The 72,089-nt window shown below is 41.3% G+C and overlaps 3 protein-coding genes and 1 long non-coding RNA gene across 4 annotated transcripts; 2 read left to right on the top strand and 2 right to left on the bottom strand.

Moving 5' to 3' along the window:
- Positions 1-2,620: 2,620 nt before the first annotated feature.
- On the bottom strand, positions 2,621-3,620 carry LOC139421943 (avidin-related protein 1-like). The gene is made up of 4 exons (XM_071173081.1): positions 3,555-3,620; positions 3,155-3,368; positions 2,857-2,977; positions 2,621-2,654 (listed from the first exon to the last, which is right to left on the bottom strand). Exons 1-4 carry the CDS (start codon positions 3,618-3,620, stop codon positions 2,621-2,623), a joined length of 435 nt encoding a protein of 144 aa, XP_071029182.1.
- Positions 3,621-13,592: 9,972 nt separating this feature from the next.
- On the bottom strand, positions 13,593-14,403 carry LOC139421942 (uncharacterized). The gene is made up of 3 exons (XR_011635688.1): positions 14,311-14,403; positions 13,913-14,126; positions 13,593-13,714 (listed from the first exon to the last, which is right to left on the bottom strand). It is a non-coding gene; the product is annotated as an uncharacterized lncRNA (long non-coding RNA).
- Positions 14,404-23,302: 8,899 nt separating this feature from the next.
- On the top strand, positions 23,303-30,856 carry LOC139422914 (eukaryotic peptide chain release factor subunit 1-like). Its single transcript, XM_071174384.1, has 11 exons — positions 23,303-23,439; positions 23,784-23,892; positions 26,301-26,476; positions 26,688-26,827; positions 27,085-27,223; positions 27,310-27,500; positions 27,629-27,758; positions 27,856-28,038; positions 28,153-28,217; positions 28,450-28,597; positions 29,340-30,856. Exons 2-11 carry the CDS (start codon positions 23,807-23,809, stop codon positions 29,420-29,422), a joined length of 1,341 nt encoding a protein of 446 aa, XP_071030485.1. The 5' UTR covers positions 23,303-23,439; positions 23,784-23,806; the 3' UTR covers positions 29,423-30,856.
- A 2,733-nt stretch (positions 30,857-33,589) lies between these two features.
- LOC139422913 (F-box and WD repeat domain-containing 11-B-like) lies at positions 33,590-69,879 on the top strand. The gene is made up of 13 exons (XM_071174382.1): positions 33,590-33,683; positions 44,437-44,496; positions 45,002-45,224; positions 51,576-51,762; positions 51,983-52,073; positions 52,185-52,322; positions 52,503-52,621; positions 52,752-53,001; positions 61,923-62,041; positions 62,199-62,309; positions 67,796-67,874; positions 67,966-68,130; positions 68,965-69,879. Exons 1-12 carry the CDS (start codon positions 33,645-33,647, stop codon positions 68,125-68,127), a joined length of 1,578 nt encoding a protein of 525 aa, XP_071030483.1. The 5' UTR covers positions 33,590-33,644; the 3' UTR covers positions 68,128-68,130; positions 68,965-69,879.
- Positions 69,880-72,089: the final 2,210 nt, after the last annotated feature.

The following is a 72,089-nucleotide window of genomic DNA, read 5'->3' as shown; positions in this document are numbered from 1 at the left end:
GATTGAAAGCACCGCCAGCATTCAAAAGTGACCAAAACATCAGCCAGGAAGCATAGGAACTGAGAAGTGGTCTGTGGTCCCCACCTGCAGAACCACTCCTTTATTGGGGGTGTCTTGCTAAATGCCTATAATTTCCACCTGTTGCCTATTCCATTTGCACAACAGCATGTGAAATTTATTGTCAATCAGTGTTGCTTTCTAAGTGGACGGTTTGATTTCACAGAAGTGTGATTGACTTGGAGTTACATTGTGTTGTTTAAGTGTTCCCTTTATTTTTTTGAGCAGTGTATATATCATTTATATTTTGTTAGGGTCCCCTGGAGGTCGGGCCCCTCCCCAATATGAACACGTCAAGAACCATTGCAAAATGTTTAGATTTACAGGAAATTAGCTTTAAAACTGCAATATTTTCTCTCAGCCTCATGTCAAAATGAATAGAATAGCAAGAAATTAGCTTTACATCTCAACATTTTCTCTCTGCCCCATAGCAAAATGTGTATAATTGCAAGCACAGGAACTAGTGGTCCTTGATGTCAGGCTGAACAGCACTGTGGCTGAGGTCGGGGAACAGAAGAAGGACCTGACACGTCAGAAAACAGAAGTAGTGCAACTGTGGAGGGAGCATTTTGGTACGTACACACAGTACAGACCCTCTTGTTTACAGGTCAACAATCTCCTCTGGCAGTGACATTACAAAGTATGTTACTGCTGAAGAGAACAAATTAAAGGATATATCTCAAAAACAACACCATGATGTTTGGTAATGTTGTCGTTGGGAGTTTGTGTATTAATTGTGATATATTTCCTTTGGGTCAAGCCCGGGAACTGAAGGCCCTTAATGCCAAGTCAAACAACACTGAGAACCAGCTAGAGGAGCAGGGGACAGAAGTGGGGAAGCTGAGAGCTATGGTGGATAACCTGAAGAAAGTTGAAGTAGTAGCACTGTGGAGGGAGCATTATGGTACGTGCTATTTTACATTTAAGTCAGTGTGATATCTTTCCCTTAGCTCAAGCCCGGGAACTAGAGGTCCTTATTACCAGCTCAAACAACACTGAGATCCAGCTACAAGAGCAGGAGTCAGAGGTGGTGGAGCTTAGAGGAGAGGTTGACGAGCTTAAGCCAGTTCATGTACGGCGAAGTGTACACATTAGACATCATTACATATAGTGCTTTGAGTTGTTGACTTTACAGTAGCGTAACAATCCGTGCTTCGATAATTAGTTGTGCTCACAGACACACCAGAGGTGTCATTCTCTGCATCTTTAGGAATTGGTGGCTACTTTGGACTTCCTAGGAATTGCTGCATTCATATGTATATTCCCATTCCATTGATGCCAGCAGCATAACACCCTGTATACCACTGCTGGCTTGCTTCTGAAGCTAAGCAGGGTTGGTCCTAGTCAGTCCCTGGATGGGAGACCAGATGCTACTGGAAGTGTTGTTGAAGGGCCAGTAGGAGGCACTCTTTCCTCTGGTCTAAAAAAATATCCCAATGACTCAGACCAGTGATTGGGAACATTTCCCTGTGTAGGGTGCCCTCTTTTGGATGAGACGTTAAATGGGTGTCCTGACTCTCTGAGGTCATTAAAGATCCCATGGCACTTATCATAAGAGTAGGGGTGTTAACCCTGGTGTCCTGGCTAAATTCACAATCTGACCTTCAAACCATCAGTCACCTAATAATCCCCAGTTTACAATTTTGAAATTCTTTAAAACCAGTCAGATGAAATGGACATTTTGCTCAAGACCAATCTGTTTCCTCCCCGGTGCCTAAACGAAACAGGCAACTTTACTGGTTATTACTAATGCAATAATTAAATGCAAGATATTCTGGTGAGAGCTTGTTCCATCTTCTGGGGCAACAAGTTGACAGGTGCAACACGTGGGCCTAATAAGTTGACAAATTTCAGAAATATGGCCTACCTGTGATTTCAATAAGTAGAAAGTTCTCTAAATTAAGGGTTAAGGTAGCCACTAAGCTACAGTCCAATACAGAGTATCAACAAAAGTGGATTGACCTGCACAGGGAGCCTACCTTTTGAAGTGATGTTTGACCATCACATGAAATCACACAGCACCCATGATATGCAGTACTGGGCCTGTACACCCTGCAAAAAACAGCAAACTGGATAAGATCTGTACATGCCACAGTAGCCCGTCCAACAAAAACAAACTACACCGGGATACAAGCTTTTTCCAGTCATTGTAAACAGGATGTTTACATGCAACAACTCAAGTAGACTACAACTAACCTGACCAGTACAGGAAGTTGGTGTGCATGTAATAGTGGTCAATAGGTTTATTACCTTGGCATAGAAACCTAAAGCTCTGTAATGTCTAAAACAGTAGTTCATCCCACCCATGTTCATTTGACAGACCATTTGTTGGAGAATAAACCCAAACATATCCCCATCTGAGTTTAAACTTGTATTTATGTCAGGCAAGACAAAGTAAATAACACATTTGTATTCATGAATTGAACAAGTTACATAATTTATTGCACGATGAGAGCAGCCCAGGGAGTATAAAACAAATTATTTCTACAGAGAGAGTTCAAAGGAAATTCAGTAGAGGGCAGCAAACCAAATGCAGCAGTCAGATGATCAGTACATTCTGCTTTCAGGAAATGAAGACGAACGTATCCTCTCCCATCCTAATGATAAAAAGAAAGTCTAAAACACAAGTGGAATACAAATATGCCCAATAGTGCTAAATTATGACTAAAAACATTGAGTATACCTCTGTAGCTCTCATGTCAGTAGGCTTTTAGTGAAGGGCAATTGTATTCTACAGTAACATCTCCCCCCCCCCCCCCCCCCCCCCCACATGCTAAGTAGTGAGGAGCTGTAGGCTACCTGGTACTCTTCCAGTTGTCTGCAGGGCATGAAGCGACAGAGCGCAGCATCCACAGGGTCTTCAGCACTCGCATCCCATCAGGCAGTTGGAAACACTGACCAACCCAAGAGCTACAGGAACCTGGGAGTGCATGGCATTTGACCAGTCACATCTATTGTTACAGTCAAGGTAATTCAGATTGAATCAAAGGCCACATTGTGGAAGGTTGGAGAGAAGTGGTGCAAGAAGTTAAGAAATGTTTTATCTAAATATTGCACAACATTAGACCTTGCTGAACACATCCCAGGGTTTACACACCTGCCTCCCATAACACAGAGAAAGCCACAGAGGTTTGCAGACCCCGATTACTAGTCACACCCAGTAGTTTGGCCTGTTGTTCTGGACTCGTGACTCCTGGAGCAGTCTCCACTGCACTCTGATAACGGCCTCGGAGCTCAGAACCGACCGCCTCAATATCAAGCACAGAGCCCAGCTCATTTCGCCACACTCCCGTCACATTGCATGGGATTGCCTGGGAGAACACATGCAAAATAAGGTCACCACTACTGTGTCAATAACAGCAGATATACTATGTCATGAAATGTATCTAAAACAGGAAGTAAAAGCAAGTCTCTGATTTCTACCTACTACTTGATCTATATTTGTTACACTGCTCAAAATTGTAATAGTGGAGCCCACTGATTAATTATATTTTTACCTGAGGAAGCAGCAGTCCCAAAACCACAGCATGGACACTGATATACTTTGCAACAAAGCTCACCATGTTTGATTATTTCAAGTTGCTTTACTGAATTGCTCATTCCCTTCTTATACTGATTTACCAAGTTACAATACACTCCCCCAAACCAATCAGCACCTGCCCTTTCTAACAAGACTTAATTGATGAACAGGGTGTAGATCTCAATAGTTAAGCTCTCACTTCTTACCAGAAATTACAAGTAAATGCACATTGAGGAAAGGAGAGGAAAAGAGGACTATTGAAATGCACCCCTAATTTGAACATTTGCAGCAGGTGTTTCTTCTTTATCAACACAAGTCCTCTCACAAGAGTTTCTAGTTTATTGGCTGTTGGTTAACCGATTGGCCAATGAAATGTACACCCCTGTCTAGACAATTCTCAAATATGAACCAGGTTGCCATCCAAACTTTTTATGTGAGTTAAGTCAGAAATATCAAAAAGTTATCCAATATCAAAATTATAAACCCCATACCAGACAATCTCCTATGGTTATATTCTACTGAAGGCTTGATGGGTAAATGTGTCAGTCAGAGTAGAGCATTAAGCACATTGTGAAAGCAATACAGTTTTGCCAGTCACCTTATGCAATCAACACCATGAGAGAATCTCAATTGCATTCTCCTACCTTCCTCTCGCCTCGCCTCATTCTCAAAACCCATTGGATGAGAAAGCCAGAGGTCCCGCCCCTCTGACCTTATCCTTCAATAGAGCTTTGAGCAGTAGGAAGGTGGCTTGTCTTTGGCTATGCCGGATTAAATGATATGACATTCTATTCTATAAAATAATTTTCACGCAATTAATATTACCTGATTGAGCTAATCATGTAAATGTAATTAACTAGAGAGTCGGGGCACCACAAAATAATATTCATAGAGCTGCTATCTTCCGAATAAACTCTTAAAGACCTAGTAATATTTTACATCAATAGCAGTCAATATTAATCCTCACCTTAATTCAGTCTCATCTGAAAGTTGTACATTCTTGGTTATCTGCACGAACCCTGGCTAGCAAGTTGAATCAGCAATACAAAATTTGGATTAATTATTTATTTGCTAAATACCTAACTAATCACACAGAATTACACAAACACATAATTAATCATACCTTGATTACAAATTACGTCATAAAGGAAAACATCCCTGGCGGGCGGAACAGATATGACAGCTGGTTACACAAACGAAAAGGGGCTGGGTTTGAGTGAAAGAGCGGGAAGACGGAGGGACACAGGGAGAAGCTGTGCTATCGTAAATACAGTATCTTATGCATTCTAAATTACCGCACATTTGGAAAAGGAAAATGCAATAAATATTTACTCTGAGCTGCGCTTCAGTAGGTTGGTGGAAGATGGAAGGCCGTGTTGCCCAACCGAGTCCTTTGTCCTTTGAAGAATATCTCTGCTGGTAAATTGGATACGTTGTAGTAACGTCGTTGTGTGGTAGACGGAATACTCTGTCAGTTCCTTCCGAACCTGCGTTTGCAGCTGCTGTTGCTAACTCAACGGCTAGGAGGTATCACTTCTGTAGTGAATAAGAGTTCAAAGTTCATACCATTCGCAACCAAAGCTCACGCTGATGTTGGCTTCTTCTGTAGTTATTATCTGAACCATTCTGACATCGGACCGTCGTCCTCATATCCTCGGAACAGGAGGTTATATTGTCGTCAAGGCTTTATATAGGAAGGGAGAAGAGGGAGTGTTTGAAAAGTTTTATAGCCCATGTCCCTTCACAGGGGTGGGCCACTGATTGAGCATAGCCCTAACCTTATGAAAACCCAAATCTCACATTTTAGAAGCTAAAATCACATTTCATCCCATCACAAATAATTTCATATTCAAAGATTTAAATTGAACAACAATTCCATGTGAATCCGATAACTCTGATGTGTAGACTTTCCACCGTAGAGTTTGTCATCTTATCATTGATGAGAATGTCCCAGATGGCACCCGAACTGACATCATATTCAATAAGTACCACCGCATATGTTCAATTGGTCGGATTACCAGAATATAGTTCATTTCCCCCCACCTTCGGATGTTCCCAGAATCTCTATGTTAACCAAAGGGGTTTGCAAATGTAACATCAGTAGGGTAGAGAGAGGAACAAGGGGGGAAAATGTATTTATGACTGTCATAAACTTACCCCCAGGCCAACGTCATGACAAAGGAGTATGCTATTTAGATTTTCCCATGACTTGGTATATTCTACCCCACCTCAAGAACTGTGACTTTTGATTGGATATTTACACTATTTACACTAACATTCAATATCCTGTAATTTAACTGACAGAAATTACACACTATGATTTTATGGTATTGCATAAAAAAAACTATATTTTAATGAGTGAAATACACTAGACTGGCCTCACATGGGGTAAATTATTTAATTAGGATGATCAAACTTTATTGCTTTAGGTGTGTGTGTGTGTGTGTGTGTGTGTGTGTGTGTGTGTGTGTGTGTGTGTGTGTGTGTGTGTGTGTGTGTGTGTGTGTGTGTGTGTGTGTGTGTCCGTCCGCCCGTCCGTCCGTGCGTGTGAGGGCGTGTACCAGACAGGTTCCTCTCAGAAACAACACATTACTATCAGTGATGGAGTTACAGAATCGTGTGAAGATGGAATACTGAGATTTTTGTTTATTTTTATGTGGTAGTTTAGTTACATTGTCTTTCGATACTCAAAGACGATCTTCAACAGATTCATTATGCAGATTCGTTTATTTAAACTATCAGGCATTCTGTGTCTATCCATGTTTACAGCAGGTAGGCCTATACCACCATTACTCATTATACATTTTCGCATACCTCAGTGATATAACATATTTATATTATGATTCTTGTTTCATAAACTTCAAATTTTCACTCTAATTTTGTTGGAAATGTTTTCCTGGAGCTCCACAGTTGTCAGAGCACCTTGGTAACCAGGCACGGAGGGCTCTCCATCAAGCAGCATTGAGCAGTGTGGGCGTTCAACACTCATGACAGAGGTGTTCCTCCAATAATCAAAGCCATTGATCCTGGCATCTAAGGGTCATACAAGGCCATTGATTAGGCTAAACCAGAGGGATCCTATAATAACCTGGACTCTGAACTCTTGTTGTTTTTCAATGATTTTCATGAGAGAGCAAACCACACACAAGTCAAGAGTTATCATAAAGTCCCATCTTTAATTATATGAGCTTCACCATAGCCCTGTGACTCTCAGATCAATTCAGTGTCCATAAATTAATTCTCTGAGAGTGTCAACATAATGGCAACTGAGATCCTTTATAGCAAAGACACACCCATCTAAACTCACATGACAAATAACAGATCTTAGGAACATTACACAAACCTTTTACTTGAAAAAAGGAGAATCCTATAGGCAGACAGCATTAGCTATAACTTATCCTTCATTTTGGTCTCCTAAACTGAAGTTCCTATCTCGTTCTTGGTACCACTTCGAACCAAAACATTACCTCTTCCAATGGCATATATCAATTGTCAATTTCTAGATACTCCCATAACAAATACAACCCCTCTTGGACAAGCTTACAGAGAGAAGAGTGACTGGCACACAGACTTTGTGGAGTTCCCCATTAATCACACCATCCCTTCACATGGTTTAGGAATAGTGACAGACACATTTACAGATAAGACTAACCCGACCTCTCCCCTCTCTGGGCCCAATGAACTTTTGCCACATAAGCATACTTATGAAAAAATAATAAAATATCTTATTTATCAATGTTACCTAAAAGATTCTGCTACTACACCAGGCACATTATTCTGTACTTTTCCTATTTTCTTTGTCAACTTCAATGATTTTTATTTGTTAAAGCTGCATATACAAACCATATAGGCACAGATTTGTTATTGTAATCTAATCCACTGAAAATAATGACATTGAATGGGTGCCACTGACGTATCACTAATACTATAAATATATACACTGCTCAAACACATAAAGGGAACACTATAAAATAACATTTCCTAGATCTGAATGACTGAAATATTCTTATTAAATACTTTTTTCTTTACATAGTTGAATGTGCTGACAACAAAATCACGCAAAAATTATCAATGGAAATCAAATTTATCAACCCATGGAGGTCTAGATTTGGAGTCACACTCAAAATGAAAGTGGAAAACCACACTACAGGCTGATCCAACTTTGATGTAATGTCCTTAAAACAAGTCAAAATGAGGCTCAGTAGTGTGTGTGGCCTCCACGTGCCTGTATGACCTCCCTACAATGCCTGGGCATGCTCCTGATGAGGTGGCGGATAGTCTCCTGAGGGATCTCCTCCCAGACCTGGACTAAAGCATCCGCCAACTCCTGGATAGTCTGTGGTGCAATGTGGCGTTGGTGGATGGAGCAAGACATGATGTCCCAGATGTGCTCAATTGGATTCAGGTCTGGGGAACGGGTGGGACAGTCCATAGCATCAATGCCTTCCTCTTGCAGGAACTGCTGACACACTCCAGCCACATGAGGTCTGCATTAGGAGGAACACAGGGCCAACCGCACCAGCATCTGGTCTCACAAGGGGTCTGAGGATTTCATCTCGGTACCTAATGGCAGTCAGGCTACCTCTGGTGAGCACATGGCCCCCCAAAGAAATGCCACCCCACACCATGACTGACCCACTGCCAAACCGGTCATGCTGAAGGATGTTGCAGGCAGCAGAACGTTCTCCACGGCGTCTCCAGACTGTCACATCTGTCATACGTGCTCAGTGTGAACCTGCTTTCATCTGTGAAGAGTACATGGCGCCAGTGGCGAATTTGCCAATCTTGGTGTTCTCTGGCAAATGCCAAACGTCCTGCACGGTGTTGGGCTGTAAGCACAACCCCCACCTGTGGACGTCGGGCCCTCATACCACCCTCATGGAGTCTGTTTCTGACCATTTGAGCAGACACATGCACATTTGTGGCCTGCTGGAGGTAATTTTGCAGGGCTCTGGCAGTGCTCCTCCTGCTCCTCCTTGCACAAAGGTGGAGGTAGCGGTCCTGCTGCTGGGTTGTTGCCCTCCTACGGCCTCCTCCACGTCTCCTGATGTACTGGCCTGTCTCCTGGTAGCGCCTCCATGATCTGGACACTACGCTGACAGACACAGCAAACCTTCTTGCCACATCTCGCATTGATGTGCCATCCTGGATGAGCTGCACTACCTGAGCCACTTGTGTGGGTTGTAGACTCCGTCTCATTCTACCACTAGATTGAAAGCACCGCCAGCATTCAAAAGTGACCAAAACATCAGCCAGGAAGCATAGGAACTGAGAAGTGGTCTGTGGTCCCCACCTGCAGAACCACTCCTTTATTGGGGGTGTCTAAATGCCTATACATTGTGTTGTTTAATTGTTCCCTTTATTTTTTTGAGCAGTGTATATATGATTTATATTTTGTTAGGGTCCCCTGGAGGTCGGGTCCCTCCCCAATCTGAACACGTCAAGAACCATTGCAAAATGTTTAGATTTACAGGAAATTAGCTTTAAAACTGCAATATTTTCTCTCAGCCTCATGTCAAAATGAATAGAATAGCAAAAAATGATCTTTACATCTCAACATTTTCTCTCTGCCCCATAGCAAAATGTGTATAATTGCAAGCCCAGGAACTAGTGGTCCTTGATGTCAGGCTGAACAGCACTGTGGCTGAGGTCGGGGAACAGAAGAAGGACCTGACACGTCAGAAAACAGAAGTAGTGCAACTGTGGAGGGAGCATTTTGGTACGTACACACAGTACAGACCCTCTTGTTTACAGGTCAACAATCTCCTCTGGCAGTGACATTACAAAGTCTGTTACTGCTGAAGATAACAAATTAAAGGATTAATCTCAAAAACAACACCATGGTGTTTGGTAATGTTGTCGTTGGGAGTTAGTGTATTAATTGTGATATATTTCCTTTGGGTCAAGCCCAGAACCTGAAGGCCCTTAATGCCAAGTCAAACAACACTGAGATCCAGCTAGAGGAGCAGGGGACAGAAGCGGGGAAGCTAAGAGCTATGGTGGATAACCTGAAGAAAGTTGAAGTAGTAGCACTGTGGAGGGAGCATTATGGTACGTGCTATTTTACATATAAGTCAAAAATTACCTCTGTCATACAAAAAAAGGTTTGTGGTACTGCTAAAGAGAACAATACATTATTACACAGATGTTATTTGGTAATGTTGTCATGGGAGGTAGTCTGATATCTTTCCCTTAGCTCAAGCCCGGGAACTAGAGGTCCTTATTACCAGCTCAAACAACACTGAGATCCAGCTACAAGAGCAGGAGTCAGAGGTGCTTAAGAGGAGAGGTTGACGAGCTTAAGAAAGCCAGTTCATGTACGGCGAAGTGTACACATTAGACATCATTACATATAGTGCTTTGAGTTGTTGACTTTACAGTAGCGTGACAATCCGTGCTTCGATAACTAGTTGTGCTCACAGACACACCAGAGGTGTCATTCTCTGCATCTTTAGGAATTGGTGGCTACTTTGGACCCTTCCTCAACGATATTTACTATTATGACCTGATCAACAAGAGAGTAGATGTAAACATTGGAGAAGCTTACAGTACATCCACAGGTACCCTGCTGCATTCATATGTATATTCCCATTCCATTGATGCCAGCAGCATAACACCCTGCATACCACTGCTGGCTTGCTTCTGAAGCTAAGCAGGGTTGGTTCTGGTCAGTCCCCGGAGGGGAGACCAGATGCTGCTGGAAGTGTTGTTGAAGGGCCAGTAGGAGGCACTCTTTCCTCAGGTCTAAAAAAAATATCCCAATGACTCAGGCCAGTGATTGGGGACATTTCCCTGTGTAGGGTGCCCTCTTTTGGATGAGACGTTAAATGGGTGTCCTGACTCTCTGAGGTCATTAAAGATCCCATGGCACTTATCGTAAGAGTAGGGGTGTTAACCCTGGTGTCCTGGCTAAATTCACAATCTGACCTTCAAACCATCACAGTCACCTAATAATCTCCAGTTTACAATTGGCTCATTCATCCCCCTCCTCTCCCCTGTAACTATTCCCCAGGTTGTTGCTGCAAATGAGAATGTGTTCTCAGTCAACTTATCTGGTAAAATAACAAATAAATTAAGTGTTTCTTATACAGCAAATATATTGCATCGTTTTAATTCTTTATAAAATATTTGGCCATATCTTCTTGCTGTGGGATAATCTACACAGCATGTCATATATTCATAAGGACCTATAGATTAGTATTTAGAGCCACCACAATGAGCTTCAGAGGCACTGGACTTTCAATTACAGCACATGAAAGTATAGCACGGTAACCCACATTGTTGTAGAGCATACTACTTCAGATTTACTGTTGCAGGGGCTGACAGTGCATCCAGCAGGGGTGCAGCACTTATTAAGAACACTGCTACGATGATGTATATTTTAGACAATGAGAGAGTCACAGGCCTTGATCATTTCTCCAGTGGGATCACACTACAGCTGGAGAAATGGGACACGGTCAACATGCGCTTGGGTCCTAAGCAAAAGTCTATGATGATACTCAAAACCATAACTCATTCAGTGGCTTCCTGCTCTTTGCGAGGTGAGCACGGAGATGTGAGAACTGAGCGTGTTTGTACATGAGAACCTGATGTTTCTGGAAGGTCAAATGGGTCAATAAATATTTTATCAAAAGTTGCGTGTTTAGTTGTATCACAGTCACTGAGTACATTGAATAAAATTAAATAAAGATTTGCATTGACAGCACCGAGGTTACAGAAGTGCCTGAAATCAGTTGCTTGATTGTACAAAATGCTGACAAATAATCCAGTGGCACATTGGTTTATCTATTGCAAACCTAATAGTATTTAAAAACCTAATTTAGTTCAGTTAAAGTAGTTAAACTACATGATAAAAACAAAGACTGAAGATAACCATCACCATGTAATTAGAGGTTTATAGTCTACCTCCACTATTGTGGATAGAGATATCCTATGCAGTATGTAGGGACCGAAATCATTGACCATGATTACATGCCGACAGTATTCCGGTTAATAGCTCATGTCCCGCTTAAGGTCTTATTCAGGATAAGCTGTTAACACGCACCTTTGATTTCCTGCAATGAGTGACCCTGAATAAACAGAATATTCCTCATAAATTAAATAGGCTAAATAGAATAGTAACTGAAATATGAACACTGACTGTAGGCCTATAACATCTCACATCATTTATTTACTCCTGCAGAAATATGCATTTCCGGCAGTAAAATGTTAATTCATCTTGGGAACTGGAGTGGAGAAATTATTTTTCAGCACCGAGAAAATGCAAATGTGTAATGTGTTGACACTTACGCAGACAGTATCTCAACCACAAAATATGCACCCAAGACAAGTTAATATTAATTTCCTTAAAAACAGTCAAACAGATGACATGGACATTTTGCTCAAGACCAATCTTTTGGTGCTTAAACAAAACAGGCAACTTTACTGGTGATTACTATTGCAATAATTAACAATGCAAGACATTCTGGTGAGCACTCGTTCCGTCTTCTGGGGCAACAAGTTGACAGAAGCAACACGTAGGCCTAATAAGTTGACAAGATCAGAAATATGGCCTACCTGTAATTTCAATAAGTAGAAAGTTCTCTAAATTAGGGGTGAAGGTAGCCACTAAGCTACAGTCCAATACAGAGTATCAACAAATTAATGGATTGAATTGTACAGGGACCCTACTAATTGATGTGATTTGTTTGACCATCTGTTAAAGGAATTTTTAACAATGACTAATTATGTATACATTTCAATCAGGACTGACTAATCAGAATTCTATTATGTTACGTATGTACTAATCAGAAACCCATTATGGTACTGTATATGTATGAATTCTTTTTAATTCTAGTACTGAATATGTGTGTAAATATAATCAAGAATTAGAACAAATGACTGTCTGTACCATGGTAGAAATGAATGAACTTATAGCCAGACTGGCTAGAAGGCTTATCTACACAAGCTGGCCTTGGCTCGGTCATAAAGTATCTTAAGAGGGAGAGACGATGTGAGAACCATACAGCCATTGTACTAGAGCGGAGATGACACGGGCTAGTACTTAAACTAATGACGTCATTTTCAGTTTATAACCTGTGGTAAAATGTATAATGGGCAGTACTCTCTTGAATAAACGCTGCTGGTTGACTTTAAGACTGGGCTCTGTCCATTTTATACAAATGAGTCATACAAATTCTTATGAATTGACAGAGTGTTTAATTGGGTATTAAAACAAAGGAATTTAATTCCTGCAACACCATCACCCATGATATGCAATACTGGTCCTGCACACCCTGCAAAAAACAGCAAACTGGATAAGGTGTACATGCCACAGTAGCCAGTCCCAAAAAAATAATCTAAACCGGGATACAAGCTTTTTCTGGTCATTGTAAACAGAATGTTTACATGCAACAACTCAAGTAGACTACAACTAACCTGACCAGTACAGGAAGTTGGTGTGCATGTAATAGTGGTCAATAGGTTTATTACCTTGGCATAGAAACCTAAAGCTCTGTAATGTCTTAAACAGTAGTTTATCCCACCCATGTTCATTTGACAGACCGTTTGTTGGAGAATAAACCCAAACATATCCCCATCTGAGTTTAAACTTGTATTTATGTCAGGCAAGACAAAGTAAATAACACATTTGTATTCATGAATTGAACAAGTTACATAATTTATTGCATGGATGAGAGAGCAGCATAGGGAGTATAAAACAGATTATTTCTACAGAGAGAGTTCAAAGGAAATTCAGTAGAGGGCAGCAAACCAAATGCAGCAGTCAGATGATCAGTACATTCTGCTTTCAGGAAATGAAGATGAACGTATCCGCTCCCATCCTAATGATAAAAAGAATGTCTAAAACACAAGTGGAATACAAATATGCTCAATATCCATATAGGAATTAGCGCTAAAAACATTGAGTATACCTCTGTAGCTCTCATGTCAGTAGGCTTTTAGTGAAGGGCAATTGTTCTACAGTAACATCCCCCCCCCCCCCCCCGTATGCTAAGTAGTGAGGAGCTGTAGGCTACCTGGTACTCTTCCAGTTGTCTGCAGGGCATGAAGCGACAGAGCGCAGCATCCACAGGGTCTTCAGCACTCGCATCCCATCAGGTAGTTGGAAACACTGACCAACCCAAGAGCTACAGGAACCTGGGGGTGGGGGGGGGGGGGGGGGGGCAGGCAATGTGATGCAGTTGCATAACCTTAGCATTTGACCAGTCACATCCATTGTTACAGTCAAGGTAATTCAGATTTAAACAAGGGACACATTGTGGAAGGTTAAGATGCATTTCTTATCTAAATATTGCACAACATTAGACCTTGCTGAACACTTCAAGGTTTACACACCTGCCTCCCATAACACAGAGAAAGCCACAGACGTTTGCAGACCCCAATTACTAGTCACACCCAGTAGCTTGGCCTGTTGTTCTGGACCCGTGACTCCTGGAGCAGTCTCCACTGCACTCTGATAACGGCCTCGGAGCTCAGAGCCGACCACCTCAATTTCAAGCACAGAGCCCAGCTCATTTCGCCACACTCCCGTCACATTGCATGGGATTGCCTGGAAGAACACATGCAAAATAAGGTCACCACTACTATGTCAATAACAGCAGATATACTATGTCATGAAATGTATCTAAAACAGGAAGTAAAAGCAAGTCTCAGATTTCTATTTACTACGTGATCTGTATTGTTACACTGCTCAAATTGTAATAGTGGAGCCCAATGATTAATTATATTTTTACCTGATGTAGCAGCAGTCCCAAAATCACAGCATAGACACTGCTATACTTTGCAACAAAACTCATCATGTTTGATTATTTCAAATTGCTTTACTGGATAGCTCATTCCCTTCTTATACTGATTTACCAAGTTACTATACACTCCCCCAAACCAATCAGCACCTGCCCTTTCTAACAATACTTAATTGATGAACAGGGTGTAGATCTCAATAGTCTAGCTGTCACTTCTTACCAGCAATTACAAGTCAATGCAGATTGAGGAAAGGAGAGGAAAGGAAAAGAGGACTATTGAAATGCACCCCTAATTTGAACATTTGCAGCAGGTGTTTCTTCTTTATCAATACAAGTCTCGACAATTCTCAAATATGAACCATGTTTCCATCCAAACTTTTAAGTCAAAATATCAAAAAGTTATCCAGTATTAAAATTATGATAAATGGATTTTCACTTTTTCATTAATAAAACCCATACCAGACACTATTCTGTGGTTATATTCTACTGAAGTCTTGATGGGTAAATGTGTCAGTCAGAGTAGAGCATTAAGCACATTGTGAAAGCAATAAAGTTTTGCCAGTCACCTTATGCAATCAACACCATGAGAGAATCTCAATTTCTCCTAGCGTCCTCTCGCCTCGCCTCATTCTCAAAACCCATTGGATGAGAAAGCCAGAGGTCCCGCCCCTCTGACCTTATCCTTCAATTGGTTTTGAGCAGTAGGAAGGTGTCTTGTCTTTGGCTATGCCGGATTAATTCTATTCTATAAAATAATTTTCCCGTAATTAATATTACCTGATTGAGCTAATCATGTAAATGTAATTAACTAGAGAGTCGGGGAACCACAAAATAATATTTATAGAGCTGCTATCTTCCGAATAAACTCTTAAAGACCTAGTAATATTTTACATCAATAGCAGTCAATATTAATCCTCACCTTAATTCAGTCTCATCTGAAAGTTGAAAATTCTTGGTTATCTGCACGAATCCTGGCTAACAAGTTGAATCAGCAATACAAAATTGGGTTTAATTATTTATTTGCTAAATACCTAACTAATCACACAGAATTACACATACACATAATTAATCATACCTTGATTACAAATTACGTCATAAAGGAAAATTTCCCTGGCGGGCGGAACAGATATGACAGCTGGTTACACAAAAGAAAAGGGGCTGGGTTTGAGTGAAAGAGCGGGAAGACAGAGGGACACAGGGAGAAGCTGTGCTATCGTAAATACAGTATCTTGGAAAATGCAATAAATAAATATTTACTCTGAGCTGCGCTTCAGTAGGTTGGTGGAAGATGGAAGGCCGTGTTGCCCAACCGAGTCCTTTGTCCTTTGAAGAATATCTCTGCTGGTAAATTGGATACGTTGTAGTAACGTCGTTGTGTGGTAGACGGAATACTCTGCGTTTGTAGCTGCTGTTGCTAACTCAACGGCTAGGAGGTATCACTTCTGTAGTGAATAAGAGTTCAAAGTTCATACCATTCGCAAACCAAAGCTCACGCTGATGTTGGCTTCGTTCTGTAGTTATTATCTGAACCATTCTGACATCGGACCGTCGTCCTCATATCCTCGGAACAGATGGTTATATTCTCGTCAAGGCTTTATATAGGAAGGGAGAAGAGGGAGTGTTTGAAAAGTGTTATAGCCCATGTCCCTTCACAGGGGCGGGCCACTGATTGAGCATAGCCCTAACATTATGAAAACCCAAATCTCACATTTTAGAAGCTAAAATCACATTTCATCCCATCTCGAATAATTTTATATTCAAACATTTAAATTGAACAATTCCATGTGAATCCGATAACTCTGATGTGTAGACTTTCCCTGTAGAGTTTATATCATCTTATCATTGATGAGAATGTCTCAGATGACAACCGAACTGACATCATATTCATTAAGTACCACCGCATATGTTCAATTGGTCAGATTACCAGAATATAGTTCATTTCCCCCCACCTTCTGATGTTCCCAGAATCTCTATGTTAACCAAAGGGGTTTGCAAATGTAACATCAGTAGGGTAGAGAGAGGAAAAGGGGGGGAAGAGGTATTTAGGACTGTCATAAACCTACCCCCAGGCATACGTCATGACAAAGGAGTATGCTATTTAGATTTCCCCATATTCTACCCCACCTCAAGAACTGTGACTTTTGAAATAGATGGTGGTTCTTTTGGGATTGCTGGGTTGTAATTGGATATTTACACTAACAATCAATATCCAGTAATTTAACTGACAGAAATTACACACTATAGTTATAGACTGGCCTCACATGGGGTAAATTATTTTATTAGGATGATCAAACTGTATTGCTTTAGGGGTGTGTGTGTGTGTGTGTGTGTGTGTGTGTGTGTGTGTGTGTGTGAGTCCGCCCGTCCATCCGTTCCTGCGTGCGAGGGTGTGTACCACAAAGGTTCCTCTCAGAAACAACACATTACTATCAGTGATGGTGTTACAGAAACGTGTGAAGCTGGAATACTGAGCTTTTTGTTTATTTTTTGTGGTAGTTTAGTTACATTGTCTTTTGATACTCAAAGACGATCTTCAACAGATTCATTATGCAGATTAGTTATGAGGCATTATGAGGCATTCAACTTCAAATTTTCACTCTAATTTTGTGGGAAATGTTTTCCTGGAGCTCCACAGTTGTCAGAGCAGCTTGGTAACCAGGCACGGAGGGCTCTCCATCAAGCAGCATTGAGCAGTGTGGGCGTTCAACACTCATGACAGAGGTGTTCCTCCAGTAATCAAAGCCATTGATCCTGGCATCTAAGGGTCATACAAGGCCATTGATTAGGCTAAACCAGAGGGATCCCATAATAAAACTTGTTGTTTTTCACTGATTTGCCAAGCACATTATTCTGTACTTTTCCTATTTTCTTTGTCAACTTCAATGATTTTTATTTGTTAAAGCTGCATGTACGACCCATATAGGCACAGATTTATTATTGTAATCTAATCGACTGAAAATAATGACATGAATGGGTGCCACTGACGTACCACTGATACTATAAATATACAGTGCCTTGCGAAAGTATTCGGCCCCCTTGAACTTTGCGACCTTTTGCCACATTTCAGGCTTCAAACATAAAGATATAAAACTGTATTTTTTTGTGAAGAATCAACAACAAGTGGGACACAATCATGAAGTAGAATGACATTTATTGGATATTTCAAACTTTTTTAACAAATCAAAAACTGAAAAATTGGGCGTGCAAAATTATTCAGCCCCTTTACTTTCAGTGCAGCAAACTCTCTCCAGAAGTTCAGTGAGGATCTCTGAATGATCCAATGTTGACCTAAATGACTAATGATGATAAATACAATCCACCTGTGTGTAATCAAGTCTCCGTATAAATGCACCTGCAATGTGATAGTCTCAGAGGTCCGTTAAAAGCGCAGAGAGCATCATGAAGAACAAGGAACACACCAGGCAGGTCCGAGATACTGTTGTGAAGAAGTTTAAAGCCGGATTTGGATACGAAAAGATTTCCCAAGCTTTAAACATCCCAAGGAGCACTGTGCAAGCGATACTATTGAAATGGAAGGAGTATCAGACCACTGCAAATCTACCAAGACCTGGCCGTCCCTCTAAACTTTCAGCTCATACAAGGAGAAGACTGATCAGAGATGCAGCCAAGAGGCCCATGATCACTCTAGATGAACTGCAGAGATCTACAGCTGAGGTGGGAGACTCTGTCCATAGGACAACAATCAGTCGTATATTGCACAAATCTGGCCTTTATGGAAGAGTGGCAAGAAAGTCATTTCTTAAAGATATCCATAAAAAGTGTTGTTTAAAGTTTGCCACAAGCCACCTGGGAGACACCCTAAACATGTGGAAGAAGGTGCTCTGGTCAGATGAAACCAAAATTGAACTTTTTGGCAACAATGCAAAACGTTATGTTTGGCGTAAAAGCAACACAGCTCATCACCCTGAACACACCATCCCCACTGTCAAACATGGTGGTGGCAGCATCATGGTTTGGGCCTGCTTTTCTTCAGCAGGGACAGGGAAGATGGTTAAAATTGATGGGAAGATGGATGGAGCCAAATACAGGACCATTCTGGAAGAAAACCTGATGGAGTCTGCAAAAGACCTGAGACTGGGACAGAGATTTGTCTTCCAACAAGACAATGATCCAAAACATAAAGCAAAATCTACAATGGAATGGTTCAAAAATAAACATATCCAGGTGTTAGAATGGCCAAGTCAAAGTCCAGACCTGAATCCAATCGAGAATCTGTGGAAAGAACTGAAAACTGCTGTTCACAAATGCTCTCCATCCAACCTCACTGAGCTCGAGCTGTTTTGCAAGGAGGAATGGGAAAAAATTTCAGTCTCACGATGTGCAAAACTGATAGAGACATACCCCAAGCGACTTACAGCTGTAATCGCAGCAAAAGGTGGCGCTACAAAGTATTAACTTAAGGGGGCTGAATAATTTTGCACGCCCAATTTTTCAGTTTTTGATTTGTTAAAAAAGTTTGAAATATCCAATAAATGTCGTTCCACTTCATGATTGTGTCCCACTTGTTGTTGATTCTTCACAAAAAAATACAGTTTTATATATTTATGTTTGAAGCCTGAAATGTGGCAAAAGGTTGCAAAGTTCAAGGGGGCTCGAATACTTTCGCAAGGCACTGTATTTTGGTTTCATCTGACCATATGACATTCTCCCAATCTTCTTCTGGATCATCCAAATGCTCTCTAGCAAACGGGCCTGGACATGTACTGGCTTAAGCAGGGGGACATGTCTGGCACTGAAGGATTTGAGTCCCTGGCGGCGTAGTGTGTTACTGATGGTAGGCTTTGTTACTTTGGACCCAGCTCTCTGCAGGTCGTTTACTAGGTCCCCCCGTGTGGTTCTGAGATTTTTGCTCACTGTTCCTGTGATCATTTTGACCCCACGGGGAGAGATCTTGCGTGGAGCCCCAGATCGAGGGAGATTATCAGTGGTCTTGTATGTCTTCCATTTCCTAATAATTGCTCCCACAGTTGATTTCTTCAAACCAAGCTGCTTACCTATTGCAGATTCAGTCTTCCCAGCCTGGTGCAGGTCTACAATTTTGTTTCTGGTGTCCTTTGACAGCTCTTTGATCTTGGCCATAGTGGAGTTTGGAGTGTGGCTGTTTGAGGTTGTGGACAGGTGTCTTTTATACTGATAACAAGTTCAAACAGGTGCCATTAATACAGGTAACGAGTGGAGGACAGAGGAGCCTCTTGAAGAAGTTACAGGTCTGTGAGAGACAGAAATCTTGCTTGTTTGTAGGTGACCAAATACTTATTTTCCACCATAATTTGCAAATAATTTCATTAAAAATCCTACAATGTGATTTTCTGGATTTTTTTTCTCATTTTGTCTGTCATAGTTGAAGTGTACCTATGATGAAAATTACAGGCCTCTCATATTTTTAAGTGGGAGAACTTGCACAATTGGTGGCTGACTAAATATTTTTTTGCCCCACTGCATGTGACTGTATTAGTGCAAAAATAACACGCAAAACAGGCAACAACAAAAAAATATAATAACATATAGTATGAGTCAAAAGTTTGGACACACCTACCCATTCCAGGGTTTTTCTTAATTTGTACTATTTTCTACATTTTAGAATAATAGTGAAGACATCAAAACTGTCAAATAACATAAATGGAATCAAGTAGTAACCAAAAAATGGTTAAACAAATCAAAATATATTTTATATTCTTCAATGTAGCCACCCTTTGCCTTGATGACAGCTTTGCACACTCTTAGCATTCTCTCAACCAGCTTCATGAGGTAATCACCTGGAATGCATTTCAATTAACAGGTGTACCTTGTTAAATTTCATTTGTGGAATTTCTTTCCATCTTTATGTGTTTGAGCCAAGCAGTTGTGTTGTGACAAGGTAGGGGTGGCATACAGACGATAGCCCTATTTGGTAAAATACCAAGTCCATATTATGGCAAGAACAGCTCAAATTAGCAAAGAGAAACAGCAGTCATTACTTTAAGACAAGAAGGTCAGTCAATGCGGAAAATTTCTTTGACAGTTTCTTCAAGTGCAGTCCCAAAAACCATCAAGCGCTATGGTGAAACTGGCTGTCATGAGGACCGCTACAGGAAAGGAAGACCCAGAGTTACCTTTGCTGCAGAGGATAAGTTCATTAGAGTTACCAGACTCAGAAATTGCAGGCCAAATAAATGCTTCACAGAGTTAGTAACAGACACATCTCAACATCAACTGTTCAGAGGAGGCTGTTTAAATCAGGCCTTCATGGTCAAATTGCTGCAAAGAAACCACTATTAAAGGACACCAATAAGAAGAAGATACTTGTTTGGGCCAAGAAACACGAGCAATGGACATTAGACCAGTGGAAATCTGTCCTTTGGTCTGATGAGTTCAAATGTGTGGTTCCCACCGTGAAGCATAGAGGAGGAGGTGTGATGGTGTGTGGGTGCTTTTCTGGTGACACTGTCAGTGATTTATTTAGAATTCAAGGTACACTTAACCAGCATGGCAACCACAGCATTCTGCAGCAATACGCCATCCCATCTGGTTTGCGCTTAGTGGGACTAACATTTGTTTTTCAACAGGACAATGACCCAACACACCTCCAGGCTGTGTAAGGGCTATTTGACCAAGAAGGAGAGTGATGGAGTGCTGCATCAGATGACCTGGCCTCCACAATTGTAACGCTCGAAGAGTGATGGGTGTGGAGTCAGGCGCAGAAAGCAGAGGATTCGGGAAAACGCTTTATTCTCCGTACAGTAACAGCGCACAAACAGGTGACGCCCGAAACACAGGCATAAAACACTCCAACAATGTACTAACTGGTACATACACTGTACAGTGGCAATCCCAACAAAAAACAGGAACACTCCTTGACAAAACAGCAAACAAGCCCGCACAAACACAGGCAGGCTAATTGAACTTAAATAATCCCAACCCCCAAAAAAACAACAAGGAACAGGTGAAACCAATTAGACTAAACAAAACGAAAAGGGGAAAAAGGGATTGGTAGCAGTTAGTAGACCGGCAACGACGACCGCCGAGCGCCACCCGAACTGGAAGGGAAGCCACCTTCGGTGATATTCGTGACAACAATCCCCTGACCTCAATCCAATTGAGATGGTTTGGGATGAGTTGGACCGCAGAGTGAAGGAAAAGCAGCCAACAAGTGCTCAGCATATGTGGGAACTCCTTCATGACTGTTGGAAAAGCATTCCAGGTGAAGCTGGTTGAGAGAATACCAAGAGTGTGCAAAGCTGTCATCAAGGCAATGGGTGGCTACTTGGAAGAATCTCAAATATAAAATATATTTAGATTTGTTTAACACTTTTTTGGTTATTACATGATTCCATGTGTTATTTCATAGTTTTGATGTCTTCACTATTATTCTACAATGTAGAAAATAGTACAAATAAAGAAAAACCCTTGAATGATTAGGTGTGCCAAAACGTTTAACTGGTGCTGTATATATAAATTGTTTTATTAAATGTTTTGCTAAATAGGTGGGGCTCAAAACGGGTGGGGCTCTGCCACACCTGCCCTGAATGACTGGTCGCCACTGACTGTCGACAGTCTGGAAAAAAAAAGCTAATATGAAATACACATTAACCTTGACTAGCCAGCCTACTGGAAGGTCGTAAGTAACTAATGGAAACCTGTACTTCCTCTAGATAGTCACGTTTGATCGTCTTCTCGGCGATGGATCGCAATTGTCTTATTAAAGGGGAAGCGTCCTATTATTCTCAAAATGACATTCTTCGGAAACAAAACTGAACGCAACTAATATAATTTCTCAAAACATAGATGAATGGCTAAATTACATTAAACAGCTAATACATATCATAATAACCAAACATAGCCTATTAATAACTGCATATAGAGAGAAAGCATGCCAAAGTAGAGCTTGACAGCTTGTAGTCCTAAAAAACGGAAATTAGTTACCTCTGGTTCGTTCAGCCATTCCTATAGGGAAACTTTATGAGGAAATAATAGGTTTTGGCATTAACGCCGAAAGACAAGCTTAGAAGATCTTATCCGTTTTATTCTATGAGATAATATCAGTCAGCAAATATGACCTTTAAGAATTGTAAATCTCAGTGGTAGCTGTTGAAAGGAGGATGGCTCATAATAATGGCTGGAAAGGCGCAAATCGAATGGCATCAAACAAATAGAAACCATTTGTTTGATACCATTCCACTAATTCAACTCCCTTTCCAGCCATGACCACGAGCCTGTCCTCCCCAATTAAGGTGCCCCCAACCTCCTGTGGTAAAGCCTGTAGTGTTTTATTTGATTACATAAATGCTTCAAAATTCACATAAGTGACATCAGCTGATGAAGATGATCTCATAGATCAAAACGTATCAGATCTCATAAGGTTGTGTTTACTACAGACCTTATTTTTTCGGCTATTATCCAAAAACCATACAAAAACTCCATTCATTTCCACATAGGCCTTGGCAAACAAGCATTGGTGGATTTCGTGTCTACAAAAAAAGGCCATTACTATTGCTCTCTATAGGCCCTTCATGATCCCAATGCATTTAAAAACTACACCATGTCAAGTCCAGTAGAAATTGTGTTTGGGACAGTAAGAAAAACAGTTAACATTGGACCCTGTCATAGCCTATGAATAGAATCCAGAGTTTTACCTGACCAGGTCAAGAGAACAGGAAAAACGCCTTACCTCACAAACGAGCCCATTGATTACTCTTCTTAACATTGGGTTTTAAACCTAAACCTTACCACACTGCGAACCTTATGCCTAACCCTAAGACCAAAAAGCACATTGTTGTTTTCATAAATCTTTAAGATTTAGCCAATTTGACTTTGTGGTTGGGGTAACTAGTGGAAACCATTGGTATTGGTACTTATTTTTTTCCCTGCTCCACCCACCCACTGTTTAGCCCAATGAAAAATCTCTAAATCAACCGTAACTATGGCGTTTCCAGGAAGTGATCCCCAACCGGAATTATTCCAGCCGCCTCCCCAACATGACATGAGGGCCCATCGCACCATGCGTACTAGCAAGAACAAACCGGCTTGAGTGGAGCTACTACTCGACAACGTCAGGGCTGACGACAACTACTAAATTGCTGTCATTTGAGAGATAAAGTGCAGACAGAACGGCGCTTTGGGGCAAGTACAGTTGCGTGTTTTTGAGTGGTCATTTTGGGGATTTGGTGTTTGGTTCATATGCATATTATCGTTCTAATAACTTTGACATTATTCAGCAATACTTGAGTAGGTGGACTCTAGGGCCTGAGTAGGATTTAAAAGCCAGGAGATTTTCCAACGGAGACAGACACATCACCCGGTTGCTGACTAGATCAATTGGACCAATATTATCGTCCTTGCTGTTGTGGAAATAGTTGGATTTTTTTAATGTTGCTATATTTGTCATGAGCCTTAGCACAAGTCGCCCGTGTTAACTAGTTATCGCAGTCCGTCTTTTAATGCTGCCACTACTACTACCCTTCCAGGTCCTGAATAGACAACGGAAGAAATGGCGGACGACCCCAACGCAGCGGATAGGAACGTGGAGATATGGAAGATAAAGAAGTTGATCAAAAGTCTGGAAGCTGCTCGGGGGTACGTGTGGACATGACAAGTGCATGGGGTTGTCAGTGACTTTCTTCGTCTCATTGAACCAGTAAACAAGGGGCTAACTTAGTAGCTAACTAGCTACTACCTATGTGGAAGCTAGTACAAGGCCCATACAAATTAACGTTATCTAGCTAGCAAGTGACGTTAATAGTTTTAGTATTTATTTCAACGCGTAACTAGCTAGTTAGCAAACCAGCTAGATAACTTGGCATTGATCTACGTAACGTTAGCTAGCTTGCTATTAGTTGTGTAACTAGAATGACTTCTTTACCTTCAGCTACCAAGCTGGCAATGCGTACTAGTGGTGTCTGACATTCACAGTTAGCTAGCTGATAATACAATCTGAATCTACACTTTGTTTTGATTTTAACAATCTCATAGCTGATGCCCAACGCTATCTAGATAGTCTACATAAAAAAATGGCTGACAGTGGGCAATTTTGCTGCTTTAAAGTAAAATGTGATGTAATTTCAGGCAGGTTTTTGCTGACCAAGTCTTTACCAGTCAGTGTCAAATAAATAGGCCTTTAATAGCTGACAATAGACCTGTCACTCAGCCAGAGTAGCTGACAATGTAGATTAATTTAGAGCAAAGGGTCAAGCAATTCCTAAGCATTACTTTTGACCTGGATCCAACTTGGGAACTTCGCTTAGCTAAATTTCACACCTGACTTGTGCATGAGCACTCTTTCGCCCTGGGTGGTTATCTATATAGTCCAGTGGGTCAAATTGTTTAATGAATTCAGTCAGTGTACAGAATACTGTGACCTTCACCCCCTTGACTAGGAACGGCAACAAGTTTGTATTGTCAACATTGTGGGCAAAACAAAAATGTTGAAATATGACGACTGGGAAGGTCACGCTCCCATTAGGCCTGTAGTAATGTCTTCATCTGAACCTGCCATAAGAGCTCGCCTTAGAGCGGTCGGGTTTGATGCTATAGTTGAATAAAAAGGACATGCCTGGCTTGCTTGGGAAAACAGGATACATCTAGGGCAGGTTAAGCAAGTCGTGACCTGTGGTTTCTGTGTAGGTCAGTGGGTCAAGTTGTTTATTAATGAGTTTACCTAGTGCACAAACTAATGTGACCTTCACCCTCTTGACTAGGTACAGCAACAAGTTTGTAATGTCAACATGGTGGTCAAAACCAAAAAAAACATGGAAATACTACTTGGGCAAGGTCACACTCTCACTATAAAACCGTCTATCTTTTTACAATCAGGGCCAAGTCTTAATGCTATGTATGTTTTTGTAGGTATGTGTTAGTGCTTTAATACAGTACTAACAAGTAATTGTTAAAATATTGTTCATGCAAAAAATCTCTGGTTGGTAATTAAGTCAGTCTGGATACGCGCATGTCTGGATACGCGCATGTCTGGACATACGCGTGGGAGATATGACGAGGAGGAAAATTGCTGCTGGGCTTAGTTATGTTCCCTGCAAGCTTGATCTGATTGATTGTTAATTATCGTGTGTTGAGTTCACCTTGTGTAGAACTTCCTGATTTTAAAAGCATTTGCAGAAACCTAAAATATTAAAAACTGCTCACATTCTTGTGTTGAGAACATTTGTAACGCTGTAAAAATAGATTTTTATTTTATTTTTATGTAGATGCTAGCCATGGCGTGACCTTCACCTACTTTAGTCATTTCCTCATCTGAAAACCGGTCGTAAGAACTTGCTTTAGAGCAGTCTGGTTTGATGCTATACTTGTATGAAAAGGACATGCTTTGCTAAACAGGACTCCTTTACATGAAAGGCAGGTTAAGCAAGACAACCTGTTGTTCCTTTTTGAAAATATATTTATGTATTTTTGTGTGTACTTTTTCGTGAAATCCAATTGCTAGTTAGTCTTTTCCCATCGCTGCAGCTCCCGTACTGACTCGGGAGAGGCGACGGTAGAGGGCCATGCGTCCCCCAAAACACGACTCTGCCAAGCCGCACTGATTCTTGACACAGTGCTCACTTAACCCAGAAGCCAGCCACACCAATGTGTCCAAGGAAACACAGTACAACAGGCGACCGTGTCAGCGTGCATGCTAGAGCTCGATGGGACAAGGACATCCCGGCCAGCCAAGCCCTCCCCTAACCCGGACAGCGCTGGGCCAATTGTGCGCCGCCTCATGAGTCTACTGGTCGCGGCTGGCTGTGACCCAGCTCGGGATCGAACTCGAATCTGTAGTGACGCCTCGAGCACTGCTAACCAGTGCGTTAGACCGCTGCGCTACTCGGGAGACCCATGTTCCCTGTTTTTACAGTTGTAAAAGTTTAAATAAATAGCTTGCAGACATCATTTTGCCTGAGTTACTTTGCAGCTTATTTTACAACTCGAAGGAAGTGTTAGAATATGCCTTGTTTTTAAAAGTGGGTTTAATGTAATTGATCTCCTCTCAGGAATGGCACGAGTATGATATCCCTGATCATCCCGCCTAAGGACCAGATCTCCAGAGTGGCCAAGATGTTGGCTGATGAGTTTGGCACTGCATCCAACATTAAAAGCAGAGTCAACAGGCTCTCTGTGCTTGGAGCCATCACCTCTGTACAGCAGAGACTCAAACTCTACCATAAAGGTGTGTGAAGTCAGGTTGTAACTACTATCTCTCCTGTATGAAGTCATTTTGGGTGGTCCTGGCTGGGTTATGGCCATTTCTCCATTCATTCTAGTGGTCTAGAATACAAGCATTTCGCTACACCCGCAATAACATCTGCTCAACACGTGTATGTGACCAATACATTTTGATTTGATCTCTGAGCTCCAACTTATTTTTTTTTACCCTGCAGTGCCTCCCAACGGCTTGGTTGTGTACTGTGGCACCATTGTGACTGATGAGGGCAAAGAGAAAAAAGTCAATATCGACTTTGAGCCTTTTAAACCCATCAACACTTCTCTGTATCTCTGTGACAACAAGTTCCACACAGAGGTAAGGTTGTTCAACACCCCTCTGTCCATTATTTTCTCACCTCACTATATATTTCCCATTGGGCTATTTGACTGGGAAATATGGAGCAACACTTTTAACGGTATCACGATTGTGTTACTTGTTTTGGTGAAGAAACTTGGCTTTGTGTGTGTGTGTGTAGCGTGACGTTAGGTATAGCCAAAACAGTCAAAATATTGACCACCTTTCTAATTAGATTTTTAAAATGATATTACATGCATTTTCTGTCTCTTTCCCAGGCTCTTACAGCATTGCTCTCAGATGACAGCAAGTTTGGTTTCATTGTAATTGATGGAAGTGGCGCCCTCTTCGGAACCCTACAGGGCAACACCAGGGAGGTGCTGCATAAGTTCACAGTGGACCTACCCAAGAAGCACGGTAAAAGCCCTACATTCACATGCACTCATGAACACAATTACAGACTGTCCCCACACAACCATGTATAACAAACAGCTCTCTTTCAGGCAGAGGAGGACAGTCTGCCTTGCGTTTTGCTCGTCTGAGGATGGAGAAGAGACATAACTACGTGCGGAAGGTGGCAGAGACGGCAGCCACGCTTTTTTTGTGCAACGACAAGGTCAACGTAGCAGGCATGGTCTTAGCTGGTTCAGCTGACTTCAAGACGGAGCTCAGCCAGTCAGACATGTTTGACCCGGTCAGTAACTCCAGACCCACCATTCTAGGTCTTTCTGGTTCCATTGTCAGCATTGCCATTGTAGCATTTATATGGCTGCTATGTGATCTGTTTGTTCACTGATGAATGTTTGACTTGTGTCCATTCAGAGGCTTCAAGCTAAGATCCTGAAGCTGGTTGACATATCATATGGTGGGGAGAATGGCTTCAACCAGGCCATTGAACTGTCCGCAGAAGTGCTTACCAATGTCAAATTCATCCAGGAGAAGAAACTAATAGGTACTTGTATTCAGTACATCTGATCTGTTGTTAATTTGCATGAATGTCTTCTCCATCCTGTTGTCATATTGATAATATAGAGGACCTTTTCTCCCAGGACGATACTTTGATGAGATCAGCCAGGATACGGGGAAGTACTGCTTTGGGGTGGAAGACACACTGAAAGCCATGGAAATGGGTGCTGTTGAGATCCTGATTGTTTATGAGAACCTGGATACCATGAGATACATCCTACGTTGCCATGGAGCAGAGGGACTTGCTATGGCGGAGAAGGGTACCGGTATGTAAATGTGCTCAACACACACTACAAAATGCATCCAGTTGAGGGATTCTTGTCTTAACATGTTTTTATTTCTTGCCCCTCTGTTCTGTTCAACCTCTTCTACTGATTCAGATGAGAAGACATTGTATTTGACGCCAGAGCAGGAGAAAGACAAGTCTCACTTCACAGACAAAGAGGTCAGTGAGGAGTCATTATCTTTCCATAACCAACACAAGTGTATGAAGGAATTTCTGTTGTGGTCCCAGATTTTCTAGAGGACCTTAAAATGTGATGTAAGCAAAATTGAAGAGAAATGTAATCTACTTCCTGTGTTCGCATCCACCACTTTTACATGGAGAATTCTCATCACAAAAGGATCTCCTCCAATTTTTCCTGTTCAACTTTTTGGTTGTGGGTTTATTTCTACAGACTGGTCAGGACCATGAGCTGATCGAGAGCTTGCCATTACTTGAATGGTTCGCCAATAGCTATAAGAAGTTTGGAGCCTGTCTGGAGATTGTCACTGACAAGAGCCAAGAAGGATCCCAGTTTGTAAAAGGCTTTGGTGGAATTGGTGGTAAGGGTTTAAGTATACATTCATAACTAAATGCTTTTACTATTTTGGGTGGGTTTATTCTGGGTTCATGCAAATGAATAAAAATGTCAGTGTAGATTGGCAGTGTAATGCACCTCTGCAGAGTAATTATACTGAACAAAAATATAAATGTAACAATTTCAAAGATTTTACATACATTAGGCCCTAATCATGGATTTCACATGGGGCACTCTGTTTACAATGTTGACATCAGCAAATCACTCGCCCACACGATACCATACACGTGGACTGCGGTTGTGAGGCCGGTTGGACGTACTGCCAAATTCTCTAAAACTACGGAGGTGGCTTATAGTAAAGAAATTAACATTAAATTATCTGGCAACCGTTCCGGTGGACATTCCTGCATTCCGCATACCAATTGGACTCTCCCTCAACTTGAGACATTTGGCATTGTGTTGTGGAACAAAACTGCACATTTTAGTGGCTTTTTATTGTCCCTAGCACAAGGTGCACCTGTGTAATGATCATGTTTAATCTTCTTGATATGCCAAACCTGTCAGGTGGCTGGATTATCTTGGCAAAGAAGAAATTATCACTAACATGGATGTAAACAAATTTGTGCAACATTAGAGAAATTAGCTTTTTGTGCGTATGGATTTCTGGGATCTTTTATTTTAGCTCCATAAACAAGGGATCAACACTTTACATGTAATGTTATTTTTTTTTATTGTAAGACTGACTTTCTTTTATTTAATTTTTACAGGGATCTTGCGGTACAGGGTGGATTTCCAGGCCATAGAGTACCAAGGAGAAGACGATGAGTTATTTGATTTGGATGACTACTAGGTAGTTGAGACTGACGTGAGGAGAAAAAAAAAACATTCATCAATTGGAAGGCTTTCCCTGATTTGACCAAGACTGGTGGAGGGAAAGCAAGTCGTCAGGAGAGAGACCTAGACCTTCAAACAAGAGATAGACGTGATACCGTATATCAATGGATCCCTGACTTGAAGCAGTGACTCCATCTCCTGTTTGGCGGGAGCTTGTCTTGGTTTGTTTCTCTCCACTTAATGACGGATTCAAAGTGACTGACAGCAAGGCCATGCTCCTCCTGCCTGCTTGGCCTGCTCTAGGCCACAGTGATAGAAACCTGTTTTTCTCATCACTCCCTACTTTCTTATCAATGCAATTTCCCTCTATCTTTTTGTCTTTTTTTACTGGTACTTGCTGCTGTTGTGTTTTATGAGATTCTGATTATTTTGTTTTCCTTTTTTAAATAAAATGTATGTAGTGGGCAGGGAAAAAATAATTCAATTGGAACTGCTTGACTTCCATATCCTGCCTCCTATCTTTAATTCAGTACCTGCTTTGTTTTGTCCCATTTTCCCCTCTGGTAATTTATCCACTGTTGCAGGTGCTGTACTCTGAGCCTATACTGTTCTCTTGTACCTGTTTTCATTTCGAGGACCTGTGTCCTTTATTACTCATACAGACCTCCCAGAGCTGAGATTTAGAATTGTACAGCTACATTGTCTGTTTTTATATTGCCTTGTACACTACACACCCTCACCAATCTGTCTCATTCAGTATAATGAACCATGCCCTCAGTGCTGTGCACCATGCATACTTTCATGTTCCCCAGAGGCATTTGTGTCCAATGTTAACTGTGATTGATTGTCTGAATTGCACAGTGACAGGAAACTGACCAATCTGAGAGCTAGTGTGGTTGTTGTTAGGCAGTTGTGTGTGGCTTGACTTCCAGGCATATTACTGGTATGAGTAATCCTCTAGTTCTATCGACATCAATTGAAACTTGAATGTGGATACTGCCAATACAAAAGTTGAGTGCAGCCCCTCTTCCCCCCCCCCCCCTACTGTTACATACTGTTGGATTGAAAGACTCCTGCCAAGCTCTGTTTCTCCCTACCAACAAGTCACAGAACATTTTGGTCAGAGGCACTGGATGTTTATTTGGGGGTATTTGTGGCTTGCATGGTCTAAAAAAAGAAATTGTCAGCCTTAATGTGAGCTATATATATATATATATATAAAAAAAAAAAGAAGCTTTAAGGGCCTTGACTATTGTCTGAATCTGGCACGTAAGAATGTGTTGTGATGGTTCTCCATAGTTCATTTTGGGGCACAGTGAGCAGTTTTATCTAGTTATGAATGTGATGAGTCTACTTTGCAACATCAAGCCCATATTATGACATTTTCTAGATTTCATCTATTCATCTGTCACCATTTTGTATGAGACGTATTAAATGTCCTCATTGTTTGCAGGTCTGGTGTCAAGACTTTTGGTTGTCCCAGTGGATGTCCTATATTTACAGAAAATTACGATTGTGGGAGCTATTTCTGCATATTACCTTTTTTTAACCTTTTATTTTAGACAAGTCAGTTCAGAACAAATTCTTACTTACAATGACTGCTTACCCTGGCCAAACCCTAACCCAGATGACGCTGGGCCAATTGTCCACCGCCTTATGCGACTCCCAATCATGGCCAGTTGTGATACAACCTGGAATCGAACCAGGATCTTTTTTTCACCTTTATTTAACCAGGTCGGCCTGTTAAACTATTCTCATTTACAACTGTGACTTGGCCAAGATAAAGCAAAGCAGTGCGACACAACACAGTTACACATGGAATAAACAAACATACAGTCAATAACACAATAGAACATCTATATACTGTGTGTGCAAATGAGGTAAGGCAATAAATAGGCCATAGTGGAGAAATAATTACAATTTAGCAATTAAACACTGGCGTGATAGATGTGCAGAAGATTAATGTGCAAGTAGAGATAATGGGGTGCAAAGGAGCAAAAAAAATAACAGTATGGGGATGAGCTAGTTGGATGGGCTATTTACAGATGGGTTATGTACAGGTGCAGTGATCTGTGAGCTGCTCTGACAGCTGGTGCTAAAAGTTAGTGACGGAGATATGAGAGTCCAGCTTCAGTGATTTTTGCAATTCGTTCCAGTCATTGGCAGCAGAGAATTGGAAGGAAAGGTGGCCAAAGGAGGATTTGGCTTTGGGGGTGACCAGTGATACCTGCTAGAGCGCGTGCTATGGGTGGGTGCTGCTATGGTGACCAGTGAGCTGAGATAAGGTGGGGCTTTACCTAGCAAAGACTTAGATGACCTGGAGCCAGTGCGTTTGGCGATGAATATGAAGCGAGGGCCATCCAACAAGAGCGTAAGGTTGCAGTGGTGGGTAGTATATGGGGCTTTTTTGATCAAACGGATGGCCCTGTGATAGACTGCATCCAATTTGTTGAGTAGCGTGTTGGATGTTATTCTGTAAATTACATCGCCGAAGTCAAGGATCAGTAGGATAGTCAGTTTTAAGAGGGTATGTTTGGCAGCATCAGTGAAGGATGCTTTGTTGCGAAATAGGAAGCCGATTCCAGTTTTAATTTTGGATTGGAGATGCTTAATGTGAGTCTAGAAGGAGAGTTTACAATCTAACCAGACACCTAGGTATTTGTAGTTGTCCACATTCTAAGTCAGAACCGTCCAGAGTAGTGATGTTGGACAGTCGGGCAGGAGGGTGCGGGCAGCGATCGGTTAAAGAGCATGTTTTACTAGCATTTAATAGCAGTTGAAGGCCACAGAAGGAGTGTTGTATGGCATTGAAGCTCGTTTGGAGGTTAGTTAACACAGTGTCCAAAGAAGGGCCAGAAGTATACAGAATGGTGTCGTCTGCGTAGAGGTGGATCAGAGAATCACCAGCAGCAAGAGCGACATCATTGATGTATACAGAGAAAAGAGTCGGCTTGAAAATTGAACCCTGTGGCACCCCCATAGAGATTTCCAGAGGTCCGGACAACAGGCCCTCCCAAATTGACACACTGAACTCTATTTGAGAAGTAGTTGGTGAAGCAGGCGAGGCAGTCATTTGTGAAACCAAGGCTGTTGAGTCTGTCGATAAGAATGTGGTGATTGACAGAGTCGAAAGCCTTGGCCAGGTCGATGAATACAGCTGTACAGTATTGTCTCTTATCGATGGCGGTTATGATATCGTTAAGGACATTGAGCATGGCTGAGGTGCACCCATGACCAGCTCGGAAACCAGATTGCATAGCGGAGAAGGTACGGTGGGATTCGAAATGGTCTGTGATCTGTTTGTTGACTTGGCTTTCGAAGTCCTTAGAAAGGCAGGGCAGGATGGATATAGGTCTGTAACAGTTTGGGTCTAGATTGTCTCCCCCTTTGAAGAAGGGGATGACTGTGGCAGTTTTCCAATCTTTGGGGATCTCAGATGATACGAGAGGTTGAACAGGCTAGTAATAGGGGTTGCAACAATTGTGGCGGATAATTTTAGAAAGAGAGGGTCCAGATTGTCTAGCCTGGCTGATTTGTAGGGGTTCAGATTTTGCAGCAATTTCAGAACATTGGCCATCTGGAGTAGTGACACCTCTAGCCCTTTCTTGTGTTTTTTTCAGGGGTGTGCTGTTTGATTCAGGGCTTATTCACTACACACCAAGTAAATATTGTATTTTGCATTGTTTTCAATAGGAATTGTTCAGTGTATTGGTACATCACTGATCTGTGAATAATACACTATTCTCTTCACTGCTAAAAGGGGAATGTGTTATATTAATCAATGTCCAACCCTTGCCAACATAATAATTGCTAAGTAGAATGCATCATTATACTACCATAGATATAAAGAGTTAAGCCAATTTGTATTTATTTAACTATCAATCATCTCCCCAATCCCAGGCACAGTATAGATTCGCTACTCTTTACATCATGAAGGATTGTTGTAACTAGTCTTTTCGAAGTGGAAGTCATTTATATATCACACAATCTGCGCAGCACTATGCTCAGGTAGACCCTCTAACAAGCACACAACATCTATGTCTTAGCAGCAGAAAAGAGCCAACCACGAAATAGCACATGACAACAACACCTTCATTATAATGTTTGACCAACCAAGTGCATCTATGCTTGAGTGAACCCCTCCCCAATCCTGTCTTCTGTGACGTCATATCAGCTGCAGGCCGACGCAGGGCTGGGTTTCCATTTTTCGCAGCGAGTGAGTTTCGGGGAACAAGAATATGGAGCCGGAGATGGAGGACAAAACGTTGGAGCAGATGGTGAGTTTTGAAACGGATTACTCGCTGCCTCATATTGATGTGAACGTGTGTCGGAGGACGTAATATGGTAGTATCTCCCGAGAGCGGTTTCGATCGAAAGGATTTGGAACTGACCGGAGGGTCGAGATGACAGACAAAATAGATGCTAACTAGCGTTAGCTAGTAGTTACCTAGGCTAGCGAGCAGAGGTAGGGCCCAATGTTCGTGATCTAACATTAACCAGTGGCTTATGATTAATTATTATAGTTAACAGCATAATGTCTTGGGGAATGGTTGGGAAACGAGTGATTATCATCCGAACGGTAATTTTAAAGGTAGACATGACGAAGATTGATTCGGCAAGTAATAGTAGAGGGCCGTGAAGTGGCCCCGTCAGATGCTAGCTAGTTACAGTTAACCAGTTTAACTCGTTATGTAGGAAAGTAAACTAGGCGATTGGATCTCACAGAGTCTCCGCTGCGCCGTTTGTCTGGCTCAAACAAGTTAACTTGTGCAGTGGTTAACGTTATCAGATCAAACCTACAGTTAGGCTTCAGATTAATGTACCGGTTATTGAGCACATAACTAACGATTTGTTTTAGGTAAGGTAAGATAGCTAGGTAAGATAGCTACCCAGATAGAAATGTATTCCTTGCTAGCGTTAGCTAAAACAGACACTCCCCACCCGAGCACTGGAGTTCAGTATCTGGCATTGTGAATAAGTGGCATTTTAATAAAGCTGCGCAGAAGGAAGTAACGTTGGTTAACTACCAGTAAAGCGAATGTCAGTTAACTAATTCACTACTACGATATGTTGAAGCAGACGGACGGCGTTAAAGCTACATTTTACGAGTAGGTAGGTAGCAAGTCCGTATGGCAATTTGATCAGGCAAAAATTAGCAAGGCTAACTGGATTCGTTATTCAGAATGATACAAAGGGTTGTTTGGATCGTGGATGTTGCTTGTGGGACAACTTCCGCCGCCATACTAGCCGACGACGTGGTATGTCCACTGTCCATCAACCCATGCAGGAAATTCATAACCTTCATCTTCCTAGGGGAAAAAGCGTCTACACAATATTTTTTCCATACTACTATTTGGTTTGCAACAGTTGGGTTTGTCTCAACCTACCTGTTTTACCTCTACGACCTGTACAACAATGTATCATTTTACAAACGTGTTCTCTCCCACTGCAGTAGGCAAGCTAGCCCAAGAATGAAGGTGAAACTAATAATTCGAAGGGCCTGGACACCAGTATCTAGATACTATTTAGTATCACTGCAACAAAACGGAAGTGTATTTAACTTCTTTAGGAAACAGCCCTATGTTGTAATCCAGGCTGCGGTCCATACACTTAAGACACCCTATCCCCCCGCCCTCAAATTAAGTGGAGACTTCTGATGACGTCTGACGAGTATACACTTGCAGGGGGAGGAAGGAATGATTAAAAAAAAAAATGTATTAACAAATATCAACAGAGAAAAGGAATAGTCACATGCATACATACAAACTATTTACATTGCCAGGAATCCTAAACGGACTAATCATATTCATTAATAATATAAGTTTTACTTGCCTTTTTAAAAATGTATTTAATTTTTTTTGTTGAAGTAGTGCCATATTGTTTAAATTCATTTATAAAGTGAAAAAAGTTAGGTTTTGAATTGGACCATTTACATTTGTGAATATGAAATTGACCTAATATTATTAGCAGTTGAATTAAATATACTACATCTTTATCAATGTCAGAATTTCTGAAATAAATCATTATATCAAAACCATTAACTTGTACAACCAGTCCTATATTTTTTAAAATAAAATTCTATGTCAATCTGAAGAAATCTACAATAAATACAGGCAAAAACAAATGCAATATGGTCTCCTTCTCCACTCCACAGAAATTACATTTATAGCCAATATTCAGCTTGAATCTTTCCAAAACATGTTTCACAGGATAAATTCTATGTATCATTTTAAATGAAACTTCCTTTACCTTGTTACTGATACATATTTGTTAGCAATTTTCCATGCTTTCCCTAATTGTATATCACCATAGATATTTAACCAAAATAACCTTGCTGAGGGAATTGTAGTATCACAACATAACAATATTCCTAATCTGTTTATTACTACATTTATCTTTGATGTTAATATTGCCAATTCATTTATTTTTATGTAAATCTATGTTACATCAACCACAGAGGAATTAAAAAAAATATATACAAACCCCCCCTTGGAATCGCATCACAAAAAAATGCATATTCTTTCGGGGTTTTGGGAATTTTAAACTTATCAAGAAATTCCCCATATGAGAGTGGATTTCCATCCTCATTCAGTAACTGACCAACCAAAATAATTTTATTCTCAAAGCAGTTATGAAAAAAATACTTTCTTTTAAATTGTATATCTCTGTTGTTTCATAGAAAGTATCTGTGAGGGGGAAAATTGTGTTTATACGCTAACATCCAAGCTAAAATTGCCTGCTTATGGAATTTGGCCAATTTTACTGGGATTTTATCAACATCAAAATGACATTGAAGCAACATTTCTAAACCACCAACAGAGTCAAATAAATACTTAGGGAAGACATTCCAAATACTGTTCTGGTTCTTAATATACTTCAGAATCCAGTTTATTTTAAAAGTATTATTTAGAGTATTGAAATCTAAAACCTCAAGACCTTGTTCTTTGTTATTAGTGAGAATATATTTCTATAGATAGTGAGGCTTGTTCCTCCAAATAAAATTATAAAGAATCTTATCTAAGTCCTTATATAATTTTAGGGGATAATTCAAGCGATAACGAGACATAATCCGATCTGGATAACCCTTCAGCTTTGGACAATAAAACCCGACCGTATAATGAAATATCTCTCAGCAACCAGAGGTTCAATTTCTTTTGTTTTTTCAATATCGTTAAAGTTTAATTCACTCCTTCGTTTTTCATCCTTGCATGTAACAATTCCAAGATAAGTAACCTTATCTTTAAATGAGATACCATATACTTCTGGGAAAAAAACAATCCTTGAGTGGAAATAAGACTGACTTATTGATATACATTTTCAAACCCGAAACTAAGGAAAGGTCTTCAATACAGGAAACTGCTTCAGAAACCTCATTCCTGTCTCTCAAAAAATATGGTGGTATCATCAGCCAGTTTATATAGTTTAAATTCATTGCCAAGTGCTGAAACGCCTTAAATTCCCTTTCTTGATATGAAGAGCCATAATTTGAGTAACCAATACAAATTGACTAATTGGGCAGCCCTGCCTAATGCCACGCCCAATATTAAATATTTTGGATGTCCCGTGAGCTAATTTTACAGAGCTAGTACAACCATGATATAAAGTTTGGACTGCTTTCAAAAAAAAGTCACCAAACCCCCAAAAAGTATTGCTTTGAACATAAACTCATGTTCTACAGTGTAAAAAGCTTTATAAAAATCAACAAACATAAGAAAACTATCAAGGATGAGGTCATTATAGTCAATCATATCTAAGATCAACCTGATATTATTCCTAATGTGTCGACCATGCATAAAACCTGATTGTTCTTCATCAATTATGATGCAAGCCTCGTTTCAACCTCTTAGCAAATACAAGGGCAAATAATTTCCCATTATTTCAGCTGACTAATCGGTCTCCAGTTGTTGATATAAAGACTATCCTTATTAGGTTTGGGAATCAAAGTAATTACACCTTGCTTTAAGGAAGCCGGTAACTCCCCTTTTTCTATTGATTCTTGGAACATAGCAAGAATGAAAGGGATCAATTTATCATTGAATGCTTTATAAAACTTGCTTATTAAACCATTTCCAGGGGACCTATTGTCATTAAGGCTTTTAATACAGTCTCAACTCAATTTCAGCTAACTTGTCACAAAAATCCCTGAAATCTTTAGCATATCTTAGCATATCCGTATTGGAAGTTGACTGGGCTGATGTATCCAGATCCTGATAAAACTGGGCAACATGCTGAGAGATTTATTTTGGATTTTATTATTGATCATATTATTGATCATTCATTTACATATGGAAGTGTTTTTGCCTGCCCTTTTTTCTAAATTAATTAAATATTTTGTATTTTTCTCTCCCTCTTCCATCCAATTCTGTCTGTTTTACAAACGCTCCCCGGGCCTTTTCCTCGTAGATACAGTCTAACTGCATTTGCAATGATGATAGCTCCAGTAATTCCTGATGAGTGAGTTCAGTTTATTTTTTGTATAATCCATTATTTCCTTTGTCATATTCTCTCTCTCTCTTGGCACAATACATTTATTTCCCCATTAAAATAGCCAAAAGCCTTATCAAATTTCATTAGCCCACAGTAACTTCTAAACCTATTCATAACACAGGCACAATTCCAGTATTTATCAGGAATTCCTGCTACATCCTTCTTAAATACTTAATTCTCTAGTAACGTCTTATTAATTTTCCAGTAACCTTTACTAACTTTTTTTGTTTACAAACCATGCATATTTATCTTTATTGAGATCCCTTTGTGGTCTGTTAAAATCGATGGTTCAATTGAGTCTGCATCAACTTTGTCAGCCATATCTTCAGATATCAGCCAGAAATCAATACGGAATTGTATAGATACATCACTGGTACTCCATGTAAACATCATCTTATCTGGGTTCTTATATCTAGAACACCTAACCGAAGACATATATTCCTTATCTCACAAACATAATTGCTATCCTTAGGAGGCCATCTATCTAAATAATCATGTAATACTGTATTAAAGTCTCCGCCCCTTTTACTTTGGCCAATGAAAATTTAGACATAATTGTACTTATTTTCCTCTCAATGTCTCTAAATAAAATAGTTACTTGACTTGTTGTAAATATTTATGCTACCAATAACAATTAATTGAATGTGGTTGACATCTACCAATAATATAATCAATTCATCTCCCTGTATTATCTGCTTCATGACTCAATATATGACCCTTAAAGTTGCCTTTTAAAATAGCGACACCTGCAGACGGTTTAGTACCAAATATCATTCCCCCATTGACACTTCCAAAACACAGTATCTGTGGAACAGACATGAGTTTCTTGAATGAAATAAGTTGGCATTTTTACCCTTACAATACAAAAATAAAGATTTCCTTTTCAAAATATTACGGATTCCCCTGGCATTAATAGAAAAAACAAATTAACATTTACTATTACAGTGACTATATGAAGAATATTAAACTTGTGTAGGTTCACATGAAGTGGGTTCTCATGAAGAAAAGTTCTTACTAGTTGCAAATAAAAACAGTCCTTCGCAGCACGCAAGTGGTTGACCTACATTTTTTATATATATACACATACATACAGTTGAAGTTTACATACACCTTAGCCAAATACATTTAAACACAGTTTTTCACAATTCCTGACATTTAACCTTGCTCGCACTCGCTTTTTCAATTCTGCCCACAAATTGTATATGGGATTGAGGTCAGGGCTTTGTGATGGCCACTCCAAAACCTTGACTGTGTTGTCCTTAAGCCATTTTGCCACAACTTTGGAAGTATGCTTGGGTTCATTGTCCATTTGCAAGGCCCATTTGCGACCAAGCTTTAACTTCCTGACTGATGTTTTGAGATCTTGATTCAATATATCCACTTAATTTTCCTACCTCACGATGCCATCTATTCTGTGAAGTGCACCAGTCCGTCCTGCAGCAAAGCACCCCCACAACATGATGCCGCCACCCCCGTGCTTCACGGTTGGGATGATGTTCTTTGGCTTGCAAGCCTCCCCCTTTTTCCTCCAAAAATAACGATGGTCATAATGGCCAAACAGTTCTATTTTTGTTTCATCAGACCAGAGGACATTTCTCCAAAAAGTACAATCTTTGTCTCCATCTGCAGTTGCAAACTGTAGTCTGTCTTTTTTATTGCAGTTTTGGAGCAGTGGCTTCTTCCTTGCTGAGCTGCCTCTCAGGTTACGTCGATATATGACTCGTTTTACTGTGGATATAGATGCTTTTGTACCCGTTTCCTCCAGCATCTTCACAAGGTCCTCTGCTGCTGTTCTGAGATTGATTTGCACTTTTCATACAAAAGTACGTTCATCTTTTGGAGACAGAACGCGTCTCCTTCCTGAACGGTACTGAACGATATGACGGCTGCGTTGTCTCATGGTGTTTATACTTGCGTACTATTGTTTGTACAGATGAACCTTGATGCGTTTGGAAATTGCTCCCACGGATGAACCTGATTTGTGGAGGTCCACAATTTTTTTCTGAGTTTTTGGCTGATATCTTTTGATTTTCCAATGATGTTAAGCAAAGAAGCACTGAGTTTGAAGGTAGGCCTTGAAATACAATGTACACCTCTAATTGACTCAAATTATGTCAATTAGCCTACCAGAATCTTCTAAAGTCATGACATCATTTTCTGGAGTTTTCCAAGCTGTTTAAAGGCACAGTCAATTTAGTGAATGTCAACTTCTGACCCACTGGATTTGTGATACAGTGAATTATACATGAAATCTGTCTGTAAACAATTGCTGGAAAAATGACTTGTGTGATGCACAAAGTAGATCTCCTAACCGACTTGCCAAAACTACAGTTTGTTAACAAGTCATTTGTGGAGTGGTTGAAAAACGAGCTCAAATGACTCCAACCTGAGTGTATGTAAACTTCCGATTTCAACTGTATATATACATATTTCCATACAATTGCAAATAACATTGTGCCATTGATTGGTAAAATGAATAGCCATCAAGCTAACATTAAATGTCAGTGTGAATTTCCCTGCCATTTAAAAACTTGGCTCACACAAACAATGCTCTTCCTCAAGAAATATCAAGTTTTATCAGATGCAAATAATACTCAGTCCTGCACAACTCACTTGATAAATCCAGCAGTCAACAAGCTAGGCGTCAGTGTTAATTTCCCTTCCATTAACCAAATCCTTGGCTCCCCCAAAGTAAGAACTTTTCCCCTCCTTCCTTGTTCTCTCAATCATCGGCCACAGACGATTCCGAGCTTCTTTGTCAAATGCTGTCAGATCCTCAACTTGTTGTTCTTTAAATAGTAATTTTTCTTTGCACTTTTCCATGTCGGATCCCTCGCTGTCCTGGAGATGAATCTCATGATCACTGATCGTGGTGGCTGGTTGTTTTCCCCATCTCTCAGCCTATCCAGGCGGTGCACTACATCCAGAGAACCTGCAACAACGTTTCGCCCCCTCCTCCAGGACTATTGCCCAGCAAATGTCCTTCACTCTTGCTTTGATATTCTTGTCAGAGTTTTCTGCTATTCCATAATTCTGAGATTCCATCTCGGACCATACCGGTCCTCCCCGTTTACCTTTGACTCCATTTCAGTGAGTTTCTTCTCCTGGTTTGCAACCTGAATTTTCAATGTTGCGTTTTGCTGCTTCAGAGTTTTTACTTCCTCAGCATTGAAATCAATCGCTTTCTTCAGGTTAACGATGCTGATAGTCTTCTTTTTCACCAAATCCATGATGTCATCTGCGCTCTCTTTGATTTTTGCCCTGAGGATGCGGACAATGTTTTCCTGTATGTAGCTGGCTCAGTGATGGTTCACTTCTCAGCTTCTTTGGAAGTTGCTCCTTGGTTGGGGTATTTGGGTATGAATCACATTCACCCCCCTTTTTTACACTGCAAGCATATGAGGGAGTTTCAGCAATGCCTCTTTTCTCCTTGAAGTTTCAACATCCATTATCCCAGCAACAGTTTGGTCAAGTCCTGATTCCATGATACTAGCTATGAAGACGTTAGTGAGCTAACTTAACTAAACATGCTGAAACTTTTCGATAGCTAGCTTGTTTGTTGGAAATCGTCAAATATAATTCAATGGTTTGATTAATTAACTGAGAGAAGCCTAAAATTGTTCCTCAGATAGAAATGTTACACCCTCCCATCTTGAGCCCCCTCCAAGGAATGATTTTTAAATGGACTGCCCTTGCCCAGAAATTCATCACTCGTTCACCCCGCGATAATTGTGTTTTCAACCACTGGTAGCTTGTGGGTGCTTTCTATGCGCTGCAGTCAATTATGATTGCATGTCTACTTATTTACTATGTAATTATTAATATACTCCTACTGTGTGATGGCTAACTAACATTCGTCTGCCTAGCTGGAACTTCTGAAGCTAACCAAACATTACTTTTACGAGACGTATTTGTGCATTAGTAGCACAATTTCTAACCTTTTTTACGTTAGCTTTTATTTACACTTGTATGTTGACTTATCCATTGATGTTGTTTTTATTTTTTTTAGCAGATGTTCCATTGTTGTGAATTGAATTATGGGCAGTTTCAGGCCCCGGAGTGAACGTAATTGTACACTTGCAAACTCTACTAAAAACGAGGGCTAAGGGGCTTACGTTGCAAACCTCCTTTGCTTGGCTAATCATTTGGACCGCCCTACAAGATGGTGATGGGGATTCCCCCAAGGGCATAAGGCAAGGGTAAGTGGACGAGGTTGGGTCTTTTATGAGTTTGAACTACTGCCCCAGAGTCATGTGTTTTTTTTCTTCTCTGAACTATAGCACAAAATATATGACATAAAGCAGGAGTTTGGTTGCTTCGTGTTTACATTCTAGCCCTGGAAAAAATATTGCATTACTGCCATCCCCCCCTACCACTAAGAAACCATAAACACTCAGAATTCCATTTTATTAATTAACCAGCACAGTGCATCCTGTGTAGGCCTATTCGATATGATTAGAATTACTTAGAATTAATGACTTGGTGAAAATATGAGAAAATAACTAACGACCAGCCAGCTTGGGTCGCAACTTCAGAATCCAAAATGGATCCGATACGGGCCTGGAGGCAAGGGAAATAATGTCTGAGTTGGTGTTAGAGCTCACTTAATAGTTATTGGCAGCCCCTAACATGGAGATCGGAAAGTGATGGAGTACCATTTTAGCTGGCAACGATATGAGTGGGACGTTCCATTCTCCGCCAAAGAAGAGAAAAGTGCTGGCTGTCATCAACCTGGCTGTACCATGGATAGTTCTTCCAGTTTTGTGCCATCAATGGAAATGTCACTAACCTCACCAACTAGCTTGGTTAGTTCTGACTCTCTAACAGTAGTTGTTGCCTATGTTGGCCTATTGGAAATGTATTCAATCATTATATATTTAAGTTCTTGTCTTATCATTGAATCTCTGCTAGCTTGCGACATGACAATGATTTGTTTAGCATAGCAATGTTGAATTAATACAATTTAGAATTGGATCAAAACATGAGGAAATAACTAACAAGCAGCCTGCTTGGTTAGCAGCTTCAGAATGCAAAAACAAATTTTACCTTACCTTCTCTCTTGGTGGGCAAGAAATATGCCGCCAACTGGAGAAGACAGATGTTGTGCCCAGTTATCTCTCACTTCACCTCTTCCTCTCTGTAACAGCTAGCTAGTTTATTTTAGGCCTGCTATGTTAGGTTAGCTAGGCATTAATATTAGCTAGCTTCCTGTAGATTATAGTTTTGATTTAGCCATCCATAGATTGCTGTCATCCACATATCTTATAATATAGCTAGCTACTGACAGTGGTTATGCACCTCCATCGGTACATTTGTTCCAGCCAGTGTTCTCTGTTTTGTCACCTTAAAAAAATCTTTGTCCATGTCGATCATTCATTCCTGTTTCCACACAATATGTCACTGGCACTATCTTACAAAGTGACATTAGCTGCCTAGTTCTGTGCTTTTCTATTGGACAGAGCATGCCAGTCTAAGCTTGTGACATATGTTAGGCTAGTGTCATATGACACTCACTTAAAGTTGCAATATGTAACTTTTTGGGGCGAGCTGACCAAATTCACATAGAAATGTGTTATAGAGCTGTCGTTCTCATTGAAAGCAAATCTAAGAAGTGGTATATCTGTTCTATGTGCACTATTTCTATGCTTTGCATTTTAAGTTTCATTTTTGCATCTTACTTTTGGTTTTGTACAAGGCTTCAAACAGCTGAAAATACATTTTCTGTAACCAAAAATATTGTATTTCACAACGGTTTCGATGGTACATTGATGCTTGTTTTGTCACAAACTGAAATTAGGCTAACTATTTGAATTTTAGCAACCAGGAAATGGTGGCGCAAATTATTATGGTTTTTATTTTTTGTGGATACAAGCAGGAGTAATGTATGCAACATCAACTGCATGTGTTGTGGCAACACGCACATACTGGGAGGTTCAGTTGTAAGTCATTTGTCGCTCCAGACAAACACCTTCACGCTTCCAGGAGGACAGTAAGGCTGATAACGTTTAGACACAGCCAGGACACACACACTCATCAAAATGGGGTGGCAATGAAACCCCTCAGGATACAAATGTTGCCATCCATAGCATTTCCCAGTTCTCCATATATTTTAAATGCTGTTATTATCAGTCCATCTGGTATTATTAGGCTAAATCATAAATTACCTTGTACAGCCAACCTAACAAGGTCTAATTTCATGTCAATCTTTTGAATACAGATTTCAGATTGACATGGCTCTACAGGTCTGGAAACGGCGCAGCTGTTAGCTCAGCCATGGATTCTTCCCTCCCCTCATATTCAAAAAGCATCCGCTAACATAAATTAAATCCAGCTCCCGACGCTCAAGGAGTTAGTTTACTTTGACTGACAGCTTCTTCAGATGAGAAATGATGGCAAGCCTCTTAGCCTGGCATTGTAATTTGGTCCCCATAGTAAATTGGATTTTGTGCAGTTTGGACCAGAAGGTTTGGGCTGGCTGTTAATGAATAGTATGTGTCTCTTGATGTACTAACGGCCTGTGTCGCTCTCTCTCCTCCCCCTCAGAACTCCACTTTCATGGACTCCCAGACAGATGAACGATCAAAGAAAACCACAGTGTTCAAGGTGAGCAAACTGTCCACGGCCAGACAGTCATTCACTGAAGTGTAATGGAAGTTTATTTGCCTAGTCCACCTCAGAGCACATACACTAATGGTTTATCTACACTTTTTTTGTCTTCATACTTCTCTTAAAAGTGTGCTATCAATCTTGACAATCTAGCCATTGTTTACAGTGCTCAGTGAAACGGTGAGTATACTAATGCTAGACTACAGTGTAGCCTTTAAGTCATAAAAACACTTTTCTCATAGCACAATGTCTTCTTAGCCACCGATTTGAAAAGGCAATCCACATGTACCAAAACCATACTCAACATATAAAGCCAGTTTCCCAGACACAGATTAAGGCAAGATCTGGACTTAAGAATGCACAATAAGATTGTCAAGGAATCCGGCCCATAAAGTTCTGTACACTGTTTAGCAGGATTAAGGCCCAAAGCCCATCCCTCATTTGACAAGAGAGCCATGTAGACTGAAGCTCTGGTTTATAACCTATCCTCCTCTGTGTTCAGACGATCACGAACGGTCTGATGACGGGCTCAAGGAAGCGACCATCGGAAGGGAACTATGAGAAGGAGAAGGAAGTGTGCATCCAGCTGTTTGACCAGTGGTCTGAGGCTGACCAGGTGGAGTTTGTGGAACACCTGATCTCACGCATGTGCCACTACCAACACGGCCACATCAACTCCTACCTCAAACCCATGCTCCAAAGGGACTTCATCACTGCACTGCCAGGTATGGTACACACTTGCTCTCGAGAACCCATGATGCCTTATGGGACCATGTGAACTACAATCCCGACGTTCTGTTTTAACGTTTAGAAATGTCAGTCATTGCTTTCCATAAGTTCCATAGGTTTCGAAAAACGTATCTTTCATATCAGTGAGAAATAATCTTTCAAATAACAAAATATACATTTACTGTAGCAGGTTTGCACAGATCCATACAGCTGTGTGTACCTCCAGCTGACGAACTACACTTCTCCAGTTATGCTTACACATAGGTGTTCATGCACGCTAGATAGCTAATTAGCACAGGTGGTCGCCTCTGTCTTCCTTAAACAAGCGATAAAACATGGCTCTATGGCCGTGTTGGAACCCTATAAAGGTCTTTGTAGTAATTAGGGCTGACCCCCAATTAGTTGACTGGTCGATTGTTTGGTCGTTAGGCTGTTAGTCGACCAAGATTTTGTTTTAGTCGGAGTAATATATTTAAGCAATAATGCACGAGGAGGTGTGGTATATGGCCAATATACCACGGCTAAGGGCTGTTCTTTAGCACGATGCAACGCGGAGTGCCTGCATACAGCCCTTAGCCGTGGTATATTGGCCATATACCACACACCTCCGAGGTGCCTTATTGCTATTATATACTAGTTACCAACTTAATTAGAGCAGTAAAAATACATGTTTTGTCATACCCTTGGTATACGGTCTGATATACCACGGCTGTCAGCCAATCAGCATTCTGGGCTCAAACCCAGTTTATAAATAAATATATATCGCACACACTCTACCGGTCAAACGTTTTAGAACACCTATTCAGTCAAGGGTTTTTCTTTATTTGTGCTATTTTCTACATTGTAGACAAATAGTGAAGATATCTCAACTTTGAAATAACACATGGAGTCATGTAGTAACCCAAAAAGTTTTAAACAAATCTAAATATATTTGAGATTCTTCAAAGTAGCACCCTTTGCCTTGACAGTTTTGCACACTCTTGGCATTCTCTCAACCAGCTTCACCTGGAATGCTTTTCCAACAGTCTTGAAGGAGTTCCCACAAATGTTGAGCACTTGTTGGCTGCTTTTCCTTCAATCTGTGGTCTGACTCATTCCAAACCATCTCAATTGGGTTGTCAGGGGATTGTGGAGGCCAGGTCACTCCATCACTCTCCTTCTTGGTAAAATAGCCATGACACAGCCTGGAGGTGTGTTGGGTCATTGTCCTGTTGAATAACAAATTATAGTCCCAGTAAGCCCAAACCAGATGGGATGGCATATCGCTGCAGAATGCTGTGGTAGCTATGCTGGTTAAGTGTGCCTTGATTTCAAAATAAATCACTGACAGTGTCACCAGCAAAGCACCCCCACATCATAACACCTCCTACACATGCAAATACAGAGATCATCTGTTCACCCACACCCCGTCTCATAAAGACACGGCGGTTGGAACCAAAAATCTCATATTTGGACTCTTATACCAAAGGATACATTTTCACCGTGCTAATGTCCATTGCTCATGTTTCTTGGCCCAAGCAAGTCCTTCTTATTGGTGTCCTTTAGTAGTGGTTTCTTTGCAGCAATTTGACCATGAAGGCCTGATTCACACACACGTCTCCTCTGAACATTTGATGTTGAGATGAGTTTGTTACTTGAACTCTGAAGCATTTATTTGGGCTGCAATTTGAGGCAGTTAACTCTAATTAACTTATCCTTTGTTGCAGAGGTAACTCTGGGTCTTCCTTTCCTATGGCGGTCCTCATGAGAGCCAGTTTCATCATAGCGCTTGATGGTTTTTGCAACTACACTTGAAGAAACTTTCAAAGTTCTTGAAATGTTCCGTATTGACTGATCGTCATGCCTTAAAGTAATAATGGACTGTTGTTTCTCTTTGCTTATTTTAGCTGTTCTTGCCGAAATACTTGGTCTTTTACCAAATAGGGCTATCTTCTGTATACCACCACTACCTTGTCACAACACAACTGATTGGCTCAAACGCATTAAGAAGGAAAGAAATTCCACAAATTTACAAGGCGAGGCACACCTGTGTCATCAAGGCAAAGGGTGGCTATTTGAAGAATCTGAAATATAAAATATAATTGGATTTGTTTTACACTTTCTTTAGTTAGTACATGATTCCATATGTGATATTTCATATTTTTTATATCTTTGTTGTACAATGTAGAAAATAGAAAACTTGACTGGTTTTGTGTTTTATTATTTTTTTGGGACTCATCTCAGTGAACTAATCCATTGCGGAGGCATTTATAATAATTTATTTTAATGCATTCAATATTATTATTCCTGTACTCATTGACTGAGTGGACACATTGTTTGCTGAGTGCACAACCTATGCTACACTTCTGAGAAACAAGTTTTGGTTTATTTAATTCCATTTATGAGTTCTGTCAATTTAGTCATTGTCTTTTGTTTGGAGCACTCCTGTCAATTTTGAGTAAGGACGCCCGTGCATAGAAGTAGGTCTATAGGCTACCTGGCCTGCGTGCAAATGTAGGCATATAAATGTACCCATTTGGGGATGTGTTAGCATTTCTGATTTGCTTAACGCACTAATAAACTGTGGAGCTTCGCAAAGTAATATTTTCTTCACCTCAAACACCAAGCAAACAGTCAATTTTTTACATCCACTGAGAATTACAATAGTTCCTCAATATATTTGAACTATCTTTCCAGCTCTCTTCTTTCGATAACCACCCAGCGTGAAAGGGATAAATGTCAAGCTCTGATTAAGTGGAAAAGTCATAAAATAGGCTTCTTATCAGTTCTTGACTTGAACTGAAATAGGTTCCGGTACTCCTTTTGGGTGCAGGAGCTCCACAATACTTTTGAGCGAATATACTTGAAGAGGAACAGGAGCTCACAGTAGAACATTTGAGGTTCCAGTACTCCGCTTCGGTGAGCTCCTGTCCAAGTCGAGCACTGCTTCTTATCCCATGCGCAAATACCCTACAGCCGTGTCTGTCCCGAGCTCACTGGTGCAGGGAACTTTGAGGGCCCAGAATATTTTATACAATGTTGCAAGCTTTGGGCCTGAACTTAGTTGATACAATGTTTCAAGTTTGGCTAGACATGGCCTGTCTGCAACAATGTGATTTATAGAATATTTTATTTTTATCGGGATATTTTCTACCTGCAGGCTGCAATGTTTTTATTTGTTGGCTTTATGTAGGCTATTTTTACATAGTTGGCAGTATAAGTAACTTTTTAGGTTTTATAGTTTATTTGGATAGAATATTGATAAACCACATGACAATGATTTTGCGATATGAAGACGTTATTATAAATTTAAATCTTTCATGAAAATGTGCATAATGAAAACCATAACTGTCACGCAGATTGGTAGAATTTGTAAGACAAATTGGCATTCCACATGACAAAGTTTGCTGCACTACTGGCAACTTCAGGAGAGTAATGGCAGAATCTGTGAAAGCCAGCAGGAGAGGGAGGAGAATAGTTTGGTTAAGTTTTTTTTACATTTTATTTAATTTTCTCTGGTGCCCTCCTTGAGGTATCAAACCATAAGCTGAGAGCACCAGACAAACTCGGTGCATCTAGTTGATTTTCTTAAAACACATATGGTCTCTCTATGGAAAAATACGCATTTAAAACTTTTCTCTTTTTGAATAAAAAAAAAAAAAAAGTCGGACAACCCTAGTAGTAATTTAACCGTTTGTTTTTAGAACATTTATTTCTTGCTGATATGAAAGTTGCATTCCTTATGTCTCCAAAACCTTATCGTGCGTGTTAACGTTCAGACTCTTAACAAAAAAAAACAGCTAGAAGATATCTTCGTGAATAAAGGTAGTTGGCGCCTGTCTATGAATGGGCTTGGGACACACTGCAATTTTGATATTGCGTTGTTAGCATTACCATACTATAGCTAGGGCTGTTAAACGATTCAAATAATTGAGTTAATCCCATGATTTTCTGTAGTCAACTAGAATTAATCATGTTTTATTGTTCAAATTTGACCTTTCAATAAAGATGTTTACATTTTAAATCACATCACATTGGTTTGTAGGTATTACCTATTTGGATTATAAGGGAAGAAAACAGAAAATAAACTTGCAGTAGATCAGCCAGGTTGATGAAAAATATCATACCACTATTAGATCTAGTCTTGGCTACTTCTCATCCATGTTCTTCAACATGAACTAGACAAGTTGCTTAACTTGACCTGAGAACTACAACAAAAACTGTAGCTAAATGTAAAGTTCTGATTTTTAAAATCATGTGAAATAAGACTTGAATCTCTAGAGGCATTCAGCCATGTTATTCTAACCACTCATTTGGTTAGGTACAGTATATCACAAAAGTTAGTACACCCCTCACATTTTTGTAAATTTGAGTATATCTTTTCATGTTACAACACTGAAGAAATTACACTTTGCTACAATGTAAAGTAGTGAGTGTACAGCTTGTATAACAGTGTAAATTTGCTGTCCCCTCAAAATAACTCAACACACAGCCATTAATGTCTAAACAGCTGGCAACAAAAGTGAGTACACCCCTAAGTGAAAATGTCTAAATTGGGCCCAAAGTATCAATATTTAGTTTGGCCACCATCATTTTCCAGCACTGCCTTAACCCTCTTGGGCATGGAGTTCACCAGAGCTTCACAGGTTGCCACTGGTGTCCTCTTCCACTCCTCCATGACGAAATCACGGAGCTGGTGAATGTTAGAGACCTTGCACTCCTCCACCTTCCGTTTGAGGATGCCCCACAGATGCTCAATAGGGTTTAGGTCTGGAGACATGCTTGGCCAGTCCATCACCTTTAACTTCAGCTTCTTTAGCAAGGCAGTAGTCGTCTTGGAGGTGTGTTTGGGGTCATCATGTTGGAATGCGGCCCAGTCTCCGAAGGGAGGGGATCATGCTCTGCTTCAGTATGTCACAGTACATGTTGGCATTCATGGTTCCCTCAGTGAACTGTAGCTCCCCAGTGCCGGCAGCACTCATGCAGCCCCAGACCATGACACTCCCACCACCACGCTTGACTGTAGGCAAGACACACTTGTCTTTGTACTCCTCACCTGGTTGCCGCCACACACGCTTGACACCATCTGAACCAAATAAGTTTCTTGGTCTCATCAGACCACAGGACATGGTTCCAGTAATCCATGTCCTTAGTCTGCTTGTCTTCAGCAAACTGTTTGCGGGCTTTCTTGTGCTTCATCTTTAGAAGAGGCTTCCTTCTGGGACGACAGCCATGCAGACCAATTTGATGCAGTATGGTCTGAGCACTGGCAGGCTGACCCCCCCCACCCCTTCAACCTCTGCAGCAATGCTGGCAGCACTCATACGTCTATTTCCCAAAGACAACCTCTGTATATGATGCTGAGCACGTGCACTCAACTTCTTTGGTCGACTGTTCTGAGTGGAACCAGCTCAGTTTCAGGGTCTTGGCAATGTTCTTATAGCCCAGGCCATCTTTATGTAGAGCAACAATTCTTTTTTTCAGATCCTCAGTTATTTGCCATGAGGTGCCATGTTGAACTTCCAGTGACCTGTCAGTATGAGGGAGTGTGAGAGCGATGACACCAAATTTAACACACCTGCTCCCCATTCACACCTGAGACCTTGTAATACTAACGAGTCACATGACACCGGGGAGGGAAAATGGCTAATTGGGCTCAATTTGGACATTTTCACCTAGGGGTGTACTCACTTTTGTTGCCAGCGGTTTAGACCTTAATCGCTGTGTGTTGAGATATTTTGAGGGGACAGCAAATTTACACAGTTATACAAGCTGTACACTCACAAAGTGTAATTTCTTCAGTGTTGTCACATGAAAAGATATACTCAAATAATACAAAGATGTGAGGGGTGTACTCAATTTTGTGATATACTGTAGCTTGCTAACATTAGCATAACTAACTAGTTACTTCTGTGCAAATTACATTTTTACTGTTATCTAAAGAAATGATTGTGAATGTGTTTTTTATGATTGAACTTTCTATAGGTTTTCCTTCAAATGTGTTATTTAAAGCTGCGCACATAGTGGATGTTTTAGCACCACACAAGACTGTAGCTACTGCCAACGAAGAGGACAGAGGGCATTGTGTGGAAACAGACTTTTGGGTGAAAAAATGGAGATTGGATTAAAGTTTTTTTTTAAATAATAATAATAATAATAAAAATAATAATAATGACTCTGTAAAGACTTTCAACAGCTAATTGTATTTAACGGCCCAAATGAATGCACATACACATATATCACCTAACCACCACTGCATGCTCCAAGGGAAACCGCTTTACAGACTCAGTTCATCCAAACATTAGCAATACACACATACTTCTAATCATTGTGTTAAACTGTTGCACTGTCTCTCCTTGTGGTTATAGCTCAGGGTCTGGACCACATAGCGGAGAACATCCTGTCCTTCTTGGATGCGCGTTCTCTCTGCTCGGCAGAGCTGGTGTGTAAGGAGTGGCAGAGGGTCATCTCAGAGGGCATGCTGTGGAAGAAACTCATAGAGCGTATGGTCCGTACAGACCCTCTCTGGAAAGGCTTGTCAGAGAGGCACCAGTGGTGAGTACGGACTGGGACCACTGGCTGGGTCACCATGGATCACAATATCTTTCCATTTGTTTTCAAGAACCTACATGTTAGCCTGTTTCCAAAACTGTATCCAAGTGTCCTCACCTTAGAAAAAGACAATTGATGTTGTTGAGATGAATATATTTGTGCATACAAAATAAAAAAAACACACATTCACTGATTTTTATTTTTTTATTTTTTTCTCTCCTAGGGAGAAGTACCTGTTCAAAAATCGAACCACAGAAGTCCCACCAAACTCCTACTATCGCTCCCTTTACCCCAAAATCATCCAGGACATAGAGGTGAGTTCTGCTGCTGCTCCCCTTGCCCTCTCTCATTAACCTTACTCTCACTGATCTTTCCTGTGTTTCCCATTCACTGACCTGGCTCCACGCCTCTCTCCCTCCATGCAGACGATCGAGGCTAACTGGAGGTGTGGTCGGCACAATCTGCAGCGGATCCAGTGTCGTTCAGAGAACAGTAAGGGGGTTTACTGTCTGCAGTATGACGACGACAAGATCATCAGCGGCCTCCGAGACAATTCCATTAAGGTTGGTGTTCCTGTTTATTCTTGACTGAAGGGGGGGAATATTCTAATGCCTACTGGATATTTTGAATACAAGATCCACATTTTGAACACAGTGCCTTACAAAGTGTCATTGCAACGTGTAGTCAATTTTTTTATAGATCATATTTTGAGATAAAAATGTCTCACCGCCTTGTCTGTGTAGATCTGGGATAAGCAGTCTCTGGAGTGTCTGAAGATCCTGACGGGTCATACAGGCTCAGTGTTGTGTCTGCAGTATGATGAGCGGGTCATCGTCACCGGCTCCTCAGACTCCACCGTCAGGTCAGCACGACCCCCTCTCTTCTGCTGTTGTCCTCTGCCCTCTTACCTGTGCTCCAGGAAGCTCCAAAACTTGTTTTATTGAAGAGTGTCATATATTGTTTTTGATATTGATGATTTCTCTCTGTCTCAGGGTGTGGGATGTGAACACTGGGGAGGTGCTGAACACTCTGATCCACCACAATGAGGCGGTCCTCCACTTGCGGTTCTGTAACGGTCTGATGGTGACGTGCTCTAAGGACCGTTCCATTGCCGTGTGGGACATGGCCTCACCCACCGACATCAGTCTGCGTCGCGTGCTGGTCGGCCACAGAGCAGCGGTCAATGTGGTGGACTTCGATGACAAGTACATTGTGTCAGCATCCGGTGACCGTACCATCAAGGCAAGTCTGCCCCGAAGACCCAGGGTCAGCTCACTAGAGCCTCATGCATGTCACCATCTCAACAAGCATATGTTCTAGTACTTTTTGCGGTGACACAAGACTTGGTCTTCTTTGTCTGTATTGGGACTTAAGACCTCAATCTCTGCCACTACAGTCTCTTGCTATAGCTTGGGTCCCCTGAGAGATCCTGCTCAGCCACCACTCTCTGTTGTCTTTGGTCTGCCTTCCTTGTATTTTACAGTTGGTGTCCATTTGTGCGCTACTTTATGGATTCTTTCTTGAGACATCCTCTCAGCACCTGTCCAAACCAATGGATCCTGTGCATCTTCATCTCAATAGCCATATTTTTACATCCTGTCTTACATGCTTTAGAGATCTTGTTCGGCCAGTAAATGTTGCAGATCTTGCAAAGACAACCATTTGGTATCACTAAGTTCATGTGTCTTAGTGATCCTCCAGCACTCTGCTAAAGCATTGTAAAGTCACTAGTTTTGTATGGTTCACAGTCTACTGACTGCACATCCTGCCTTTTTATATTTAACCAGGCTTTAATTTTTTGGGCTTGTCATATAGTGTGTATGGTACTTCCTGTAAGTTAAATTGATGGGGGGCTTTAGTTCTTTCCCCCTGCGCTGTATGAGCATGGCTGTTTTAATCCAAAGCTAGTTACCTTCCCCATCACCGCTTGTCATCATTCATTCACAGAAGATACTTGAATTAAAAGCCAGCCATGCCTTTGAAGTGCCCCCTACCCAAACCTACCAAATCCTCTCATTCTAGGTGAGTTCAGTTGTTCTGTGAAGTGTCCAGTAGAGTACAGTATAGAGGAGTTAGCCCACCGTGTGATGCTGGCTGTGGGAAGCACTGACTAAACCCAGAGTTCAGAGCTGACGTCTCTCCTCCTAGGGCCAAACTGTGGGCATGTCTCCTCACCTCAGCCCCATCCCCAGTCTCAGCCACAACCCTAGTCTTAGCCCCAGCTCCAGCCCTGTACCTGCTTGCCCCTGTCTTCCAGACAGTGGATTTGTGGGCAGCCAGGAATAAAGAGACCCTTGTTAGCCCACCCATCGCCCTGGGAGATGTGCTAAGGCATTGCGTACTGAGCTGCCTTCCACACACAACGTCCAAGTGCTCTGAAAACATTCCCCAATAAATAATTGAGGGACTGCAATGTGTGCGTTTGGGAGAGTGAGTGTTACTTTACACCCAAAACATGGGTGTTACTATTATACCTACAGTACCAGTCAAAAGTGGACACCACCTCATTTCAGGGGGTTTTCTTTTCTTTTTACAATTTTTTACATTGTAGAGTAATAGTGAAGACATCAAAACTATGAAATAACACGCATGGAATCATGTAGTAACCAAAAAAGTGTTAAATCCAAATGTATTTTATATTCTTCAAGGTAGCCACCCTTTGCATTAACAGCTTGGCGCACTCTTGGCTTTTTCTTGAACAGCTTCATGAGGTAATCATCTGGAATGCACTTCAATTAACAGGTGTGGCTTGTTAATTTGTAGAATTTATTTTCTTCTTAATGCGTTTGAGCCAGTCAGTTGTGTTGTGACAGGGTATGGTTGGTATACAGAAGCCCTATTAGGTAAAAGACCAAGGCCATATTATGGCAAGAACCGCTCAAAGCAAATAGAAACGACAGTCCATTATTATTTTAAGACATGAAGGTCAGTCAATCTGGAACGTTTCTTGAACTTTGACAATTTCTTCAAGTGCAGTCTTAAAAACCATCAAGCACTATGATGAAACTGGCTCTCATGAGGACCGCCACAGTAACGGAAGACCCAGAGTTACCTCTTTGCAGGATAAGTTAATTAGTTACCAATCTCAGAAATTGCAGGCCAAATAAATGCTTCACAGAGTTCAAGTAACAGACACACCTCAACATCAACTGTTCAGAGGAGACCGTGTGAATCAGGCCTTCATGGTTGAATTGCTGCAAAGAAACCTCTACTAAAGGACACTACGTCATCAGAGCGCAACATGTTTTTTTGTTGTTACACGCTGTCGAACGCTGAAACCTGAACTAACGACCTTGCTTTAAAAACTGACCGTGTTTTTCTATACTTTTTTATTTTATTTTGAAACCTGGGGCTCTGTTGTGCTAAATTGCTGTAAGCGTTGCTATCTGTCCCAGGATCCTGCCAGATTCCGTGTAGGGGGAGAGACGTGAAAACCCAGCTAGCCTCGCTGGCTCTGCGGTCTCAAATGGAGGCCGCTAATTGAACATTTCCAGCGTTACAGGGGCTGTGTTTACTTTGCTTTGTTCCGGTACAATGTGGAACGCAATGACTTTCAATGTAGCAACTGCTTGCTTGCGGAGGACTGCAGGAGCGAATGAGCTACTCTTAGCAAGCAAGTAGCAAACCTACATAAGCTACTTGGGAACCTACGCCCACCTACTTTTTATTTTTCTTCTACCCCAGTAGCCGAATGCTGCTCTGGTCTGGTGGACGTTTCGCTGTTGTCGGCTCTCCACAGCCGACTGGCCGGTGCTCGGCAGGGTTCCATCCCCAACGGGGTCTCCACCTTCCCTCGAGAACAGAACTGTTCTTGACCCAACTAACCAGCCATGGAGGTACGTCACTCGCTGAGGAAGTCGAAGAAGGCGTCCTCTGGCAACAGGGGTCTCCATGTAGATGTTGAGCCCGGAACTGACACAGACCAGAAACAGCTTTGCTGCCCTGGATCGAGGTTCCTGCGCCTTCGTCCTTGGTGGCTTCCCAATCAAGATCGGATCCGGAGTTACCTTCATCCTCTGTTCTGTCTCCCTCTCCGGTGGCTTCTATCTCGGGTTCAGATCCTCGGAGCTCCCAGCCTCACCAGACCGCGAGGCTGCCTGAGAGACCCGGCCCAAAAACCCTGTGCTACCAAGGAGCACGAGTACAGGACGTAACGAGGCTGCTTCCGACTGTTCTACCGCAGATGCTGGGAGCTGACACTGTCGTAGTCCTCCTGATGTAATTTGACCCCACATGGACTATCTCGGAACATTTGAAAATTTATTTTAAATAACTGATTTTAGCCTTAAAAGACACACACAAAAAAACTGCCAATAATTTCAGGTCCAGTACCATTTGTTGGGCAGCAGGTGTGCAAGATTGAGCAGCCTGCTGGCATTACACATCTGGCTAACAGACTACTGTAGCTCTGTTGGAGTCAGTTTTATTGATAACTTGGACAACTTCTGGAAACAGAAGATAGTCGACAGGAATGACTGAGTTCATCCAAATCATCTTGGCTCCTGGACGCTGTCCATACATTTCAAGACTGCGTTGAAACAATGACTGGTAAATGATCCAAGACCAGCTCAGTTAACCCCTACCATTGTGACAATGAGTTGTCATAATGCTGCATCAAATCTACATGTTCCTAGGGGCATTGGCAAACACAATGTAAGTAACTTAATTTATGTACCCCTAATTGCACTGAATACATCTGTTTATCCTATTAGCGCGCACCCCGCTAACTAGCTAGCCATTTCACATCGGTTACACCAGCCTTATCTCGGGAGTTGATAGGCTTGAAGTTATAAACAGCGCAATGCTTGAAGCACAGTGAAGAGCTGCTGGCAAAACGCACAAAAGTGCTGTTTGAATGAATGCTTACGAGCCTGCTGGTGCCTACCATCGCTCAGTCAGACTGCTCTATCAAATCATAGACTTAATTATAATAACACAGAAATACGAGCCTATGGTCATTAAAATGGTAGAATCCGGAAACTATCATTTCAAAAACAAAAAGTTTATTCTTTCAGTGAAATACGGAACCATTACGTATTTTATCTAACGGATGGCATCCCTATGTCAAAATATTGCTGTTACATTGTACAACCTTCAATGTTATAGTTATGTACAATGCTGTCAAATTAACTACGACCTTTGTTAGTAATAAATGGGCTTCACACAGTTCGCAACGAGCCAGGCGGTCCAAACTGCTGCATATACCCTGACTGCTTGCAAGAGAAATGACACAATTTCCCTAGTTATAAGAAATTCATGTTAGCAGGCAATATTAACTAAATATGCAGGTTTAAAAATATATACTTGTGTATTGATTTTAAAGAAAGGCATCTATGTTTATGGTTAGGTACATTTCGCAAATGCGCTTGTTAAATCATCACCCGTTTGTCGAAGTAGGCTGTGATTCAATGAGAAATTAACAGGCACCGCATCGATTATACGCAACGCAGGACACGCTAGATAACTACACATGGTTGTTGATATTACTAGTTTAACTAGTGATTATGTTAAGATTAATGCTAGCTAGCAACTTACCTTGGCTTCTTGTTGCCCTCGTGTAACAGGTAGTCAGCCTGCCACGCAAGTTCCTTGTGGAGTGCAATGTAAGGCAGGTGGTTAGGGTGTTGGACTAGTAACCGGAAGGTTGCAAAAACGAATCCCCGAACTGACAAGGTACAAATCTGTCGTTCTGCCCCTGAACAAGGCAGTTAACCCACCGTTCCTAGGCCGTCATTGAAAATAAGAATGGGTTCTTAACTGACTTGCCTAGTTAAATAAAGGTGCAAAATATTGATTACCGATTTGTTATGAAAACTTGGAAATCGGCCCTAATTAATCGGTCGACCTCTAATTGTAAGCAGTAATCATGCGCTCTATATTCAGAACCACATTCCTGTAACGTAATATGGCTACAGGTTCAACTCATCTGCCTCACCTAAAGCCCATTATTGTGGGAAGCTGCTATGGACCACCAAGTGCTAACAGTCAGTATCTGGATAATATGTGTGAAATGCTTGATAATGTATGTGATATCAACAGAGATTTTTATTTTATTTTAAATATCGACTGGCTATCATCAAGCTGTGCACTCAGGAAAAAAACTTCAAACTGTAACCATTGCCTGCAGCCTGGATCAGGTTGTCAGTCAACCTGCCAGGGTAGTTACAAACAGCACAGTAATTAAATCATCAACATGTATTGATCACATCTTTACTAACGCTGCAGATATTTGCTTGAAAGCAGTATCCAAATCCATCGGATGTAGTGATCACAATATAATAGTCATGTATAGGAAAACCAAAGTTCCAAAGGCTGGTCCTAATATTGTGTATAAGAGGTCATACAAGAAGTTTGGTGGTGATTCATATGTTGATGATGTAAAGAAGATGTTGGTCCGTGGTGTGTAATGAGGATCAACCAGACGCTGCTCTTGACGCATTTATGAAACTTATTTCAGTTACTAATAAGCATGCACCCGTTAAGAAAATGACTCTAAAAACTGTTAAATCCCCCTGGATTGATGAGGAATTGAGAAATTGTATGGTTGAGAGGCAAAAGGTATGGCAATTAAGTCTGGCAGCCCAACTGATTGGCAAACGTACTGCAAATTGAAGAAATCATGTGACTGAACTAAATAAAAAGAGAACTACACTATGAAACAATTAAATTATATAAAGAATGATAGTAAAATTCTTTGGGGCACCTCTTAGGGATTGCGGTCCACCTGTGACAACATCCGGTGAAATTGCAGAGCGCCAAATTCAAAATAAGAATCTAAATATTAAACATTCATGAACATACAAGTGTCTAACATCATTTAAAAGCTCAACTTCTTGTTAATCCAACTGCTTTGTCAGATTTCAAAAAGGCTTTACGGCGAACCATGCGATTTATCTGATGACAGCGCCCCACATAAATACTTTTTCAACCAGCACCGACGTCACAAATATCACAAATAGCAATAAAATAAATATTTTATTTTTGAAGATCTTCCTCTGTTTACTTTCCCTAGGTTCCCAGCTACACAATGAATGTTCGATAATGTCCTTCTTTATATCCAAAAAAGTCAGTTTAGTTGGCGCCATTGATTTCAATAATCCACTCGTTCAACATGCATACAAAGGAATCCAAAAAGCTACCGGTTAACTTTGTCCAAACAAGTCAAACAATGTTTCTAATCAATCCTCAGGTACCCTAATATGTAAATAAATGATCATATTTCAGACGGAATGAACAGTGTTCAATAGAAAAGGAAAATAACAAAGAGCGCGCCCTCATTCACGCTGGCCAAAAGCCTACATTTCCTGTTGAGAACACCTTGGATAAACTACAACTACTTGTTCGTTTTTCAAGAAACAAGCCTGAAACCCTCGATAAAGACTGTTGAAATCTAGTGGAACCCATAGGAACTGCAATCTGGGAGCTATTGTTTTTGTATATCACATAGGCTTGCATTGAAAACGCCTGTGACCAAAAAACTAAAACTCTGGATGGATTTTCCTTGGGTTTTCACCAGCCATATTAGTTCTGTTATACTCGCATGTATTATTTTAACAGTTTTAGAAACTTCAGTGTTTTCTATCCAATTCTACCAATTATATGCATATCCTAGCTTCTGGGCCTGACTAACAGGCAGTTTACTTTGGGCACATCGGTCATCTGTAAATTCAGGATACTGCCCCCTAGCCTTAAGAAGAATTACATTTTTGGGGAAAAAAAGCCACTCTGCTCCATTCATTGAATCAGATGGCTCATTCATCACAAAGCCCACTGATATCGCAAACTACTTTGCTTATCATGCCAATAAAAAAGTAATTAAACTTAGGGATGATGTGCCAGCAACAAACGCTGACATTACACATCCAAGTATATCGAACCAAATTATGAAAGACGAGTTGTACTTTTGAATTCCGTAAAGTCAGTGCGGGAAAGGTGAAAATTGTCTGTCAACAATGACAAGCCACTGGGGTCTGACAATCTGGATGGGACATTACTGAGGATAATAGCAGATGATATTGCCACTTCTATTTGCCACATCTTCAATTTAAGCCTACTAGAGAGCGTGTAACCTCATGCCTGGGGGGGGAAGCTGAAGTCATTCCGCTGACCAAGAATAGTAAAGCCCCCTTTACTGGCTCAAATAGCCGACCAATCAGCCTGTTACCAACCCTTAGTAAACTTCTGGAAAAAAATCTGTTTGACTTCTGTGCAGATTTTTATATTATCGATCATAATCTGCTGCTGGAAAAACTTGTGTTATGGCTTTACACCCCCTGCTAGAATGTGGATAAAGAGTTACTTGTCTAAGAGAACAGAGGGTGTTCTTTAATGGAAGCGTCTGAAATATAATCCAGTTAGAATCAGGAATTCCCCAGGGTAGCTGTTTTTAGTAAAGCCTATGTATGCAGATGACTCAACACTATACACGTCAGCTACTACAGCGACGGAAATGACTGCAACACTCAAAAAAGAGCGGCAGTTAGTTTCAGACTGGGTGGCAAGAAATAAGTTAGCCCTAAATATTTCTAAAACTTAAAGCATTGTATTTGGAACCAAACACTCACTATATCCTGAACCTCAACTAAATCTTGTAATAATAATGTGGATATTGAGCAAGTTGAGGTGACTAAACTGCTTGGAGTAACCCTAGATGGTAAACTGGCAGGGTCGAAACATATTAATGCAGTAGGAGCTAAGATTGGGAGAAGTCTGTCTATAATAAAGCCATGCTCTGCCTTCTTAACTAGGGCCTGTAGGACCTGCCTTGTTTTGTTGCACCTTGACTACTGTTCAGTTGTGTTTTGTGGTGCCCCAAAGGACTTAGGAAAATTGCAAATGGCTCACAACAGGGCAGCACGGCTGGCCCTTGGATATAATATGCATGTCAATCTCTTCTGACTGAAAGTGGAGGAGAGATTGACTTCATCGCAACTTTTATTTATGAGAGGTATTGATGTTGACTGCACCGAGCTGTCTAAACTACTGTTACACAGCTCGGACACTCATGCATACCCCACGAGGTCACTTCACAGTCCCCAAGTCCAGACTATGGGAGGCACACACTACTACATAGAGCCATGACTACATGGAACTCTATTCCACATCAAGTAACTGACACAAGCAGTAAAATGAGAAAACAGATTTTAAAAAAACACCTTATGGAACAGAGGGGACTTTGAAGCAACACAAACATTGGCACACACACACGGTAACATACGTACTATACATACACATGGATTTAGGACTGTAGACATGTGGTTGGGGCCTGAGATCACACAGTGTGTTGTGAATGTTTTTTAATTTTTTTTTATTGTATAAACTGTCTTAATTTTGCTGGACCCCAGGAAGAGTAGCTATTGCTTTGGCAGCAGCTAATATGGATCCATAATAAGTACCATTGAGGACAAGAGACTTGCTTGGGCCAAGAAACACCTCTAATTTGTTTTTCAACAGGACAATGACCCAACACACCTGTCTAAGGGCTATATGACCAAGAAGGAGCATGATGGAGTGCTGCATCAGATAACCTGGCCTCCACAATCACCTGACCTCAACCCAATTGAGATGGTTTGGGATGAGTTGGACCGCAGAGGGATTGAAAAGCAGCCCACAAGTGCTCAGCATATGTGGGAACTCCTTCAAGACTGTTAGAAAAGCATTCCAGGTGAAGCTGGTTGAGAGAATGCCAACAGTGTAAAGCTGTCATTAAGGCAAAAGGTGGCTACATTGAAGAATCTCAAATAAAAAATTATATTTTTATTTAACACATTTTTGGTTACTACATGATTCCACATGTTATTTCATATTTTTGATGACTTCACTAGTATTCTACTAATATATATATATATATATATATATATATATATATATATGTAAAAAATAAAGAAAAGCCCTGGAATGAGTAGGTGTGTCCAAACTTTTGACTGGTACTGTATGTGTTTACATTAGTGTTCATCCAGCAGCACGGTATCATTCTCTCTGACACGTGAGTGTGTGTCCAGACAGTGACTAGTACAGATGCATTCTAATGAAGGAAAACCAGAAGGATGAGGTTTCAAGAGGTGAAGTTTGTCAACATGAAGAATTATGTAGGCCAAATGCCTGTTTGTGTTGGCCCCATGGGGTTGTGTGTTCGCTAATGTTTTTCCTTGTCTCCCCTGCAGGTGTGGAGCACCAGCACGTGTGAGTTTGTTCGCACACTGAACGGCCATAAGAGAGGCATTGCCTGTCTGCAGTACAGAGACAGACTAGTGGTCAGTGGCTCATCTGACAACACTATCCGGTGAGTGTGTATGTTTGTTCATGAGGGCGAAATCTGTCAGCTGTGTGTGTGCTACACTGGTCTATATTTATAGAACTATAATCTGGAGATGAACATAATTTGTCATGACTGTTCTCTCAAATGTTACTGAACTAACACTGATCATTTTTCTCCTCAGGTTGTGGGATATTGAGTGTGGGGCATGTTTGCGCGTATTGGAAGGCCATGAAGAGTTGGTCCGCTGCATTCGATTCGACAACAAAAGGATCGTTAGTGGAGCCTATGATGGGTGAGAGGCTTTATTCCTTTGTGGCAGGCGTTAGCCTGAGCTGATGTCTCACTACTAATGGAGATCTGACCCTGAATGGGTTTATTCCCTCACTCTAATCCTACACTTGGCCATTGTTTATCCTTGTTATTCTCTCACTGCTAATCGGACTCTTGGTCTCCCCATCTCAATCCCAGTCTCGGCCAGTTAATCATAGTAAATCTGTTAGGCTGTTTGTCAAACTTTTTAAAAGGACAGAGTAATGGATCTTCCAGTTTATCCAGTAACATAACTTCGTCTCCAGTCTATTCCGTACAGCTCATAAACTCAAAAATGAGATTATCCACTGACAAGACTTGGGAGACTGTTGTTCAAATTTTATTTGTCACATGGTTAGCAGATGTTAATGTGAGTGTAGCGAAATGCTTGTGCTTCTAGTTCCAACCATGCAGTAATATCTAACAAGTAATCTAACCTAACAATTTCACAACAACTACCTTATACACACAGGTGTAAAGGAATTAATAAGAATATGTACATAAAAATATATGAGTGAGCGTTGGCCGAACGGCGCAGGCAAGATGGTATAGAGTACCGTATATACATATGAGATGAGTAATGTAGGGTATGTAAACATTATATAAAGTGGCATTGTTTAAGTGGCTAGTGATATATATTTATTACATAAATGTTTTCATTATTAAAGTGGCTAGAGATGAGTCCGTATGTTGGCAGCAGTCACTCAATGTTAGTGGTGGCTGTTTAACAGTCTGATGGCCTTGAGATAGAAGCTGTTTTTCAGTCTCTCGTCCCTGCTTTGATGCACCTGTACTGACCTCGCCTTTCTGGATGATAGCAGGGTGAACAGACAGTGGCTCGGGTGGTTGTTGTCCTTGATGATCTTTTTGGCCTTCCTGTGACATCGGATGGTGTAGGTGTCCTGGAGGGCAGGTAGTTTTCCCCCGGTGATGCGTTGTGCAGACCTCACTACCCTCTGGAGAGCCTTACAGTTGTGGGCGGAGCAGTTGCCATACCCGGCGGTGATACAGCCCGACAGGATGCTCTCTATTGTGCATCTGTAAAAGTTTGTGTTTTTGGTGACAAGCTGAATTTCTTCAGCCTCCTGAGATTGAAGAAGAACCTCTCCGCTACTGTCCCGTCTATGGATAGGGGGGTGCTCTCTCTGCTGTTTCCTGAAGTTCACGATCATCTCCTTTGTTTTTTTGACGCTGAGTGTGAGGTTATTTTCCTGACACCATACTCCGAGGGCACTCACCTCCTCTCTGTAGGCTGTCTCGTCATTGTTGGTAATCAAGCCTACCACTGTAGTGTCGTCTGCAAACTTGATTATTGAGTTGGAGGCGTGCATGGCCACGCAGTCATGGGTGAACAGGGAGTACAGGAGAAGGCCAAGAACGCACTCGTGGGGCCCCAGTGTTGAGGATCAGCGGGGTGGAGATATTGTTACCTACCCTCACCACCTGGGGGTGACCCGTCAGGAAGTCCAGTTGCACAGGGCGGGGTCGAGACCCAGGGTCTCGAGCTTAATGACGAGTTTGGAGGGTACTATGGTGTTAAATGCTGAGCTGTAGTCGATGAACAGCATTCTTACATAGGTTTTCCTCTTGTCCAGATGGGTTAGGGCAGTGTGATTGCGATTGCGTCGTCTGTGGACCTATTGGGGCGGTAAGCAAATTGGAGTTTGTCTAGGGGGTAGGGTGTCGGTGATATGGTCCTTGACTAGTCTCTCAAAGCACTTGATGAAGGAAGTGAGTGCTATGGGGCGATCGTCATTTAGCTCAGTTACCTTCGCTTTCTTGGGAACAGGAACAATGGTGGCCCTCTTGAAGCATGTGGGAACAGCAGACTGGGATAAGGATTGATTGAATATATCCGTAAACACATCAGCCAGCTGGTCTGCGCATGTTCTGCGGACATGGCTGGGGATGCCATCTGGGCCGGCAGCCTTGCGAAGGTTTTCCTCACGTTGGCTGCAGTGAAGGAGAGCCCGCAGGTTTTGGGCCTCGGTCCGTTTAAATTATGTCGTTAAGATAGTATGTCTGTGTCACGTGAATTTTCTATCCCAATGATAATAACTGACAATCAATAGCTCTGACCAATCTCCGAGGTTTGTAAGACCATGGGTATAATAATAATTAGTCAAAGACTCTGTTTATGCAAAAGGTTAGTACAGTTTATTCAGAGAACGTTCTAAAGTCAAGAATACAAAGACATGTAGCTGCGCACATACTTCCACACAAACAGTAGATATCCTACGCACATACTTCCACACAAACAGAAGATATCCTACGCACATACATACACACAAACAGAAGATATCCTACGCACATACATACACACAAACAGAAGATATCCTACGCACATACATACACACAAACAGAAGAAGATATCCTACGCACATACATACACACAAACAGAAGAAGATACATACACTACGCACATACATACACACAAACAGAAGAAGATATCCTACGCACATACATACACACAAACAGAAGAAGATATCCTACGCACATACATACACACAAACAGAAGAAGATATCCTACGCACATACATACACACAAACAGAAGATATCCTACGCACATACATACACACACACAACAGCAGATATCCTACGCACATACTTCAACACAAACAGAAGATATCCTACGCTCATACATACACACAAACAGAAGATATCCTACGCTCATACATACACACAACAGCAGATATCCTACGCACATACATACATACACACAACAGCAGATATCCTACGCACATACATACACACACAACAGCAGATATCCTACGCACATACTTCCACACAAACAGTAGATATCCTACGCACATACATACACACAAACAGTAGATATCCTACGCACATACTTCCACACAAACAAAAGATATCCTACGCACATACTTCCACACAAACAGCAGATATCCTACGCACATACTTCCACACAAACTGTAGATATCCTATGCACATTCATACACACAAACAGTAGATATCCTACGCACATACTTCCACACAAACAGAAGATATCCTACTCACATACTTCCACACAAACAGAAGATATCCTACGCACATACTTCCACACAAACAGTAGATATCCTACGCACATACTTCCACACAAACAGTAGATATCCTACGCACATACTTCCACACAAACAGTAGATATCCTACACATACTGTCTCACTACCCAGCCGACAGAGATCAGGGAGACCTTGACCTTGAGACATACTCCCTGTTCTCTCCCAAATCTCTAGTCATGTCGGCGCCAAATTTTGCTCAGACAGTCTGTGTTTAAAATGCCATAAAGACCCTAATTCTGACTAGAACTACACATTTATTGATTATAATTTTATACATTCTAATCAATTCCATACAATTTTATAGTTTCAGGGTGGAATATTCTAATCATTCAATTAACAGATAAATCCCATTAACAATCCACCCTTAATGACTAAATAATACACACTTATACATCAATTGTATACAAGAATAATCCAGACCAATACATTGCTTATCATATCCTGCCATATGTTACACAATCTATTGCAAGCCCAACAGTTTCTCCCCTCTCTGGGTGGGGAGACGTCCTTCCCTGTTATCAGATTCAGTGGTCATAAGTTGTCTGCCACAGTTCCTTGTCTGCTATGATTCATACACATTTCCATATGTTATACAGTGACAGGGTGAAATACTGTTAATTATTGCCTAAACATTAACTACAAAAATTACACATTCTTATTAATATTGTCAATGTCACTCAAAATCAACCTCACAAAAACCAATCTATGTATTTTCATTCCTTATCCATCAATGACTGTTATAGGCCTACATCAGGTATCGTAACACTTCCTGTTAGGGTTTTTATTACAATCTTCATAAAAAAACAGTCTTAAAGATCAAAAAACATCTGCTCTTGGCCTTTTATCTTACTAAAGTCCTCAGAACTCAACCACCCAGTCAGGTCCCTCATTGTCTTGTCTGTTGTAACGTTCTCTGTCCTATTGCATGTTCTTACTTCCCCTACGTCCCATCCGTGTGTGATGTATCGAGCCATACAATAATAATGTCCTCCTGTGAAAGGGGGAAGTCTGGATGTAATGGGCACATGGGTATACAGTTAATGCAGATCAATGCAACTCATTGTCTGGTTTCCCTGCCTTCATGAACAGCTTTACCATACAGGCCATTCCCCTGGGTGTATCAATTCCATCAAATGGGAAGGGAATGGTTGTCAACTGAGGTTTTGCTGTGGCGCAGGCATAACTTCTTTCACTACTGATCTGGCTGTATACTGAATCCAGTCTAACCATAGGTTAGAATCCTCATAACCAGTTTCCACCTCAATCATTTCCTTAAGATCTTTCGTCTGCACTATCCGCACCGGCCCTTGGCTCTGGACAGCTCTGCTGTCAGTATCTGTTTTGTCAGGGGCTCTGCTTGTATTCTGGCTGACTATAGAGCTATCACCTGCCCTAACGTCTTCTACCCGGAATGGCACTAGGGTATCAACCGAAACCTGATCAAATCCAACATACCATAACCCGAGATCCTCTTCCTTATGTTTTTAATGGTAATTCATACCTTTACGCAGTACTTCTCTCGCTCCGGATTACAGTCCAAAACCCTCACCTTCACTATACTCCACCTTCTTCCATACTGGGTATGTGGATTTATATAGCCCTCTCTCTGGGTGTGAGCTAGAACCTGTTTCCATGAACTACACGGGGACCTGCACAGATATCTTCCATAATGTCTCATAGTCCTAGACTGCCAAGGAGACAGAGACCCCATTTGGTCTACATAGAACTCCACTGAGACATCTTTCCCAAATCTCCACTCTCACTTCCTGTTTATCCAGATCAAGTGATCTCTTGTGCTTGGTTAATACAAAATCCTCATCGTCTAAACTATGGGTTAAGTTACCACCACCTGCAATCTCGGATGGGTCATGGTGTATTAAGAAGACAGCTCAGACCAATCAGCACTCCTGTAAAGCCCCACCCTTTCCTGAACACTTTCCTGAACACAACATCATCATCTAGAGGCTAGCCCATATTTTCACTTCTATGAACACACACAGGGAGGATAGGGCGGGGTCGGGGATCTTTGTTAGAGAGGTAACCCCGAACCCTATTAGTATTCGGTTCTTCTCCTAACTCTGTGATTGTTTGACAGTGTCAGTGTGTCTTACCCTCTTGCAATGTGTGATATGAACCCAGGTAGCTCTTTCAGCTATTCTCACCGCGAAGGCAGTCACCAGGAGTACTTGGTATGGCCCCTCCCAACGGGGCTGCTTCCCATCTATTCTCCTCAGGGATTGAGTGAATCACCTTCTCCTGTAATTCACCTGTAGAGCATAAAATCTTGAACATACGGGTTTGGTTAACAAACAGCCTTCTCATGTGTTCTGCTAGTATTCTGCTAGTATATCTTCAACTTCTATGCCTACTTGTTCTGGTCCCTAACACAATTGTGTTTTCTTTCTTTGTAGTAAAATCAAAGTATGGGACCTGCAAGCTGCTCTGGACCCTCGTGCCCCTGCCAGCACCCTCTGTCTGCGCACACTGGTGGTGAGTCTAGCCTGGATCTAGAATATGGCGATTGTGGCAATGATTATAAGGATAGTTATTGTAGATGATACTGATGAACGTTGTTTTTCAGGAGCATTCTGGGCGTGTATTCCGACTACAGTTTGATGAGTTCCAGATCATCAGCAGTTCCCATGACGACACCATCCTCATCTGGGATTTCCTGAACGTGTCGACCAATGGACAGACTGAGGGCCGGTCGCCCTCTCGCACGTACACATACATCTCCAGATAGCAGGTATTCACGACTTGCACACATTCAGAAGAGTACACACCTGCATACACTCACTAGAACTAACACACACTGGAGATGACAACAAAATATTTGTGATTTTTAATTTATTTTTATAAACTACATTTGGATCTGATTCAAAATATGTGGCTTTTCAATAGATAAGACGTATGTCTAGTATGCACGCTTATGTCTTACTTTATTTTGACGGATATGTTAAATTCAAAAATGATCTGAAATGTAATAGATTAATCTATCGGCCCTAGCAACCATCAACTAATAGATTTTGAGAAAGTTGAACTCATCCCTAACATGCATGTTGTCCTACAGACATGTAAATGAAGTGACACACCAACAGGATCAATTGTGCAAATGGGGTGCACACGCAGAAAAATACAAGTTGGCTTTTCTGAGTGTCTTATTTTGTTGACACTCATCAATATGCCGTTGCCAGTAGCAGCAGGATGAACTGCAGATATTTCAGATGGGTGCGATGCAAGACATAAAAAAACATCTGTGCATGATAGCTGTGGGTCCATACCAGCCTCTCAATCCGTATTATTTCCGTAAAAGCCAATTTATGCTTGATCTGAAAAGGGGATCGGAGGCTTCGTATGGAGGGTGTGATGCAATTGCGGAGCATGCAGAGACCAAAGCCTTTAAGTCTGCTCTATATTTCTGTTTACTTTATGCGTTGCTGACTCTACCTTTTTAAGCCAGCCATCCTATTTATTCTATTGATCTTCAGTCTACAGCACTTGTTTGGGTAAGCTCTGCAGCTCATGTACAACTCCAAAATAACATGAATAGTGTGCTGAGTGTGTGCGTCTCTCTCTGCAGGGCAGGCCCGGTGGTGTGTGTGTCTGTGTCCGAGGACAGTCCTGATTGCCAAGTCAATGTGTCAGGGTCAGAGGTCAAGGAAAGGACCCACCCTCCCTTCCCTCCATCATCCTCTTTGCACCATCTCTGTTGTCCTCCTGGTGTTCATGTGGAGGGGTCATCCCTCCCCGATCGGCCAGTCAGTGCTCAAACGCACTTCCCCTTACCCCTCGGAAAATCACACAAACACACATACTCTCACACACAGAGCGGAGTCTATTAGGTCACACTCTAAGCCCCACCTCCCCTTACTCTGCTCCCCCAAGACAGAGGCCTGGACATGAAGGAATCTGAACTGAATGGCTGAAGGAGGGGGCTGGAGATGGCCTGTTAAAGATGCCCTGGGGTGGAGAAAAGAGGCGGGTCCCGGGGCTCACTGAGTAACAGATACCTCAGGCCTGCCCCTTGGACCCAAGGACTGTATCAATATTGTTCCTTTCTCATTTTGTTTGGTGGAAGAAAGAAAAAAGACTGGAAGAGAGAAAGCTGACGTGTACATTGCTTTACTGCATGGATGAATGATGGGACAACCGTGTGCTAGTGACCTATTTGTTTTTCTAACTTTTACTTTTTATTTGGGACTTTTAATTTAGCTTTCTTTGTTACATTGTACTAAGAATTGTAGTTTCTCTTTCCAAACCCCTCTCAAATTAACCCTCTCATATCCATAGTTCTCTACCTTGCGTCCCTCTTTCACTTTCTCTCCCTGTCTTGTTCTGTCCTCTTGCTGTCTGCCTGTCTAGGTTCTGAATGATCCCTAACTGAGCGGAAATTAGTTGTAAACAGCATTGTCTCGTCTAAAATGGTGTTGTATATTGAAATGATTTTTTTAATGAAAGAAAAACCATTAATACAAATAAAGTACTTGACTGTGAAGGAGTGTAAACCAGCGTGTATGAGTAGTGTTTGTTCAATATCATGTAACTATGCCATCAGTAGTTGTATGTACAGACCAAACCACTACTCTGACGCGGACCTCAATGTTAGTCTATTTAAAAGAATCCTGATAAAGTCCTGGTCTGAGAATGACCGAAGCAGGACTTGTTGTGTGTAGCAGTTTGAGTTTAATGAGTGTGCCTCTGGAAATTGGCAAGAAACTAGTGAATTGAGGTTATATATTATTAACTCTGAATTGGTGTGTGTAGTGCAGTGTTTCCCAAACTCGGTCCTGGGGAACCAGGGGGTGTACGTTTTTGTTTGTTGCCCTAGCACTACACCGCTGATTTAAGTAAAGCGTTTTGAGGAGTTCATTATTTGAATCTGCGGTGTAGTGCTAGGGCAGCAAATGAAACGTGCACCCCTTGGGATCCTCAGGACCGAGTTTGGGAAACACTGGTGTAGTGGATCGAGGGGATAATCATGGGTTAGTCTGCAGACAGGGAATTCTGGAGCACAAAAAGGGTGATCAGGAATGCAGCAATGCACTGGAACCCACATTCCTCTACACATCCAGCCCATTCTCTGCCTTGCACACGTTGAGGTGGTTCAATTCATCTCGCCTGGGTGTGTTTTCTCACATGCAAAAATGATTGCTTTTGAGCTATATCTGCCATTTAAAGATGAGTTAAATTCAAACATTATATGGAAAATAAATGTATGTTTCTAGACTATGCACCATGCTGACCGAGCGGCACAGATTACTGTTCCATTTGAGAAGGGAGCTCCTCCCGCCCCACTTTCGCCCAATGACGAATCCTCCCATTCTCTCAGGGAAATGTTCTATGGTAATGAAGGGGTTGACTAGTCAGTTGCATAACAGAATGAATTCAACTGAAATTGGTATTCTGCATTTAACCCAACCCCTCTGAATCAGAGAGGTGCAGTGGGCTGCCTTAGTCATCGGCGCCCAGGGAGCAGTTGTTGGGGGTTAACTGCCTTGCTCAAGGGCAGATCGTCAAGTTTTCCACCTTGGGGATTTGAACCAGTGATCTTTCAGTTACTGGCCCAATGCTCTTAACCACTAGGCTACCTGCCACAATGAGAGGCTGTACCTCTTGCCCCTCCCTCAGTACTACAGGGCAGAGATGGAAGAGAACACAAGGGGGATGGAATAAGTAGACCAGAGCAGGCTGTTATGGGGCAGTTTTACACTGGAAAAAAAATCCTGTCTGAATGGGATGTTCCCTCTCTCACGTGAGCATGCCAGAGATTATGAAGGAACTGAGCGAGGGAACGCTCACTTACACAGACACGAACCGTGATCATTTATACAACATCTTCATTTATCCACCATATTTGCTACAGGGCACACATGCCTGTGAGAGTCCCAGCTGCAGGAAATGATCATGATTATGGGTGTGGCCCTCAATGAGGCCACCATCCAGTTATGGAAGGCTGCACTGCTCACAAGTAGATACATCTATAACACACTAATATGTTAGTGTATAGGTACTCTCTGTTGAAGCTCGTTTCCCATTTATCAACTCAAGACTTTAGTAGTTGTATTAACCTGATCACCATTGATTATATGTATTGGCAGGTGCATCCCATCCGAGAAAGTCTCCATAGGCTCAGCTCATTTTCCAAAGGAAGAATCAATTGACTTAATCCCGTGGTTTGGCACATATTCTGTGTTCTGTGCAGATGCTCCCAGTGACCACCAAATGGAACTTGTACACTTTTTTTTATTTGTATGAAACACAGCAGCAATGACTCCGAGCATGGTGTCAGCAATGTCTAGGTTATGAGTTGTCCGCGGACCAATTTCAATTATTTTTGGGGGGTACTCAGGTCGGGGTCTCCACTTACTGTTGAGAGTTAGAATAATAGAATATACAAGGTGCAATTGAGAAATTTGGTTGTGCATCAGCAGTCACTCAATTAGCACACATCAGCTAAATGTTTTTAGATTGCTGGCAGTTAGACTAACCCATCTAAACTAGTAAGCATGGTCGAACTACTGACCGGGGTGGGGCCTATTGCTTATCAGATGTAATTAACTGCAAACATTTGCCTCCGCCCCATGACAAAATGAGTAGACTTGCATGAAATGAGTTATGAAATTGCTAAATATTCTCTGCCTCATGGTAAAATGTGTAGAATTGCAGGAAATACATTTGTAAACGTCAAATGTTTTCTCTGTCATG

Source organism: Oncorhynchus clarkii, chromosome 12 (genome assembly GCF_045791955.1).
Source record: "Oncorhynchus clarkii lewisi isolate Uvic-CL-2024 chromosome 12, UVic_Ocla_1.0, whole genome shotgun sequence".
Lineage (NCBI taxonomy): Eukaryota > Metazoa > Chordata > Actinopteri > Salmoniformes > Salmonidae > Oncorhynchus > Oncorhynchus clarkii.
The sequence above is the reverse complement of the archived record's forward strand: the minus strand, read 5'-3'. Positions and strand labels throughout refer to the sequence as shown.

Excerpts from the sequence above, each read along its gene's own strand:
- LOC139422914 (XM_071174384.1), top strand. The coding sequence starts at position 23,807 with ATGGCGGACGACCCCAACGCAGCGGATAGGAACGTGGAGATATGGAAG. Across the intron at positions 27,759-27,855 it reads CCAGGAGAAGAAACTAATAG|GACGATACTTTGATGAGATC; the intron begins GTACTTGTATTC and ends CTTTTCTCCCAG. Across the intron at positions 28,039-28,152 it reads TATGGCGGAGAAGGGTACCG|ATGAGAAGACATTGTATTTG; the intron begins GTATGTAAATGT and ends CTACTGATTCAG.
- LOC139422913 (XM_071174382.1), top strand. The coding sequence starts at position 33,645 with ATGGAGCCGGAGATGGAGGACAAAACGTTGGAGCAGATG. Across the intron at positions 33,684-44,436 it reads ACAAAACGTTGGAGCAGATG|AACTCCACTTTCATGGACTC; the intron begins GTGAGTTTTGAA and ends CCTCCCCCTCAG. Across the intron at positions 62,310-67,795 it reads GTTAGTGGAGCCTATGATGG|TAAAATCAAAGTATGGGACC; the intron begins GTGAGAGGCTTT and ends CTTTCTTTGTAG.
- LOC139421943 (XM_071173081.1), bottom strand. The coding sequence starts at position 3,620 with ATGGTGAGCTTTGTTGCAAAGTATATCAGTGTCCATGCTGTGGTTTTG. Across the intron at positions 2,978-3,154 it reads CTCTGTGTTATGGGAGGCAG|GTTCCTGTAGCTCTTGGGTT; the intron begins GTGTGTAAACCC and ends ATGCACTCCCAG. Across the intron at positions 2,655-2,856 it reads GACAACTGGAAGAGTACCAG|GATGGGAGAGGATACGTTCG; the intron begins GTAGCCTACAGC and ends TTTTATCATTAG.